The sequence below is a fragment of the Pipra filicauda genome, unplaced genomic scaffold (genome assembly GCF_003945595.2).
Source record: "Pipra filicauda isolate LSUMZ 115617 unplaced genomic scaffold, ASM394559v2 scaffold198_size2598500_pilon, whole genome shotgun sequence".
NCBI lineage: Eukaryota > Metazoa > Chordata > Aves > Passeriformes > Pipridae > Pipra > Pipra filicauda.
Window position 1 is genome coordinate 1067693 of NW_024104307.1, and position 72089 is coordinate 1139781.

A 72089-nucleotide genomic window follows, 5' to 3' on the forward strand; every position below is an offset into this window, starting at 1 on the left:
ACAGAGTAACCGTGTGGCACAAAAGGTAGTTTCAGTCCTAGCGTGTTTGCTGACTGACAGACTTCAACTGAGCAAGATGAAAATCCAGAGAATGGAAGGAAAGTACTGGCAAATGGGACTGCACAAGTGACACCAACAACCAACCCTCTGACAGTGTGATGTGCAAAGATTAACACTTTAAAGGGCTGTCAATAACAGTACAAGAACTTTAAAACTCTTGTTTAAAACTTATAAAGTTAATTTAGCATGACAACTTTTTCTCCAAACAGAAAACAAGGTTTTCATCTTTATATCTTTACTTATTACCCTACTCTCTGGACTCTGGAATAATGTATAGTTGATATCACCAACTTGCTACTGTCTATTTTCCATTTTGCTTAAGCCATCAGTATCAGGCATCTTTATGCTGACTGCCCTTCCTGTTGCTCTCTGAGTGACCAGTAGATAATACCTGGTACTCAGATTTACACTTTCCGTGGTGATATACTACATGCCTTTTTTCTCTCACATCAGACACTTGGAAAATATTTCTTTCATTTCCTGAGTATTTTAGAAATATTCACTATCTTAAGAAATGTGCCATTACAGTAGCTATGCAACACCACTCAATATGATGTTGCCCTTTTTCATTATCAGGTCTGGAATTTCAATGGATTGTAGGGTCTTGTTCTTTAATCAGTCACTTTCCATTTACCACACCTAATTATAATCTCTATATATGGCAACTGAGCTGTCAAACATCACCATTAGTTGCTTAGTCTGTACTTAGGTTTCAGCCGACCTGATCCCAGATATACAGACTTTATCCAGCTTGTGAAACTAACTTTAAAATCTTCTGGGGTTACATCAATGTTTATTTAAGCAAAATTCAGACTTGCATAAACCCATTTCTTCCTATCGTACTTTAAAAGGATAATGATCTTTTGTGTGTCTTTCTTCTTGTGATCTGATAAATCCTGAAATGCAATTTTTAATTCTTTTCCCAGCCCACACTATTCCACTCCTGAATACAGTTAAATTGTCTTCAGATTTCAAGACAAAGATTCAAAGACTTTTATAAAAGTTGGTAAGCATCTATGTGTTACTTGAGGGGCTGTGCCTTTATATATGTGGCATCCTTTTTGACTGTTCAGTTGTCTTACTCTCCTTGTTCTTACTCCTTAAAGTGTCATAAGTCATAGCAGATGTAAAGTCATCAGCAACACTTTTAAAAAGTGTCATTAAAGGTTTTCTAATAGCTCATTATCAAAGTGCTTATCCACCTCCTTTAGTTGTGGAATAGTTCCATTTCAAAAAAATCCACAGGCAGAAACTCCTCTAATAGCTGAGTGTTTTCTCCTCTTTAGATATCAAGGGTCTAAGCATGGGCTTCTAGCTGTGCTTCAGTACTCTGCTGAAGTGTTCTCCCATTCTTATTATAGCAGCTTTTCTGTAGTGCAGTCTTGGTTAACAGTTCTCTTCACTCTGTCAAATGCCTTCTTGTGGGTTTTTTATCATTTTCCATGCTGTTTCAGTGTTCATGCATTCTTTCTAAGAATCACAGACCTCAACAGGGTAGCAACAGAAAAGCTGAAGAGATTTTCTTAGAAATGCTTGGGCAAGTCTGTATGTTCATCATTAAATATGACACAACTACTACCATGCACATGCATGTGCATACTGACTGATTTGATCACATATCTTTCTGTCCTTCTCATCCAGGTTCCATACTGGTAAATGCAGTATTCAAGACCAGTCTTTGCTATGATCAAACTCTTCAAGATTTGCTGATGTTCTGTAATATTTCTATTGTCACAACCCAACTTGCTAAAAATGTTGTTTCAAAAAAAAAATTAAAATAAGAGTAATTTGCCAAGAAAGTTCCCTGGTCTTTAAGTAGGTAGAAAAATGGAAAAAAAGACTGAAGCAATGTTAGGAGATTTTGATCTAGAGAATTATCTTTACTTCCAAACAAGAATTTTCTCTATACTGATGAAAAACTGAGAATACTGTTACATGGAGGCATTTTCTTCTGTTAAGATACCTTTATAAACTATGCATCACAGATTAGTTTTACATCTGCCTTTACATGCTTTTCCTTTGCAACAATGATTCTGATTTTTTATAATTGTGAATTTATCAATTTTTCTAGATTAAATTTCTTTTTTTCTTTCCTTTACTTTCTTAAGTATGCGATGTGAACATTACTCCGTGTGATAGCTCATCTATGGAATCAATAGATCTAAGTGAAGCAGTAACTAGGGAGTATGACACAAAATGTTTTTAGAGAAAACCAGGCATTGCTGAGGACTCACCATTTTTACATTAATCTACATGTTGGGGTTTCTTTTCTTCTTTTTTCTATCTCCAGTCTGGTACCATGGGATTAACACCCACTAACAGGTGGCTTACATTAGGGTATCTCCTAAACCTTATTGTATTGTTTAGTTTCATCCAGAAGGATGAAAGAATAATAAATTCAACAGGTTGTATGGACCGAGACTTCTTTATAAAATGGTTTAAAACACAGTAGGTATTATTAAAGGGGTTCATTTCAAAAGCATACTGTAAATTCTAATGAAACACTGTTGCAGATACATCAATTTAACAAAGCAAACAAACAAACAAACAAACAAGAAACCCACCAGAAATAACACTGGGATTACTGTATTTCACTGAGACTGAAAAGCCAGCTTGGAGTTCATTATCCACAAAGCTGGTGTTGTCAGTGTGGGATTTTGTCAAAAGCCACGTAAGTGTCCTATAAGTGATAGGACAAGGGGGAATGGATTTAGACTGGAAGAGGGTTTGGATTAGATATTAGGAAGAACTTTACTGTGAGAGAGTTTGCATTTGATATTAGGAAGAACTTTACTGTGAGAGGATTTGGATTAGATATTAGGAAGAACTTTACTCTGAGGGTGGCAAGACACTGGAACAAGTTTCTCAGAAAAGTTGTGGATGCCCGTTTCCTAGAAGTGCTCTAACCCAGGTTGGGTGGGGCCCTAAGCAACCTGGTCTAGTGGAAGGTGTCCCTGTCCATGGCAGGGGAATTGGAACTAGATGGTCTTTAAGGTCCCTTCCAAACCAAATCATTCCATGATTCTATGATTCTATAGAAGAGAATCAATCCCCAAGGTATATATTATGACACACCACTCTAGGAGGAGACAGATAGTGACAAAGCAACCTAGCAGACTTATTAATGGTTAATAATTTTTAACATGATTACCTAGATTAGAAAATAGCACAAAAGACAAACAACTTGGTATAGAATTAACAGGACAAAGAAGTTTTTGTGCTAGTAGGCCAAGTTATTACTGACAACATAAGTGTTCTCTGAGTCTTATTTTGCCCAGATCATACTATGCATTTCTGCGTGCTAATTTCCTCGTGTCCTTGAACAGTCCTGCACCTGCCTGTGATTCATACCAAAGTATAAACATTTTCCTAAATGTCTTGTAGAGTTTATACAAGTGTTGGTAAAAGCAAAAAGAGTTGAGTGGGGGCTGAGGGGCATTACAAAAATGAATGGTTCTTGTGAAACTGAATTCTAGGGACTAAATTGCTAAATAAACTGCTAGAAGTTTTGCTTTTCATTTTTGGTAGTTAGTTTTGCCCAAGAAATTTGAAATTTCTTTTTGATCACAGAAGTAAAATATAATTCAGGAGATAAAGAAATACTTTTAATAAAATTAAACTCTTGGTTAAAGGATTCCCTCTCAAGAGTTCAGTCAGTCTGGATACAGGCTATATTTTATTTTTGTTTGAAAATGATGAATCTCCATCTGTGTATGATAAGTGGCATGCTTTGCAGTACAAGCAAACAGGTTTTTTTTTTCTAATCAGAATCCACCTTTCCCCCCCAAGAAAAGTTGTAGCATTTCAGTTTTATGTGAAGGACTTTGTCAATATTTGGATAAACCTCTTAAAATTTTATACTTGAAGCACAGAACCAGTTGAAGTTTAATGCATATTTCTAACATACAGTAAGGAAAGATAACAATCCTCTGGTCCTTAAATAATCCATGTACTTTTTTTTTCGGCTGAAGACCTTTATTAACTAGAGTGAGTACTATCATGTCTTCAGGCAACATGTATTATATATTCAATTACTCTAGTTTAAGATAAAACGTCAAGATTAAGCTCTCCAAAACAGCCTGAGGGATTTAAATCTCATTATATTCGAGATGAAGTATTTCACTGTGATCTGGGTCCCTAAGTCTTTAGGTGTGTTTAAAATACTAACCAAAATTCTTATTTTATGAATATCAGTTATGGGAAAAAAGTTGCCTTAATGGATCTAAGTTTATTGCTTACGTGGCTTCTAGGTCACATCTCATAAATTGTAACTTGAATTATCTGCTTTTCCTTTAATGTCAGCTAACTGTTCAACTGGCCTTTTTTCCACAAGAAATTAGTGTAAATCAGGCATCCAACAGGTTTACATGAGATGGAGGTAAATTACAACTTCACCTTAGATACTTTTACCTTTTACTGATGCTCATAAAAACACTAGAATACAGTTAGGAGAATTGTCTTATCTTGAATTAAATTTAATATAGGTAACATTTGAAATTAAATTGATGTTTTAAATGTCAAATGTTTAAATGTCCCCAGAAAGATGATCATGTCTAAGAATCAGATAATCTAATAAATGAGTGGATGTAAAATAAAGCACAAGTCCTCTGTTTTTTGCTAGCAGTACTGAGAAAGTTTGCTAGATAAGTTTTAATATATATAATTAACAGCTAGAAATGAGAATATGATCCATATTTTAAACAGGCTCCTAGGCTGTCACTTGTTGTTACTTCTCCAAAGGTAAATGGAGACTAGTCTGATGTAAGCAAAAGAAGAGTACAAAACCAACTTTCAGCCCCTGTACCTACGGGAGTGGAGAGTGAACCCAGAAAGCTAAACTGTTGAGCACTGAATCCCATTTCTTTCATCTGAGCCACTAGTTAGGTCTCTTATGGTAGTGGCATTTGTGAAGTCTCCTAGTTTTACGGTCTTTTAACATCCATAATTTTTTACCAACATGTCATTAAAAATGCTTCTGTCGTAAGCAGGAGCTGTTCTGTGGTGAAAAATTTCTAAACTGTATAGAAAGATAAGTTTGAAGACCTTTTACTTTTATTAGAAGATAGATTGGGATCCAGGAAATGTAGCATCCACAAAAATTTAAAATGCAGAGGAAAACAATTTAAGTAAATATTTAATGAACTCTTACTCATGTAAGAACATCAAAGCAGTGTTAAGTGTTAACATTTTTGTGGCATGGAAGACAGATATTAGCTATGATTTAGTTCAGGAATAATCAGTGAGGGCATATCTTGTTGCAAAGATAAAATTTAGGTCACCAGTTATACTGTCATTTTATCTGATTTTTTCCACTGCTGCAATCAGTCTTGAAGATGCTCATACATAAGTAAGCATAGAAGCCTGAACTTTCAGATATACCAGAAAGTCCTCTTTTGATCTTACAGACTAAAACATATTAAAAGTAGATCTAATTTGCCATCAAAGCTTCAGATACTGAAGTATGGTGTACTGATATCGAAAATTCATGTAGCTTGTATTATTAAAGGTAATTATCACAAAATTGCACTTCATTTAGTCTGTATACTGAATAAAAGGTTTAGGAGATGTTTCATATCACAATATATCCTTTCAGCAGCAAGAGAACTGAATACAACTAACCTAACATCCCAAATGATTATAAGTTTTCCAATTTCTATGAATAAAAAATGTGAAAAAATTGTAATAAATGTATGATTTCTCTGACTTAAAGCCATTTAATGTTTGCTATGGTCCAATTCAGTAGTGCTGTTTATACCAAATATAGGACATTGGTAGTTATCCAGAATAGAAAAAAAAATCAAATTAAGCTTGATTAGATGTGCTAACCAAGGTGCTCCACCTTTTTTCTTTTTCTTTCTCTTTCTAAATTAGAGAGATTTGAAAGTGATGCTGTTGACATGTCACTTGGAACTTAATCCTGGATCCGTATTTTCATATGTAGAATGGAACAATTGTGGTGTTTTAAATGTAGACACAATTTTATGAGAACAATAAGACCATAACTTTTATCCTCATGAAACGGTGATCATCACACAAGGAAATTTCTGTTTTAGTAATCCATCAGTTAACGCTGAGAAAAATTAGAAGAATTCATGATGTATTACGGTTCAGCACAAATATCTTAAAGGCTAGTCACCCACATGTCTCCATTTCTAGGAAGACGTTCACTGTGCTCACAATCCAATCCATTATATCAAACGTTATATGTCACCTTCTGGCTGATGTACACTGCTTTGTGGTTTCTGAAACATCACATACTTTGTTCAGCTTTGCTTTTGTCATGGAGACTGCACAGTGTAGTGGTTTTCCTCCATCTTAGGTCATTGAAACAGTGACATGAACATGATTATCTTTAAGCACCTTTAGTGTAACATGTGGCATATTTTTCATGTACTGTAGTCTTATAACTAACTCACTTTTTTTTCTCCTCAGTAGTACGATGGTAAATCTCTTCTTGAAAACATGCAGGTGAAAGAGATCCTGTCTGTTCATTGCCTTTCTGAGTGGCACTGGTAATCCTCATTAACAGATGTAATTTTTCTTATGAATCTATTCCAGTAAGCTACTGCACTTCTGACAATTCTTATCAGTTCCATAACTATTAACAGTTGCACTTCCTCAACTCATCTCTTTTCTTCTTTCTTGCTGTTTCTTTGTGCCTTTTTATTTAAGTAACTTTATTAGTAGATCCTAGAGGTTATTACAGAGACAAGTCAGAATCAGGTCTCTTCTCTGAATCTAGATATCCTTCCACAATAACCAGGACAAGCAGGGGCACATCCTGTTAAGAAACTCGCAGTGTGCACCTGGAAGGCAGGGGCTTGAGGTACATTATAGAGTACCTTACATCTGCAGTGTAAGCTCAACTACTGAGAAATTGAATGTGGAGTTTATGAGGACAGTAAATGTTTGATATTATTATTATTGAAAGAAACGTCTTTTGTGCTATAAGGAAGAGGACAGAATGGCAAAAGTCAAGTTACACAGCACTTTATGCAGAGTTTGGATCTTGTAGTGCTTTGAGGAAACTATATCCTTTCCATCTTATCCAGAGAAATTAATAAAAAGGCAAAGAAAGAGTTTGAATGGAATCACAAAATATTTGGTTAGCAAGAAGTCACCAATTGAAATTGGTGAAGACTAGAGCATATTTTCTGTTTTATCTATGTATTGTATTTACATATTTCCCACAAAATAGCACACCCTTTTGGAAAGAAGCACTTTTCTCCATGGGAGTTATGTCGATTAAATTCTGCTGAGATCTAGTATTTGTTTTACAAAAAATGTAAGACAAGACTGTAATATCACATGCTTTTGTACTAAAATCCAGTTGGTAAAATATTTTTCCAAACATGAAAGAGTGAAGCACCACTCACATCTTTTGTGGGCATCTCTATGGATATCTTTTCCTTCAGTGCAACAGCCGAGTAGAATAGTCAAGTACTTATGGATATGGAATACAATAAGGGTGGCCATATTCTTGTTGAAGTTTTCAGCTTTGCATGAAATAATTAAATATTCATTGAATTAGAAAGATAATAAGTATGACTGTATTGCCTTCTGGTAAGAAAAAAATAACAAGAATTGCACTCTATTCCTTTACTTCAATAATACCTTAATATGAAGTTCTTTAATATGAAAACCGTAAGCATTCCTTGGAAAAGGGAGTGTAACTCAGGTCTCTCCTTCTACTACAAAACTAGGGTAATTCTCTTTACATCAGACTGTTTTCAATCCAATAAATATTTAATTATATGTATACACTTAAAATTTCAATAAGTTGGAATTAGAAAGCCAATTTCCCATCTTCAAAATATTTTGTAAATTTTTTGTGAGCACATACACATTAGAGATTCAGGTGATTCATACAACTAGTTTCCCCACTTCTTAGGCACTGAAATCCTGGATTAATCTATAGCTCAACAGGATTTTTCTTTCTGATCCTGCAGTTGTTACAGTGTATATGCAAAGCAAGGTATCATGAAGTCCATCTAACTACAAGAACTAGTTAATAGTTGTCAGGGTAGAAATAAGCAACCACTCCAGATTTACACAGTCAGTGTAAACAGGAAACTGCACTTCACAAATGTGAATGAAAATTATACTAAATCAAAATCTAGTCAGGTTACCATCAGATAATGGAATAAAGGCTGTAGACCTGTGTTCTTTCTTTATCTTACTTTTTCTTCCTCTCTTCCACCTTTCCTGCCCTCTCCCCACCTGAATGCTTGTTAAAAAGTTCTTCTCTGCTAGGTTTCCAGTGGTGCAGGTTTGAATTAATAGATATACCTGAGGGATTGAAGTCTACGTTCAGGTAGTGGTTAAATGTTTGTCTTCTAAATTTCACATATTGACAAGATACATAATTGTAGGAATATTGACAAGACACATAATTATAGGAAAGAACATGTATTCCTTCACTATATGAGGTATATTTCAGTGAGTTTTTTAGCATTCATTTTTTTTAACACTACATAGCTTACTGTATTTTCTTAAACCAGGCTATGCTTCTGCTTGAAGTTAGACAAGGAGTTCAGTACTTGGCTGTATCAGGACCTTAAATCTTAAAAAAAATTTAGTATTATTACCATTGGTTAAACAGTTGATTGTTACAAAAAGACCATTAACTGTATTTTTTATGCTGATGGTGATGCACTTTATGCAGATAATTAAAGAAGAGCTTCAATTTTCATTATATGCTTAAGTATCTTCTCAATCCAGATTAAATTTAATAGAGCTATTTGCATGCATGTTTGATTGATTTGAAGCTTTGGCATGCAAACAAATTGATATTACTGAAGTTATTGACTGACTTACCCTGTATTTCTTTATTTTATTGACCTATTGAAACATTGTCAGCACTATAAAATGTCTTTTAGCTAAGTGCTAAGCTTGAATCAATAAATTTATTAATGTACTATTCATAGAATGACTGAACAATACAGATCTTAAGGGGCTTTCATGAACTTATGAATTAGTAGGATAACTTTTTAAATGATGAATCACTGAACGTTAAAGGAAGCGACTAAATAGTACCTAAACAGATGTGTTAAGGTTGAAACAAAATCTAAAAAAAAAAAGGCATTTTGTGTTTAAATTTAACAAACAGAATAATTTTATACCAACAGTTTACAATTGTCTTTTTACAATTAGGCAAAGCTCAGTGAGAGTAGTTTTTATTTTTGTTTTAAAAGGGTAAAATAGTCATGATAAAAAGAAAGGCTTGGGAGAACCCTGGGTAGAAGGATTTACAAATTTATCCAAGGAATGCTAATGTTCAGTACTTACTAGTCTCCCTGAGAGACAGGACAAACATGGTAAGGAACTTGGTGGTATTTTGGAGAGATTATTGCTCATAAGAAAAAGTGGAAGTTACTGAGTGGTGTCAAGGTGACAAAAGTGAGATGATTACTCTTTAATTTCAGGACAGTGAAATAAGGTAATATGGTGCATAAGTTAATAGAGACATATATCTCTCTGAGGCAATTTTGTACCCTTTCCAAACTGATTTGTACAATTCCCTGAAAGAGACCCAACCACTTCTCATTCTCTAAAAGCCACATTTATTTCAAGATCAGAAGGTTGTAAACTATGGGATGATTTTTCTTTGAACTATTTTCCATAAATATCTTTTCAGTAATTAAGTAAAATTAAGTAAATAAATAATTCTTTTGAACAATACTGTAGGATGTAGATGCAGAGGTATCTCTGTGAAATATCTCAATGTTATATCTGCTCAACAGTGTGTTAAAAGCAGATTTTCATCAACATTTCAATGACAAATGGCAAAACTTTTGTTTCATTTAATTTGTTTTATTTACCCAAATGTTTTAAAGTTAAGAGTTTAAAAAAACATGAAATTTTTTGCCATTAGGTTCAATGAAGGCAGAATTTCATGTGTAAATCTGGAAAACAATTCTGAGAATTAAAAAGAAAAAAAGCCCACAAAGTAAAGAGTAGACTATAAAAAAAATCACCTGATCATAGTTTGGGTTGGAAGGGACTTGGAAAGTTCATCTAGTCCAACCCTCTGCAAGGAACAGAGATAGCTAGATCAGGTTGCTCAGAGCCCTGTCAAACATGACCTTGAATGTTTCCACCACCTCTCTGTGAAACCTGTGCCAGTGTTGCATCACCACCATCATAATTTTTTTTTCCTTATATCTAGTGAACATTTACTCCCTTTCAGTTTAAAACCATTACTTCTTGTCCCATTGCAACAGGCCCTACTAAAAAGTTTGTCACCATCTTTCTTATAGGTCCCCTGTAAATACTGAAAGGCTGCAATAAGTTTTCCCCAGAACCTTCTCTTCTCCAGGCTGAACAATCTCAGATTCTCTCAGTCTTTCCTTATAGTAAAGGTGTTCAATCCCTCTGATCATTTTATGCCCTCACAAAGGTCCACTTCTAAAGTCTCCAGGCCCAGGTCCCTCCAGATGGTGTCCCATTCTTTAGGCATGTCAATTGCACCACCCATCTTGCTGTCGTCTGCAAGCGTGCTGAGAACACACTTGATCTCTCTAAGTTTTTGAAAAAGGTATTAAACAGTACTGGTGCCAATATGGACCCCTGAAGGAAATACTTGTCACAGATCTCCATTTGGATATCGAGCAGTTGATCACTAGTCTGGATGCAAACACCCAACTGCTTCCTCATCCACCAAACCATCCATGCATCAAGTCTGTATCTCTGATGGATGCATCACCTTCTTAGGGAAGCACACCTTAATTTCTTTGTGGTATTTCACTGGTGTTCATGTGTTTTCACTGGTTGTCTCCTATTACCTCAGGAGCCCCTGGCTCATCTCTGTAAGACTTCAAGTGCTGCAGTGTACCCAGCATATCTCAGAGCAATAGGTTGAGAGCCCTTGCTAGCACCACGTCCCTCTAACCTTGGCTTCTGATTCCACAGCTTGTCACAAGCAAACCTGATACTATCTGCCACTCCCTTCAGGTCTAGTTTAAAGCTCTGTTAATGAACCCCACTAGCTTGTGAGCAAAGACCTTCTTCCTGCTTTGAGGAAGGTAAATCCCATCTGACATCAGCAGGCTTGGTGCTGTGTAGGCCATCCCATTATCAAAAAACCCACATCTGTGGCAGTGACACCAGCCACCAAGCCATGCATTAATAACCCATGCCCATCTATTTCTTCCAATGTCTCTGTCTACAACTAAAAGAACAGAGTCAAAAATAACCTGTTCTCCAGATTTCCTTACCAGCCATTCCAAGCCCCTAAAATCTCTTTTGATGGCCCTTGGACTACACATTGCACCTCCATCACCACTCACATGGAATAATGTAATGCATAAAAGTCATAAGACTGTACCAGGCTGGGAAGTTTCCCAGTAATGTCCTTAACCTGGGCCACAGGAAGTCATCAGACTTCCCTAAGAGGTGGGTCTGTCAGAAATATTGGACCCTCTGTTCCCATCAGAAAGGAGTGGTTGTGATGTCAAGCTAATCTTGCAACACCTCTGGTATAGATGGACAGTTATCTACATCATTCATTGATGAGCCTTCTCCATCCAGAGACTCATACTTGTCATACAGAGGCACCTGGGAAGGTGAGGTGGGTGGATGTAGTTCTGCTAAATGTCTGTCAGATGTACCATTTATAACATAGTGTACTAACTAAGAAGAAAAGCTGACCTGCCAGTCTAGGACTCACAGAGATGGATGGACAGTAAATTCTTTCTAATGAAAAACACAGTTTCTCTTGCAATAATTGCTTGAGGAAAAGTAATATTAAATGCTTTTTCTAGTGGCAATAACATAGAAAATGAAGTAGGTTGAAGATATGCCTTCACATTTTATTAAAAAAACAGAACATTACCTTGTGTTTGATATGAATGCCAATCTGCATGCTTTTCCATACTTTTATATAACTATATTGATCTTGATGAACAAAAAAGTATAAAGAAGAAAAGTTATTAAAGGCTAAATTCATAATGTTTACCTGTGATTTCTTCATTTGTCCCTTACAGCATTTTTTCTGCTGTACAAAATGGTTGCTCTATGTCCATATGCTCATAGTCCAGGACATGGGCCTGTGCTTTTCAAGCACGTTTAGCAGATATAAATTGCACATCAAATGTCAGTGTTTAACAAGTCAGATAAATCAGGCCACAGCTTCTGTCAAGATAAAAGCAGTGAGTTACTGTGAATTCAGTAACATATGAGAAGAATCTAATAAAATAGGTATTTGCAATGTATTTATCTTCATTATGGTAGGCGTCTTTGATTGTAAGGGTTACTAATCCATTTATATGTTGTTGTTGTTGATTGACTAATGTGCCTCTGAGACAACTTTTTTCAAGAAGAAAGTAATATTTAATTATGAAAAATCATACATTGATATTAATTGTCTTTAAAACATTTTTCTCTGTGGTGTAATGGAGAAAAATATAATAAGAATTAAATAGTTTATCAAGCTACGGGTTATCTTTGGTGGCTGAATAAAGAGCATATAGATACCATCCTTCCTTCATTCTCTTTTCCTGGTGCTTTTGCTATTGAAGTGTCATAAATAAAAAGGAAATCACACACTAGATATATGAGGTTTTGCTATTATTTTCTTCTTACTGATAGTCAAGACAAAATTTAAAATATATTCTTGAAAAAGAGAAAATTCTACAATACTCATTAAGAGATAGAAAAAAACCTCTCAAATGCTATTTAAATAGTATAATGAAGTAATTTTTCCATACGTAGATTTATTTTGGTGTTTAATTTACAGGAACATATTAGAAAGTAAGTTTTCCAAAAGCATACATGTACCTTTGAAAGTCAAAGGCCAGATGATCTATACATATATATATATATATACTATTCCAGTGCTATTCATTTAAATACAACTCTAAGAGCTTATATTTATCTGAAGATTTTCCCAGAATTTTACTATCTCAGAGAAAATGTCTTGTGGGGATATTCGGTCAGTGAAAAAAAAAGCAATTTACTTGGATTTATTGGGTCAATCACAATCAACGGGTGCATCTTGAAGATGTACAATCTGTAAAGAGAAAAAAATTAAAAAGACGTTTGTTGAATACATTTGAATTAACAATTTAGTAGGGAAAACTGTGATTTGCTCACAAGTTATACAAAAAGAAAAAGAAATTTCATTATCTAACATATAATCTGCTAGAAATTATTCCTTCTTCTGTATTACCATCTAAGATTTTTTTTTAAATTGTTTTTTTGCTTACTCATTTTCACATAATTGCTAGTCCCTTGATGGTACGCACTAATTGATTTTTTAAGTGGTCCTAAAATGCTTGAGATATATACCTTGCCTGTTGTATTTTATCATTAAAATATTTTTAATCTAAATAAAGAAATTGATGCTCTTTATTATAGATAGTTTCTATTCAAATATATGCATTTATAATTTAATTCTCAGCTTTAGTACCTACTGAATGCACTGATTCATAGGTATACACTTTAACCCCAAGCCAACCACTGCATTACAAAACCAGTGTCTGTCTAAAAATTAAATTCTTCACATTTAAAAAAGTAAAAAAAAAAAAAAAAAGAATAAAGAATCAGGGAAATAACTTTGGCCGTAGTCAAAGATCTTTCACAGTATATGACAAATCCAAAAGTAAAGTTTTGTGTTGGCTACTTATTGAGTACACAACTGGTACAAAATATTTCTATAACACTATCTGTAGACCTCCTGGCATCAAATTCCACCTGGCCAAATAGGTTGAATGCTGAAAAAAATGATGCCCATGCTCATTTTCACGGGCACACACAAGCATTGTTCAAAAATATAAAAAATCATTTTGAAATTTATTTTTTCAATTACCTAGTAATTTTTAGTCTCCCTTTTCCACTTTCAGATCTACATTTGGATTTTTTTTTCTTCCAGGTTATGTCATCAAAATAACATTTCTCATTATCTTTGTGATGTTTCCATTAATAAGAAGGATCCTTGAGGTCAGTTCCTCTTGGTGGAGAAGGGAATATAATCTAATATAAAGAGATAATAAACTGGCTGCAAAATTTTTTTCTCTGTGTAATAGCTCTGGAAACATTTAGTGACCCAATTTACCTGCTGAAGAACATAATAGAGGAAAGGTTCACAAAATATTTATATTGTCTGAGCCATTTGGAGAGCTTAATCAAAGGAAATCCATCAAGCCCACTTCACTCATAAAAAAAAGGGATTAAACACACTTTCAACTCTGATAATTATGCTATTCAGGACTTTTAACTGTTTAAAGTCCTTTCAAAAATAGGTTATAGTTAAGATTTACTACGCTTTAAAAAAGAAAAAAACCTTCTGGGAAAAATTACATTAGTGCATTTTCAAATAAATGCAGATTTTTTTTTCCCAGCATTCATGAATATGCTTTCCACAATACTTATCTTTAGATGTAATTTCATGTCCAGTTTGTATCAATGCATCTCAATCTCCTTTTTAATGCATTTACCTCATATTCATGTTTAAAAGTTCTTGTAAGTGAGACCTCAAAAGCCTGTTCACAAAAAAAAGAAGATTACACGGAACCTTGGATTAGGAAACCATTTCAGACACTAATGAAATAAATGGAAAGCATCTTAGTGACCACAGTAGACTTTGAATCAGTTCTTAATATAATTGTGATGTATTACCTAGGAAGCAAAAGATTTTAAACTTAAAATTAAAATAAAAAGGGTATGGAACATTAAACATTATGAATTATGTCTGCCAAAAAAAGCATTGTGAAAAGTACCTTATTGTGACATATTTGCTGACTCATGTTTAAACAGTCTGTGAGAGCCTCTGTAAGTCAATAAAGGAAGGAAACTAACTGAGCTCTAGGTACAAAGTATGTAATGAGAATGAGACTTTAACTACCAGACAGTCAAGGTCTGATCCAATTCTCATCAAAATCAATATGGAATGTAACTGTTATCTTACAAGTTCCTTTGTTGAATTATGAGGTCTGCAGAGCTACCACAATAAAGTTTTGCTAATGAAGTTGAAGATGAGACTGTCAGTTAATGTCTGTGAAGGTGGGTGCCACAGTTCTGCAGCAATGGCTGAGACACCTACATAGTTTCCAAAATCTCTAGAGGGATAGAAAATTAATAGGTTAAATAGAACATTTATACTTCAGAGGAATCAATTTTATAAACCTCAAACTCTAAATGCTAATTATTTGTCAGTTTTTGTGCTTATTAATCACAGTTTGCCATAAGTATGTTTTGTGGACCAACAGAGAAAATAGTTCTAGGCAAGGACAGTTTTTCCACTCAAATTTGCTTTGGGATCATGGATTACTGTTATTAGGTCAATGTCAGCTGAAGGAGAAAGATGATACTACAATATGTCCAGGTGAAAAGTAACACATTTCACAAACTCTGAGATCCTGCGGTGAAGAGAGCTTGTCTACAATATAAAGCAATGATTTGTGGTAACTAGATGTTCATTTATTGGAAATGAGAGAAAATGTGAACATTCATGGCTTTCTCACTCATAGATATCTCTTAATGTGGCTCAACAGACTCCTCTTCAAAGAAATCTCTACAAATCTAAATTTACAAAGCCTGATTATGAAGGTGAGAATATGTTTTCTTTGCATTAAGATGTTTCTGAATCTCTTTTATGTTCTACTGTCTTATAAATAGTGCTCTGACCTACCCAAGATATGTCAGAGAATATGGTAAAACTAAAACATTTGCTCATCTGAACTAAGAAATGTAGTATTTGAAGATATTCCAGCTGAGACTCAGTTTTGGTTTACTTTCATTTATGCTGAAAAGTGAAGTATAACACTAGAACAAAGAATTTCTTCCTATCCTCAGTGGAATTCAGTATTAATTTTATTTTGAAGATACATTACTTTCCAGACACTGATTTTTAAGACAATATTCAGGTACTTCACCAAATCAGATCTAGGCTAAAATTGGGACAATCATTTTGGTTACCTTTTTTACAAAGCTTTTTTTTTTTTGTTTGTTTGGTTTGTTTTTTTAAATAGAGCTTCTTGATGCACTGAATATAATGCAAACATTTCTGAAAGCCATGCTTTTGACAAGAATTGAAATACTGAGTGTAGTTCTCATTTTAGAAAATCTAATTTTGTGTGAAAAGCAAGTTGATTTTATTTCCACTGTATGACAAAAAAAAAAAAATTCTTACTCATTAGGTAACCATCTTCTTGTCCTTATTTTTCTTTATTGGGGTTTCTCTACTTAATTGCCTATCAAAATAGATAAATAATCAGAGCAATATAAAATCTTTATTTAGTCAGAGTTAATCAATTTATTTTGTACACTTATATTTAAATCTGATTCCCTAGATTGTTTCAATCTGATATGGGTGCCTTATCTTTTCAGGCTTGTATCAGTGATGACAGGCTCCCTGAGCAAATAGCTAGATCTTGAATCCAGCGTGGTTCTTTCACTACTTGAATGACCTGACAATTTGTCTGCAGCAATGAAATTTAACTGAAGCTGAGTAAGAGGAAGAAATATATTTTAAAAAATCAGAAAACCCTTGTTCCAGAACAAAAAAAAGGATATAAGTAGGTAAATGCTAAAGCATACTTTGGTATTTCTGAAGAGCTTTTTTCTGTAGTCAGAAAACTCATAGAAGATTGTGTTTCCACTCTGGGACTCATGATCCACCGATAAGTTGTCAGCTTTGTTATGCAGGACCGCTATTAAGTGGATCATATATGCTATGGTTTTGACTTTGCATCACATTGAAGTAAAGAGATTGTGAAAAAATATGGGTGACATTTGGCACCTGTTGTCTGCATTTTCATGAATTTTAATGACAGTATTGTAAAACAAAATCACAAGGACTCATTATGCTTTCACAAAAAAAAAAAAAAAAAAAAAAAAAAAAAGAAAACCAGAAAAACATACCCCCCCCCCCCGAAAGACAACTTTTTGGACTAAAGTGAATTACAGGTATCTTTCAAAATCTTGAGGTCATGCAGACCCCTTTCTAATAGCATTTTTAGTGGGGTTTTTTTTAAATATTCTGAGTTTGTCTTTTTAATTTATCTTTGAAGTATTTGAGGTCAAATACTCATCCGTCTTTTGATTTATTTTTATAAGTTGAAGGGATCATATCTGCAATGCTGTCACACATTTTAATTGCTTATGTAAGCATGTGAAAGCTCTCAAGGTGCTAGATGACAGTTCCTGAATATTTTTTGTGTTCTATTGTCCCCTTCCTTGCTTCAGTGGTCCTCATGATTATGGAAGGGGACTGAGAAAATACATCTGCCCGTATTGATTCGCCAGTTATGACAATGTGTGGTTTGTGTGCGTGTGCACCTGCATTTGCACACCTGGTTGGTATTAGTGCATACATTTAGTGGGTGAGGTGGCTTGACCCTGGCTGGCCACCAAAGCTACTCTATCACTTCCCTCCACAACTGGACAGCAGATAGAAAATATAACAAAAGGCTCATGAGTTGGATAAGGGCAGGAAGAGATCACTCACCAGTTACTGTCACAGGCAGAACAGACTCAGCTGAGGAAAACTGATTGAATTTATTACCAATCAAAATCAGACCAGGACAATGAGAAGTACAGCAAATCTCAAACAAATCTTTAAAATACATTCACCCCACTTCTCCCTCTTTTCTGGGTTGAACTTTATTCCCAGTTCTCTACCTCTTCCTTCCATGTGGGGCAATAGGAGTTATGGTCAGTTCATCACAGGTTGCTTCTGATGCTGCTTCCTCCTCAAGGAGAGGAGTCCTTCCTCTGCTCCAGCATGGGGTCCCTCCCACAGGAGACAGGCCTCCACAAACCTTCTTCAACAAGAGTCTTTCCCACAGGCTAGAGTTCTTTAACTGCTCCAATGAAATCTCTTCCACAAAGTACAGTTATTCACACACACTGTTCCAGCATGGGTCCCCCAGAGGGTCACAAGTCCTAGCAGGAAACCTGCTGTAGTGTGGGCTCCTCTCTCCAGGGTTCTTCAAGTTCTGCTCCAGCGCAGGCTTCCCACAGGGTCACACACATTTTTTAGGCATTCGCCTGCTCCAGAGCGGTGCTCCTTCATGGGATGCATGTGAATGTCTGCTCCCCCTTGGACCTCCATGGGCTCCAGGGGCTCAGCCTGTCTCACCATAGGCTAAAGGGGAACTTCAGCCCCAGAGCCTGGAGCACCTCCTCCCCCTCCTTCTCCACTGACCTTGGTGTATGCAGAGTTGTTCCTCACATATGCTCATTCTGCTCTTCTCTGGCCATAATTACTTCTGTGCAATAGCTTTTTTTCCTTCTTAAATCTGTTTTCCAAGAGGCTTTACTACCATCATTATTTGGCTCAACCTTGGCCAGCGATGGGTCCATCCTGGAGCTGGTTGGCATTGACTCTGTCAGACATGGGGAAACTTCTGGCAGCTTCTCAAAGAAGCCACTACTGTAGCCCCTCTGCTACCAAATCCTGGTCACTCGAACCCAACACAATGGAAAATCTTACTTTTGCAATATAAAATCTTTCCTTCAGAAAAACAGCAAGTCCCTTAACTAGGAGATGGCCATATTTTTGTTGTCTTAAGGTACAGATACCAAAATAAGCATTTTCTGGTACACACTAGGCATCAAGTGGCACTTGTAGAATGAAAGCTGGACAAAAGGAAGAGTGTAGAGTAGGCAGAAAAAGAGACGAGGCATGAGACTTCTTATTGCCTTCGGCTCTTTACATCTGGGCTACAGTCCCTCTGCTTCTTCCTGATGTACAGAAACCTACCACGGGTATTGAATACAATAACATGGCTAGAGATTTGTAATTGCATTTGTAGCAATTCAGTTGAAGCTGGGAACAGTAGTGATGCTTTTCCAGGCTTGCTTTTCTCTGACTCATTGAGATTAGTATTGTGAACTAGCAGCAGCACAATTTCAAAGTAGATGAGAGGGAAGTCTAGTGGTCTAGAAATATGGCATAGTAGTTATAACATACTTTAGAAAGTGTAGAGAGGAGAGTTTCAGTTGTCTCCATTTTCTAAAAGGGCAGGAGATGGAAGGGAGAAAAGAGAGATGAAATATACCTGAGAGGAATTACATGTTTCACAAATGCTAGCAGCCAGGGAACATGGCATTTGGCTTTCTAGTGCTCTCAAGATTAGTGCTCTCTAACTATTATAATAATACTTAAGAAACTTAAAAATATTCTTTTCTATTTGAAAACTTTGTCAAGAATTACAGGCCCTAGTCATTCATCCCCTCCGAAACAACTCTTGCTGGCAGATTTTTTTCACCTAGGTAAAGATGGCAACATCTTACTTGAAATCTAGAAAACCATTTTTTTTACCATGTTTCTCTGTGTGAAGAATTTCATTAATGTCTTGAAATCCCATTCTACAGACAGAAAGTTAAACTTTTAGAAGAAACAAATCAACAGTATAGCTGTTCACAAATTAGTTTTGCTACATTGTGCCTGATAAAGCATATTGTTCAGCACTATATTTTGAAAAGTATTACACATTTGTCTTTAAGCTATTTAAAAACATCAGCTTTCCTTCCTCTTCTCCTTCTGTCCTTTGCTGTACTTTTCTAAATATCTTTGCAATTTTCTTTGCTGTCTCAGTGCACACCAATGCAACATCAATTTTATGTTATTATCAAAGTCTTGGAAATAAAAGATGCAGCAAGCTGTTCACTGGAGATTTGATCTCTGACAAATAGCCTTGTACTAGTGCATCTAAAAAACCCTGGGTCCATACCTCTGTTTTCCTGCCAATAGGGTCTTGGCAGGGATGCAATTAAAAAAGAAAATCAATCTGTTCTTTGCTGTCTTATTTCTGAAGAATGGCACTGAGCTGCCAGGGTGTGAAGATGTGGGATTGTAAATAAAGAGATGTCCTCATGAATTCCACTTTTCCCACTGGTCTCTAAATGAGTCTGATTTATCAAAGCATTAGAATGAAAGGGAGGAAAGGCTGAGATAAAGGGCAGTGGATTTTTTTAGCTGACTTCTGATAATTCAAAGGATGTTGTGTATCGTTTCAAAATTAAACTATAAAAAACCCACAAAAGCCCAAATTTACACATACCAGTTTTCCCTTATTTTCTGATTTTCAGAAGGGCTGCACATCTATCACTGGGTAGAAGTCCTTCAGAGTTGCAGAATGTATGACAATCAGATCTTTTAAGTATTTTTTTCTCTTCTAAATGTGAAATTTGGAAACAGGTGTCAAAAAATGTTGGTCTGAAATTGCTTTTGAGGTTCATGGATTAGGCCAACTGTGAGATTCACAAACCTATGAAGTACTTGTGTTCCCAGAGCAGCAAATAATTCTCATATCCACATCATATAATTTTTACTTTTTCAGTACTCACACTGATGTCATTGATACTCCTTGCCTTTGGAAACAAGGCACAGAACTGTTCAAGTTTTTGTAGAACTATGACTTTTGATTGCGTAAGAGTTAATTCTGCATTCATCTGCTAGTTTCAGTGTAGAAAGCCAAAATCATCAACAACCTGTACTAAATATACAGCTGAATTTCCTAATGGGCACATTGTGATTTAAAAATTACCATTTTCCAATTTCCTAAAAAATTCCAAACCCTCACAAGACTATTTTTAACACAACCAGCTAAAGATCCATAAACGCACTCTTGGGTCTGCTCTTTCTTCAACTCACTGAACATCTCTGGGTTCAGAATGAAGACTTTGCAGGCTGGGAACATGTGAGAAACTGAAATATTAAAAGTTAATGACTCAAACAATCAGCCATTTGCAAAATGCCTGAGGCCAGGTTTGCACTCCCTGCCCCCAGTAGAAGAGGGAGGAGAGTTTTTTTGTGCGTGGTGGCAAAACCTCTGACGCTCATAAGACACAGGGAGTGCACACCCACCACCATGACAAACCAACCTTTGTTTAACAGACCTGAAGTTTGAGCCAAATAAGGGAAAAGACCAATAACAAACAGATCCTTCAGGGGTGGGATAATGCTTTTTATCATGCCAGTGTCCTCTCTCCTGTTAGAGTCCGTTCCTCTCCCCATCCCCAGAAGGTGTCAGGACATTCACATTCACAGGTAGGCCTGAAGGTTTCATCCCTTCTGATAAGGTACAAATGACTCTACTACACAGGCTTGGGAAAGAGCAATCATGTCTTAGAAAGAGTCAGAAGCCATCAAAGACCTATGAAAGTGCCCCCATACTCATTTCTGGGGCCTTTTACTGAAGACATCAAAATTGCAACAATCAAGTCTTGTCACTGGATCCATGGGTGGTGATAACCTTCCTCTCTACTATCTACTCTTATTCTTTCTTTCTCTATCTTTCTTTTCTTTATATAGTTTCTTTCCTTATATAGTTCCTTGTGATATTTTTATACATTTATATTGTTATATTTCTATAGATAATAACTAAAATAGCTAAATTAGTTATTATCTATAGATAATAACTAAATATATAGATATATATACATACTAGTTGTTTAGTGTTATTTCAGACTAATCCACTGCAAGAGATCTACTAACAAGAATCTCAGTTATCCCACCTCAGGGTTGGGTCATAACAAGCTATTGTTACAAATTTAAAGGAAAGTACCATTCTCGAAGCATATTTACTGCTTTTCAAGACGATAATAATTTTGCTGAGTTTAGTGTTGTAAGAATCAAGAATCTGAAATAAAACATACAATATTGTCCTCGTTGTTTCTCTTCAATCCCAGTTTGTTTAACTGCCTTTTTTTTTATACGTATTGCAGAACATTTGCAGTGTTGTCTAAGTGTTATTACTATGTTGGCACAGATACTTCAGAATGAAATAACTGTAAAAGACTGAAATTCTTCCTGAGTATTGCAGCTTGTCAAATGAGAAGTGCCATAGATCTAAATAACTTTTTTGTCCTCCCAACCTCGAGCAAGATCATGAGCTGTTATAGTTAAGGCAGCTCTTCAAACTGTATGTGTGCTCTGCAAACTGTATAATGGCCCAGAATTTGCACGTTGGTTTCCACTGCTGTGCACCTCCTTTTCTACTGTGTCCCCCACAACAGCAGACTTCGGCAGAATGTTTTTTGGCACCAGCAGGTCCATCACCAATGAGTCATCACAGTGCTTGATGTAAACATCCCTTTGCTGCATCAGTGAGTGCTAGTGGTGTGGTAGGGAAGGGAAGCTGAAGGTCGTGTCAGTCTCCCCATCCTTTCTCTTCCCTGTGAGAGGTGAGAAAGGACTGTTGAGGCAAAGGCATGGCTAGTCTTACTGCTATTTCCTGCATACTCTCACCTAGAGGCACCCATCTTACTCTTAGCAATGGTTTGAGACTCTTTCCTCCTGAAATACTCCAGCTGACATGAGAGGTCTTGTAGGGTGTTCATCCTCTATTATACTCTCCAAACACAAGCCTTTATTTATTTTTATTTAATCTTTCACTAAGTATTTCCATAATTCAAATTCTTACAACAGAAAGTATTCATTAGGCCAGCAGAATGATCCAAAATCTTCCTAAATTCAACACAGGTTAAGTTTGAATTTATTTATTTATATTTTTGTATCTTAGATATAGTGCAACAGCTAGACTAAATTAAGGAGACAAACAAGTAGATTATGATAGGACAAAGCTGTTTGATGTCTCTTATTTTTCCATTGAAACCTCAGTACGTTTGAAGCTTGTAATCTTGCCAGAGACTGCCACTAATGTCTGAATTCTTATTGAAGGTAACATCTGGGTATTTACCGGTAACTTTCCAAATGACATCTTCAAATCTGAAATGGCCTCAGTGTATTCAGGATTGTGTATTTTTTGAAAGTATCATATATATACCGTTATATATAAGTGTACATATATATAACTATATATACACTTACATATAACTACGTGTATAGGTTTTTTGCATATATAAGTGTAGATATATATATAAGTATATGTTTATATGTCTAAACATGTTTTATATATCTATATACGTATATATATATACATCTCTCTATATATCTATATATATGTTTTATATATCTGAACATACATAAACATTTAAGGGAGAGGGATAACTCTGAGAGCCCAGTTTTACTAATTTTTATGCATTCCTGGCCAAAACATTAGAAAACATTCTAGTTGTGCTTAGATGTGCACTCTGACTCCTGGTCTACTGTAGTAGCTTGTTCCCTGTATTGAAAATAATAAAGGCAGTCATATGCTGACAATGATTAAAACCAGAAATAAAATTACTGGATCAATATCACCAAATTATATAAACTTTTTGTTCTTCAGTATCAAATTTAATTGAAATACTGCCACTAATACTGAAATAATATAACGGAACTTTCAAGGCACTCTAAAAAGCTGAGATCACAGGATTATGCATATATATACCCAGCAAAATTCTACATATTATAGAAAAAAAACTTACGTTATCTTTCTCCTCAGACAGGAAAATATATACAGATAAAGACTCTTCTGTTTTCTACATACACAAAATATCACAAAGAGTGATGCTAGACTCATCAGTAATAAAGGGTTGTACTTATTATTGCAAGGTTGATAATATATTATCACTTAGTTTTATTCGGTATTTAATTATTTTAATGTATATAGATTAGTTTACATCACAATGAGACACTCCAGATATCAGAAATCTCTTTTGAATTATCCCCTCCACCATTTATACACTGAATCTTGACTCTATTTTCCCGAAGAATCACAACTTTAGACAGATCTTCCCATAACAGTTACCGAAACTCAAGATCCTTTAGTACTATCTCTGGGAAAGTCATGACTTAGAATCAAAAATGCAGGTGATCAAGGGACCTCTCAGAACCTATAGTTGGACCCTATATCTGGACCAGTGAATGTCAGACTTCATCTGGTTTGTAGGTCTAAGTGCATAACCAGTCAAATCCTATCTGACCGATACCCAGGGCTGCACAGGTGTAACTGCTTTGAGAGGGAAACCTGCCCTCAAGAGCTGGAAATGGCCATGATAAACTTAAACCAAGTTGGTGGCCCCAACACATACCATTAGTATTTCTTCCATCTCTGTCCCCCTAGCTGGGACATCAGCATAAAGCAAAGAGTCAATAATTTCCACAACTGTGATAACTATGTAATTAGGATCCTTTCATTCATGCTTTTGCACTATAAGAGGGAGCTGGAAGATATCTGAATAGAGAAAGTGTACAACAGTGTTTTATAGAGGCAACTTGTAAAGTGTATGTTTAATCCCCTCTAGTAATATGAGTATTAAACAAATTTATTCAAGGAAGATTAGCAGTCTGTTGGTAAGACTTTTACTTAAATAATAGTACTAAATAACTTGCAGTCATATTTTCTCCTCCATCTGTAGTGTATATTTCTATCTGGGTCAGAGACTGTCTTCTTTGCTTCTAGAGTATCTACACAATGAGATACCATTTCACTGAGTTCTCTGGATATATATTTTCCACTTCTAAAACAAACTGTGTGAGCTCAAAGTTGATTTTTTATACTCACATAATTCTGAAATTAAATGAAAAAAATAGTATTCAGTTAGATTAGAGTTGTAAATTAAAAGTTTCGTGCTACATGCCATTATTTAATATTCCTCACTTTCCTCCATGGCAAAGTTATTGTAAAACTTTAAATAAATATTTAATCTCAATTTCTGTAAATAAAAATCCAATGCATTTATAAATTAATGTTTGTTAAATTAGGCCATAAGAATTGCCCTACTGGATCTAACCCACAGCCAATATTCTGTCTGAGAGTAGCTGGTAGCAGGAGGATGAAAAAAACCCTTAAGTAAACATCTGTGAAATAATCTGTGCACATTAAATCAGTTCCTCCTACCTACCAGCCAGTAACTGACTTAAACGCAGTAGCATGATGTGTAAAATTAATTTTGTTATTTGGGATATGATCACGCATAATAAGACGTTCTAAGCCTAGTGTCAATTGTTTTCTGGTTTACTGACACATTTCAATTGCTTTAACTGTTTCATTTTCAACATTCTTATTTACTGAATTCTATTTCAAGGTTTCTTCAGGGCATGCTGTTTTTATAGTGCTGCTGACTGACTCCTGTTAGACCTTAAATCTGAGTCACAGTTCAGGAAATGTAGGCAAATGCCTATCCTCCCATGAATTTTTACTAAGTTGAACTTATGCTGTGTGGCCTAAGCCAAAAAAAAAGTCCCCTTTTTTTTTTTCCCTCATGGTGTTCACCTTCATCATGAACATGAAGTAGATGAACGAGCCAGTGACCCTTTTGGCATTTCTAGCTCAGGTACAGGGAGATGGAACGTCTGGCTTGTTTGAGAATGCCTAAGTCATGATGGTGTATCTTGATAACTATACCTAAAAGAAACAATGAGTAAGAAAGACAGAAATACTTGTTCTGATTTTTGCTAGCTTGAGTAAGTTATTAAAAAAAATGAATGAAAATTCTTTTGTATAAATCAATACTGTTGTTAAATATTGTCCTTTGTGGGGGTCATGTTGTAATATCAGGCTTGCTCAGATCAAATCTGTAAGCACAAAAGGCCAGGTCCAAAATGGAGACACCAAAAAAGCCTACAGTAAAATGGAAATCTGAAGGGAAGGTTAATCAGAAGTTTATAGAACTCAGCACAGGTCAATACTCTTAGGAATCATTTGAAGAAGGAAAACTTTCTCCAGTACTATTCATGCACAAGGAGACTGCTAGTGAAATAGGGATTTTGGAAGGCTCCTTCAGATCAGCAAATGAGGACTGGAATAGCAAAGGCAAAATGATGATACTTTGACCCAATCAATCAGATAGGTAGGTAGTACAAGAAGGTTCCAAATCAAAAGAAGTGAGCTGAGAGTAAGTTAAATTTTACTCAAAATGTCACAGCAGCAAGAAGTCACTAAAGGAGGCACAGTTGAGACTAAATTTAAGAGTCAAGAAATAAATGGCTCTGCAGCTGAAACTCAGGGCTACCAAAAACATCTTCCAGCATTGAAATCCAAGAGTATGATTTACATTACGTATTTTTAGCAGATGCTAAAAATTTTGGGTTGGAAAAAATAGTCCTATATGTTATTGTATGAAGGTTGTACATTTTTTCAGCAGGTTTTATCAGCTCAGACATGGTGTGAGAAGTGCTGTGGTAATGCTGCTTTTTCTTTTGTTGTTCTCCCCCTTTTGACTGTAGCATGAAATAGAAACACACTTAGAAAAGTATTTGAGCTTATGCATTTTTGTCGTACAGATTCTGAAGTGGCACTAAGTGAGCAAACTGTTAGGAAGATGTCAGAAATCTAACTTGAAGGAGAAAAGTAATTATATTCAATCAATGCTTGGCAGCAGTCAGCACAAAGCAATGAGTCTTGGCACCTTTCCATATATCTTCAGAGTGTGATCCAGTTTAATGGACAGGCACCTATGGGGAAAAATGTGCAGTTAAGATATTCAGGAAAAAAAGATTGCATATTTGCCTGTGTTTGAAAATTGTGGCTTTAAACTATTTAAAAAAGAAATGAAAGGCTTTTGGGATAGGTCAGGAAGATAGATATAATGTAGAATTTTATAAATGGTCATATAATATTTCTTATTTTGGGGAAATTTTTCCTGAATCTCCTTACTGTGCATCTTTACCCATAGATGCCTGTCACTGGATTGATCCTGTAAACTGGATCAGTCTCTGAAGATAAACAGAAAGGCACCAAAGGACACCAAGACTCGTTGCTTCATGCTGACTGCTGTAAAGCATTGATGGACTATATGTGCTATTATTTTTAATATAAATATTAATTGTACATACTTCATAGACTCATAGAATCATAGAATGTTAAAAGGTTGGAATGGATCCTAAAGATCATCTAGTCCCAACCTGCCCTGCCATGTGCAGGGACATCTGCCACTAGGCCAGGTTGCTTAAGGCCTTAACCAACCTGGCCTTGTACACTGTCAGGGACAAGGAATCCACAACATCCCTAGGCAACCTGTTCCAGTGTCTCACCAAACTCACAGTAAAAAATTTCTTCCTAATATCTAACCTAAATTTTTCCTCTTTTAATTTGTACCATTTCCTCGCCTTTTGATGTCTTGAGTTGAGCTGTCTTCTCCAATGCACAGGTATTTAAAGGGAACACTGACCATCCAGTCTGGTCTGTCTAGTGTAGGTCAGAGAATTCCTCTTTCCAGTAGAAGATGAGAACAAATACTTTTGGGTTTGTATGAAAACATGTGTAAGTTTAACTCCTGTTTTATTGAATTATATTAATGTAAAAGAAATTTCTTTACTAATGAAAAAATTCGATGTTTTAGCTGAGTGTCTATGCTGAAACAAGGCAAGATATATAGAGCAGGAATAGAGGTTTGGTGTAAAAGTCACATTTTTTAAATCAAAGCAAAGAATTTAACAATAGCGTACATCAAAGCGCTGGCACTTCTCCCCAGTAAAAATGCTAAATAATGTGTATATTCATCTAAACTTATTCTTTGGTTTCAGGCAGAGAATAAAGAGTAACCACTGAGGGTTAAAAGCCAAACTAGGAAGAAAGAGATTATTTTGCCTTTAGAAGTTCACGAATTTTCAAACTGTTTTAAAGTTACAGGATCTAATTAGTATCATTCATACTTCATATAATCCTTTGTAGTTTCTTCAAAAGAGGTCTCACTTGTTGGATTTCCATGCCTTTGAGAAAATTTTGGCTGTTCAGGGAAAGAGAAAAACTGTTTATATGAAAAGGGGAATATAAAAAGCAGGGGAGAGTATCAAAAAACAGCTTAAAGTCTGTTGATGGTGATAAAATCAGAAATAAAGTTGAACTAATAAGCTGAAATAGGAAGGCAGTTGGAGAAGCAATCAAAAACAAATAATATTAACTGTTCATAGCTCTATGTACAGTGATTCATCAAAAATAAGAAAGTAATAAAAAATTAGAAATTTCTGAAATTCTGCATTAGATCTATCCCAAACTATTTTTTTCTAAATAGTTTAAAACCACAGTTTTCAAACACAGACAAATATGCTAATGTATATAGGATATAGGTCTGACATGAAATTAATATAATTTTTTACTGCAGTGCTGTTTCAGAACAGATCCTACTGCCCTGGCACTGTAAAATCATTTTGCTTTATCTCATTTGGCTGGAGAATAGTCTGCTTTCACTTAGTTAAACAGCAGACGTTGATAGCATCATGTTTAAAAATATAGTGCTAAAGGTTTTATTACATGTATGGATATGCATAAAGCAATACTTTTTGATATCTAATTCTGGAAAGAAGCATGACTACACCAATAATAATTCTATGGAATATAACAGTTTATTATGTCCAAAAATTAATCTTCCTAGAGTATTTTAACTTGGGTATCTATCTCCCTGTTGAAAATGGTATCTTAAGAGAATTCAGAATTGCTCCAGGCTTCTCAGCCTGCATATGAAGATCCAAGTCTTCATAAAGAAATCTGTTAGATGATATGCAACATATTCAACAGATAAATATAAAGTGCTTGCTCTCATTGATCTTCCTGACTGGCAGATGATATGTAAACAAAATGATTCTGGTCTGATGGCTTATTACATATTCACATGAGGATGATCAAGAAGAAAGATCTTTTTAATTAGATGGTGGGACATGTGGGGTCTCCTGCACACTTGATTTCCCCCAGAGCAATTAATTTAAATCCTATGAATCATTGAAGCTCAGTAAACTTGTTGGGCTTTGACAAGTATCTCAACGTCCCACAGAGGCTAAAGTAAATGCAGGTTGAATGTATTTTTTCCTCAAAATGTGAGTGCTATGCTGCTTCGTATCTGCATTTCTAATTTCTTTTTCTAAGGGCCCATAGATAAGACATTCACAGCAAATAGCTAAAGTGAGGTAAATTAGGTGAAAAACAGCACTTTGATAGCAATTATAACTTCTTGACATGTTTTCTTAACATGCATTCAAGTAGTTGCATAGAAAGGAATTTGACATTCAAGAGCTTCAGGCCACCATATTTTCTCATTTGTACCTTTGTAACAATCATTATAACAGTTCCACCCCCTCACTACAAAAAGAACATTGAGGTGCCAGATTATGTCCAGAGAAGGGCGATGAAGTTGGTGAAGGGTCTGGAGCACAGGCCTTATGAGGAGCATTTGAAGGAGCTGGGGTTGTTTAGACTCGAGAAAAAGAGGCTGAGGAAGGACCTTATTGCTCTCTACAACTACCTGAAAGGAAGCTGGGGTGAGGCGAGTGTCGGTTTCTACTCCCAGGTAACGAGTGACAGGATAAGAGGAAACGGCCTCAAGTTGCAGCAGGGGAGGTTTAGGGAAGCTCCTAAAACTCCCCTGAAGGTTTGATATTAGGGAAAATTTCTTCTTGAAAGGGGTTGTAAATTATTGAAACAGACTAAACAGGGAAGTGGTAAAGTCACCATCCCTGGAAGTGTTAAAAAAATGTGGTAGTATGGCATTTGAGGATGTGATTTATTAGTAAACATGTTGATGGTGCTAGGTTGATGATTAGTCTTGATAATCTTAAAGATCTTTTCCAACCTTAAAGATTCTATGGCTCTCTGATTGCAAATTTACAGTAGTTACTCAAGACTTATAACAATATAATGACTGTCCCATTATTACTAACTTTAAAGGATATTTATAATATCCTTTAAGGATATTTATAATATCCTTTAGACAGAATATATCCAGTAAAATCAGTTACTCAGTTCTGAGGAGCTAATAATTGAAAGACAGAAACAATAAGACTCTCCAGGATACACAGTGCAATGTGGATGTTCACTTCAGAAAGCATTTCAGAAGTTACTCAACACTGGTGATAGAAAGGTGAATAGCAGGTTGTGCAGTCTCTGTTCCTGAAGATTTCTAAGAATAGATCAGATAAATGTCTCTCAGGATCAACACAGGTGAAGTTAGGACAGCAAAATGAAGTAGATTGCCTTTTGCTATCTTTTCTATTTTTTCATTCTATATGTGATTCCATCACTCAGAGACCTTGAGTATGCATGGGGCTTTGAGCAACTTGGTTTATAGTGAAAGGGGATGTAGCACTGATATGGCAGGGTGGTTGGAACTAGATGAAGTTTAAGGTTCTTTTCAACCCAAACCATGCTATGATTCTGTGATATGAGAGAAAATCCATAAAGAATAATTTGTGAACTAGGATGCCCAGACTTATCAGATTTGAGTCCCTTTGTTTGGAACAGAACAGAGACTACCAGTGCCATTTGGCTTAAGGGTAAATCATACCTCAACCATTACCAGTTTCCCTTAAATTACCACAGGACCATCTACACAAGAGCTTAGTTATTAGCCTATAGCTCCCTCAAATGCCATTCCCTTGGAATTTCAAAGAATGTCTTGATTTGGAAATAATCCTGAACAGTATGAGAGATGGAAATGCCTGGAGGTGGTAAGAATAGAGAGAAAGAATGAAATGGGGAATTAAACATTAGAGAGTCTAAATCTACTTCTTTCAAAGATACTGAAACAAATAATCAATGAACATTTCAGCAAGCAGAAAGGAAAAAGAAGCCAAATTTTACGTGAATGTGTTTCTTAAGGTTGATCTGTTATTCAGATTCTCCATTGTCAGTGATGGGTAAACTCTTATGCTGATATTTACTTAAAAGGGGGCACTTTTATGTCCTACCTCTCTACTAATTTTTTCAGTTTTCATTAAACTTGAAGAGATTTACTTACCATTCAGATGTTCCTATGTATAGAAAAAGACTCATCATAATTTAATTTGTTATTATAGATATAGGCAGTGTTTACCTGATACACATACAAATGTTTTTAAGGCTAAGACAAGAATTTCTTTGAAAAATTGTACTTATTACAAAGCTCTCCTACTGTGTCATGCGACTTATTCCACTGTAAAGTTTTTAAGATGCACATAAAGCTACAGTTTTCAATTCTTTCTCTTTAATTTTCTCAACCTGCTGCTGATAGAACCAGCAATGCCTTCTGTATGAAGCTGTAGAGTGTAATCTGTGATTGTCATCATCTTCTCCAATTCTCTTTGTTGATGTTCTGCATTAGAAACATCTCCTGATATATAAGTAAGCATCAGTTCAGCTGAAAATTTTCTCATTCACTGAGATTGCCTGAACATGGAATGAATTTTTGATCAGAGTCATATTTTGGCCCATTTTTTCAACATGATGATCACGACACAAGTGTACCACTATTAAAAAAAAAAATAAGTCTTTGAGAAAAGCTGATGTGTGAGATTAAGAAAATCAAGGACAATTGAACTCAAAATTGCCCAAGCAGAAATGAAAGGGCATAAATAATACATCTTAACCAGCATTTGTAACGATTTATAGAAATTGAGAATATTTCCCTAAAAGACAGATTAGACAGAAAGAATTTTTATTTCTTTAATATGAACCAACAATGATTGTCACATTGCCTTTTCGTTAGTTTTGCCTAAAAACATTTGTGAGTGGTAGTAATCATCTGAAACCATTTCAGAAGCTCTTGATAGATATATTTTGGCAGTAGTTTAGATATGGAAAGCAATAATTTGAACACAGTGCACCATGTTCCCAGCTGGTAGAAATTGTCACTGGTCCATTGACTTCCAGAAGTACAGATTAAACAAGGTGCTATTAGTCCAGTAGCACTAAGGTTCTCAAAAAAATTGTAAAGATTCATTAATGTTGCTCTAGGATCCGTATGCATGAGTTTGATGCACTTATTTTTCTGAATCATGGTGACATTCTATGCTTTATCCTTTCCCTAATGGGAAAATAATCTTAATTAAATAGGAGCGTAACCACATGCTGTATGAACTCCTTGAAATGTAAAGCCACTTTTGTTGCTAAAAAACATATTAGACGCTTATTTTTCTTCCAATTAACTAGAAAGAAGCCAAATTCAATGAGAAACTACGGGAGATATTTCCCTGAGGCTACACAACACTGATGATAATTATTTATTTAACATTTTTTTTCCTGGAGGAAATAGGATGGATGACATCTGGATGACACTTATTTTATGCAAACATGTAGCCCAGTCAAGGCTTTTTAATAAAAAATGCTGTACCTCTGTAAAATGAGAGGAAGTCAGATTTGAGGCTAGCTAGTGGGAACTCTGAGAAGCAGTAAAGATGAACAGTGGAGATATCTGGGCATGACTCTGTAACTGGCTGTTTATATGGAGGCTTTCTGATATGCATGGGGCCCACAGGAAGGGTGATGTGTCATAGCAGGGTCCCTGTATTCTCTGAAATGTTCTGCCATTGGAATGCCACTGCCTTGTTGGAAAGCCTAGAGGGCTCCAGGGCCACGAAAGAGAGATTTCATTAAACATTTGGGAACTATTTCCTCTCCATTACCTTTTGGTACTCTTCATAAGTGGGACCTGTTTTTAAAAAAAGATAACCAAGGACATGACAGTGTGGTGATGACTTGCATATGATACTTTGAAAAGCATATGCTAAAGACCTTCTGTCACTCTTGAATGCTCTGGGTGAAGCTTCAGATCTAGTAGACTTTCCCTGAAGGTGTCAGTGGAATCAGGATTACAATCTTTGGCTTATGTCTCACCTACATTGTGCAGTGCTATTGCCTTAAATGTTTCCTCATACATTGATTGTGCAGTGGTATTGCCTTAAATGCTTCCTCATACTTTATAGTATGAAATGTGTGAACATACATGGATTGTTTAAAGTATAAGAACAAGACACCAATCACGTCTTTTGGTCTAGTTTACCAGGAATTTTTAATTCCTAGTATGGAATAATCACATAATTAAATGAAAATTTTAAAATTTGTTTGCATTAGGTATTAGCTAAGCTACATAAGACTCTGGATTTTCTCTGAGTCTTGGTAATGCAAATTATGCATGAAATGCATTTGTCTTTGTCCTTAAATATTCTAAGGCTTAATCAATGGCAAGCCTCTCCTTGCAAGAGCCTCGTCCCTTGAGATAAGGTACATAAGCAGCTTTGTAAATGATATTTCATTTGACTAGAACAGGACATTCATCCTCCTGAATTATATTCTGGTGGAAAGAAGATGATGAATTAAACTGAATATATGCATACTTGCTACCTTTTTTATTAAAGCATCACTGGGATAGTATATCATCTCCACTTTTTTGCAGGAGATAAGAATGAGTGGAGACCCCCACAGCTTAATTCTTAGTTGCAAAGACAACCCAATAAGATTTTCTGCCTTTTTTCCCTTCTGAACTTGTTACTGAAACAGTGCTATTGCTTGTACTATTATGTAATGCACAAGAGAAATATTGTCTTAAACATTTCAGTTGTTTATTGAAGGAGATTAGCATATACACGTCCAAGTGTGTTTCTGTATGAAATTCAATGTATTACACTGGTTTTAGGTAAAGAGTATATCTGGTGTTTCCACAGTATCTCCACATCTCCTACCAAGTGTGGCTAAAGCTAGAGGTAACAAAAGATAGTAGCTTTGTTAAACAGCTTGGAGACACAGGCAACATGATAAGTTCTGTAAAATGATTATAGGATTATGACATGTCTTAGTCTGGACTTGCTAAACCATCACTATAGTCACAAACCTGTATTTTTTAAGTTTAAAAAGTGTCTTTATGTGATTTAAGTTACATCCTGATACAGAAAGGAGCACAGAGGTACAGTGACAAGCGGGAGATCCCCAGTAAGGGACATGAGCCCTAGATCCTCTTAGGTTTGTCCTAGGAGAGCCTCAGCAATAGTGTGTTGCCTTAAGAGACCACAGAAAAAGAGACTCCGGGCCAATTTAATGTATAAGATAAGATAAAGAGAGTAGGTCCTTTAATTTCAGGCCTGAGGTCCACAGGAATACATATGATGAGCCTCCCGTGTCCACGGGATTCCACAATTTAAGGTATTATTCCAACCAATCCCAGATCTATCCACCTCCCATATCCTCCCCTGGCATGCCCCTCTGAAAATTGAGGTAGGGGGCTCTGAGACCCCCTCTTCCTGATCTTCCTCTTCATCACAGCATGTCCAGTCCTTGGAGCTTCTCCAAAGTTCTGGGTTTGAAGGTCGCTTTGCCTGTGTGGTATCTTGTTCAAGCCAGGGTGCAGATGTTCTTAAACAGAATGAAATCCTACCTTGAGGGAAGTCTAAAGAAGCTAATGGAATTTTGAGGGAGTGATATGGAATGGGGTAACAGTGTTGGGTAATGTCATAGTTTGAGATTTCTTCCCCTGGAAGCGGGAAGGCCCAGAGGTGATTGGGTGCCAGGGCAGTTTTCCCTGGAGGGCCAATCACTGTTTGTCTTGTTCGCTCCTGCTGAAAAATCATATATACACAATCGGCGGAATTTGTTGGCAGTCAGTCTGTGTCTGCTGCTGTGTGTGGGTGTAGAAGGCCAGGAGTGGCAGGGCCTCCTTCTTCCCCCTCTGGCGGGGAAGGAGGGCCCTGCAGCCCCACAACTCTGCCTAAGCCAGGGATGGAGGCAGTGTTGGAGTGAGTGTGTGTTGTGAAGGAAGGGATTCACAACACCTGAAGGTAAGAGGGAGAGAGAGAAGCAAGCTCCTTGTGAGGAGGCCAGGCCCTCTATCCCCCCCCCCCCCCCCTTTTCAACCAGACTGCAGAGCTCGGGACAGTTCATAACTGGACCAGAGTTCGGTCCAGAGTTCGTAACTGGACCGAACACCTGTAGCAGAAGCTGAGCGGGGGCTTTTCCCTCTCACTGTTAGTGGGAGTGGATGCGAGGCTTAGTATTTTGAAGCTGAGTCAAAGGAGACAGGCTGATAATGAAAGCAGCTCGGCGCCAGGGAGAAAACCCCAGGCGAAATTGGAGATGGGCCAGAGAGAGGCTCGGTGGGTGCCGTACAGAGGTTTGACCAGGGGCAGCCGAAAACTGACTTGGATGACGTTTGATAAGCTGACTACACTGCAGCAGCCTACGAACTGAGGTGTGAGAGTGAGAGAGAGAATGACATAGCAGAGACTGACACAGAACCAAGGAGGACGGACTCAGAGCTATCTTCTTGGACTTCGTGAGGAAGAAAGGACTTCAGCAAACAGCTGGAGGTTGGGGGGGGTAGTGTTCCGGTTCCCTGAACACTCCCACGAGAGAAAGACTGTGTTACCTATCAACCTAAGGGCTTTTCCTGAACTAAAGTTAAAGGGAGAGGCTTAAAGGGACTGATAGAAGTGTGTAACAATATATATATAGTTGTTTTTAGCTTGTATAGTATTTATTTGTGTAAAATAAATGTATATACTTTCCCGTTTCCCCCATAGACGTGTCTGCCTGAAAATTTCTCTTTGGTGTTGAGATAAGATATTGGGAAGGGGTGGGGGAAGCCTGGAAATTGGATTTTGGATTTTTGTGGTGGTCTCAAACCACCACAGGTAAATATGCAAACTACTGTGCTAAGGGTAAGGGATATAATACAGCTACTTCTAAAATCTACAAAAAGCTAAAATTCCAAAAAATCCATAGACATCAGTGTCCAGGTGTCACATTAGGAAGAATCACAAGCAAGAAAAGTCAGAGTGTTTGGCCAGGAGCAAGCATGTGGCAAAGGCATAAAATTACGAAAGAGGCTGGTGATATATAAACAGGTGAGCAGTATCTTGGTCTGGATGTGCTCTATGCCTGATAAACATAGTCCATCCTGTTTTCTTTTTAACTGCCATTTCTAGCTCTTTTCCTGACTGTGGGACTCTCTATTGCTGTGCATGTGTGTGTACAGGTGTATGAATGCTGGCAACAGTCATGGGACCAGCGCTCAGAAGCCCAAGGCCTATCTGTCTGTGGTGTTAGTGGCTGCAGCGACCAGAGTATGTGCACATTATGTGTGTATGTATGACAGCACATTATCACCAGCCAGGATCAAGTTGAGATACTCAGAGAGAAGGATGAGTCACTTGGGAGCCAGTTATTGGAGTGGTCGTAAATCTGTGCTGAATAGCAGGGACAGTGATGTGGTCTGAGAGTCAGCTTCTAGAAGAAGCAACTGCTAGACAAGTTGAGTGGTTTGGGACAGCTACTCTTCTTAGTAGGTAGGACATATATAAATATATAATATGGATACTCACACATTATAAATGTATATGTTTCTTACTAATGGACCTTCACCCTGAATGGCTACAAAAGGGGATTAGTTGGTTTTTGCCTTCTGTATTTGTATGATTTTTTTTCTGTCTTAATTTTTGCTGCCAGTTCTGTATATTTGTGCATATTGGATACAGTGTGCCTGTATCTATCAAATTTTACACTCAGCCTTACTTCTGACTATATCTGGGGACATGAAGCAGCCTCCCCTCTTTCTGCCTGCTCAGTTCAGAAACCTCTGAAACAAACAGCTTGATGTTAGTTGGATGTGTCGCTTAAATGTGTTTGATGTCCATAATACATTAGATGAGCAATTGGTTGATGGATCCAGGCTCAAAGAAAGATGCTAAATGGCATTACGTCAGGCTGGCAGCCAGATACAAGTGGCATTCCTCAAAACTCAGTTTTGGGGCCAATGTTCTTTAATATTTTTATCGATTATCTGGGTGCATGTACCTTAAGTTCCTCAGAAATTTTCAGCTACAGGGTGGACTTCATATTGCAGATAAACAGGAGCTCACTGTGCTGGTGTTTATCACTGGTCAAGAACTATGTAGTTACATAGCACAACAACCTGACTCTCAGAGAAGTGACTTTTTATTTTTGTTTCTATTAAAGAGAAATAATCTGTTATCCTCACAGATCATGGAATCAAGAACCACAAGAACACAAAAAGGGCGAAAGAAACATTTCAACTTATTTGCATGTAAGTAGATGAGGCAAAAGAGCCTTAAAAGGATTTAGGTAACTTCAGTTTCATGTTCTTGAAGAAAATGCTCACAAGATTGTGGGTGGGCTCACCATGGAGTGGTTTTAATCTTTCTTTTGGCCCTTAGTTTTGGGGAAAAGCCAGCTCTCTCAGTGGTCAATGTAACTTCTTCTTCTGTTTGAGTGAAGACATAATTTCATATTAGCAGCTGCTTAATGAATGCTAAAGTAGTCTTGACATGGTGTTGATATTCATTACCATGTAAAGCAATGCCTATGTTAACGCTAATTTTTGATCGCAGATATCATGGTTTAAGCCCAGCCGACAGCTAAGCCCCACATAGCCTCGCACTCACTCACTCCCCCCATGTCAAGATGGGGGAGAGAATCAAAAAAGTAAGAATGAGAAAACTTGTGGGTTGAGATAAAGACAGTTTAACAGGTAAAGCAAAACCACACAAACAGGCAAAGCAAAATAAGGAATTCACTCAGCAATTCCCACGGGCAATAGGTGTCCAGCCATCTCTAGGAAAGCAGGGCTCCATCATGAGTAGCAGTGACTTGGTAAGACAAACACCACCACTCTGAACATGCCGCCTCCTTCCTTCTTGTTCCTCCAGCTTTGTATGATAATATGATGCTATATGGTCTGGAATATCCCTTTGGTAAGTTGGGATCAGCTGTCCCAGCTGTGTCCCCTCCCAACTCCTTGTATACCTACCCACTGTCTGTTTGCTGGTGGGATGAGATGAGAAACAGAAAAGTCCTTGACACTGTGTAAGCACAGATCAGAGATAATCAAATTATCCCTATGTTATCATCAATCTTTTGGTCACAAATACAAAACACATCCTATACCAGCTACTAACTCAGTCAAAACTGGCATAGCAGATTACAACTTTTATCTACTCCAACAATGTTGTGCTTTGCACTGGTCCAAATAATCTTCTTTCTTACCTTCATCAGGCATCTGTACTACCAGTCATGCTACAGTTTTGGCAGTGTATTTACTGTGTCTACACGTGAGGAGCATCTGCTCACCCAGACATATTGAACATGGAACGTATTACTACATAGTCCTGATTGCTGAAACAGGGCTGGCAGGAAGCTCTAGATCTGGCCTGAATCTCTTCAGCCATCTGGTGCTTGCTGGCTTTGTAATCCCATATCATGCCAAGATTTATAACAAAAGCACTGGTTTTACAGATAAAAACAATTGACAATAGTGGCTTTTTGCACAGAAATGCAAAAATCAGAGAGCATAGTTTCCTTCTGCTGACAGCTTCCCCCAGTCCCATCTGGCATCCTATGTGCTCTGATTAAACCCATATACTATTAGAGGCAGTGACACATGCTACAGTTGCTATAGTTGTGATCCAAATACAACTAGCAAAATCTTTCCTGAATTGTAACTTTTTGCGCCTTGAATGTCTTCTATTTATCTGCCTGAATCTGAAGGTTTCTTCTCCTTCTGTATTTCAAATACTTTCTTTATTTTTTTTAACAATTGCATGATGAGTTTAATTACATCAGACAGATAAGTAGGTGTTTCAGTACGACTTCAATTTGTAGACTTTCTAAGTGAGTTACTTCAAACATAATTTCATTACGTTATGGAAGGTTCTGCTTCTAGGAAGTACACAATTAAAGTGCTTGTCCTTTGAGTTGAAAAAAAAATCTCTCACCTTCTCTTTTCTTTTTTCATCCACTTAGATTACAGTTCTACAAAAAAAATCTGATATCTTCATATATGCTTCTTCAGCTTAATCATTGCTGAGTACATGACCCAGCAATATTTATTCAATCCTAGGTAAAAGTCAGATGTAAGACAAATTCTTTGCAGGATGATCTATTATCCTGAAAACTTCCTGATATCAATGAAAAAGGATTTTTATATTGCTACTTATATGCCACTTCCTGATGAGCCTCAGATACACTGAAGATCCTAAAGTGTGATTCCTACTTAAGATTAGCCCATTTGTTTCATATGAAAAAGGGCTGAAATTGCCTGACCTATTTTTATTAACTTTCTTTCTCACTTAACTATAGGAAACTTTTCTTTTCTTCCCTTTCCCTTCCTATTCCTCCACATCTAGCTATTGATTTACAACCACTGCAGGGCCACCATTTCTCAGAATATATAACAATGGGTGATGTTTAATCAAAAAGCAAATAATAAAGGGAAGGAAGGCTTCAAAATCAGCTTTTGTGATAAAAGCCAGGTGAAAAAATCTGTCATGGTACACTATAAAATGCAGGTGTTCTACAGTGTAGATGTTCAATCAACATTACATGACATTTCTTGCAGAGAGGATGGCTTCTCCTGCAGTGGTGCTGCTAACCCCAGGGCCTGGAAGACCTGCATTCACACATCTGTTTTGACCTTCCCTTCTGTGGCTGGTGGGAATTCATTCTGTTCCCGTGCTCTCTATGAGTCTTTTTGACATTCTGTGGTCAGATTAGTGTGGTTGGGGTTATTTTTTTGTTTGGTTGGTTGCTTGGTTAGGGTTTTTTAATGTAAAGGGAGTAAACTGGAAAGTTATGCCTTGGCCCTCCAGTGACAGCTTTTGCTGTTACTCTGCACTGTGCTAAACAGAATCTTGGGGACAAGGGATACTACTTTTCTCTGGACTCTAACATTTCATTTCTTTAACCATGATGGACTTGATAGAAACCCCGTGTTTTCCAAAATCCCTTAAAGACAGAAAATTACAGTAATTTAAAATCTAGTTAAAACATTCTTTAGTCAACTAGAGCAAGATACCACAGGAAAAAAAAGGTTTGAAATCAGAAATGTGTCTATTTCACACCACAATCTCTCCTGTCAGTCTTCTGTAAAAGCACCTTTGCTCAACTATCTTTGTTTCTGGGTTGGAGAAGAAATCTTACTTTATACTGTTGCTTTAACGTGGCCTCCGTGTGTATCTCAGTGCCTCAGAAAAAGAAGGAGTAAATTTTGGAGTTTTGCAGGAACTTTATTTTAGAGGAACGAATACAATGAAGCATCTGTGTTAATATTAGCATGTAGGGATTGTAAGTACATGTTCATTACCAATGAAAGCGAAACATATGAACCTTTTTCTTGAGAGGTGACATGTCAGGTGAATTTAATTACTCCAGCTGGGTTTTTTTTTTAAATAGATGTCTGTAAGACTAAGTAGCATCAAGATGAAGAAGATAAGTCATGTTGACATTTTATAAAGTCTGTGATGGGACAACACTGTGTAAAATGAGGCTTTTCATCTATGCTTTCTTTAAGCTTTACATTTGTATTTGTATTCAATGCAATTATATATTGGTCAGAATCAGTCACTGTATAACTGCCCAGAATAGAAGGATATTCAAGACAGAATGTTGGTATTTGTTGCTAAATTTGCATCAGTTTTGAACATAAGTTGTAAAACTTGAAGTGCTAGAAGAATTGTTCATGTGTTGTTCACTACTAATGCTCCAGGATACATGGGATGAATCATCTTACTCTGACTGAGAGTGCTGCAGCGATAGCATTATCCTTTAGTAAAGTAAGAACGTATTTTAACTTATTGTCACTTGACAGAGTTGATATCATAGACTTTCTCCTCTGCAGTTTCTAGAAGAAAGTTATTTGACTTTTTTTCCACAGATAACTTCTGTGGAGAGATGTGTATGTAGAGGAATAGCTTATTTTGTCCTTCAGATACAACGAATAATTTTTGTTCGGCTCTCAAGATATGTGCAATAATACTGTCTGTGAATGTGTAAAGGTGAAAATGCATAACTTCACTGGTTTCTATCTTTACCTTATGCAAATGTGGGATCTGAAATCCATTGTCTATTTTTCTATACATATATGTAGAAACTTATATATATATATAAAATGTGTTAATTAATGTAGGTTGCTACCGTATACCATATTTCTGAAGTGAAAGACATAGTTGAACCTTTTATTTTCAAGTTATTCTTTCTGTTGTCTACATTATTAGTAACATAGATTGTAATTTACTCCTTAGACATCCATAAATGAGGGAGACTTGAGAAGTACAGAAATACCCATATGTGCCCCAAGAAGAACACTAGCCACTGAAGTTCATTCATTTAACAATGTTTTCTATTATATATGGTAAATTGAGGAGTTAGTGATTTCTTTTTAAATCTTTGATGACTTGCTACAGCCCTATCAGCCCTATCCAGACTTTGGATCTTAAAATAAGCTCAAGTAAAACTAGTATTCTGCTTTGCTTAAAACAGAAGTGTTTCTATCATTTTTTACCAGATGGTGATTACTCCAAGGGGAAGAAATAAAAGCATGATATATAATCTTTTTATCTACCACACTCTACAGAATCAAAAATGGGCAGTTGCTTGGCAGCAGCTGAAACACAAAAACCTGTTCTTTTCAATTCCTTTGCAGCATGTGTTATTTCAAAGGTGAAACACCATACAAAGTTTGAGAAACAGGTTGCTAGGGCTAGGGGGAAATGACCATACAGGAATGTCATTTCACTGAAAAATCATAAGTTTTGCTGCAGAGGATCCTATATATTAAGAATAGTGGCTGAGAGGGGGGAGTTGAAGTGTATCACTCGATAGATAGAATTTCCAACAGTACAGTTCAGTATGTGATCTTAAATTCTGGTGCTTTCCATACAAAGTTTCATTTAGGTTTTTGTTTTTCAGTGCGTGAGTAGTAGACAGGCAAATGCACAGCACTGATAAAGTCAAATAAAACCAAACGACCCTTTGGAGTTTCACAGAGGCAATGACAATGTTCACCTAGAAAACCCTAATGTACATTGAAACTTCACCTTTCTAAGCAACGTGATTTAAACCAATAGTGATATTTAGCACCAAAATGCTCAAAGAGTTTGAAATCTGTGAGCCAAATCCTCTGCTTTGGCTAAGATGCCCTCAAACAATCTTCCGCACAGAGAATGAAGAAGTTAGAAGACGTCACTTTTTAATTTGATCTTTATGAAACACTAAGCGGTTTTAGACAACTGGCATGACCTAAGACATTATAAGACACCCTTTGAATGTGGATTTTTCTGAGAGAGCATCCAAAGGTGCAGAAAACTGGATAGCATAGAAACACCTGAGACACAATTATATAATCCAAGACTTTACTGATAGGGGATTTCCCTAAATCTGCCAGCACTCAGGTTAGAGAGAAGGGGAATGACAGGCTGAATATATTTTTTACTTTTTGACATTGACAATTCAGGCATGCAAATTGATTTGGATTAAAATAAACCCAACATCAAATATTTGTGCTTAATTACCCAGCATAACAGAATGGACTTGAAGGTGATTGTGTGTCTTTAGTGAAGTTAGAAATAGTCTTACATGAGACATCTAAATGTCTTTGAATGTAGACAAACTTAGATTAAAACTAATAATGTTTATAATAAATATCTTTATTAGGATACCCCCACACACACATCCCAATACTGTCGTAATCACAACTATGTGATTATTTCAAAAGCTGTCAAAACAAATGCAAGCAGAAAGCTTTCCAAAAATCATTATGGTTTGGCAAAATTTGAAAGTGTTATTTTTCTTATGATTTTGTATGAGGCAATCTCACTGTTCCTTGACCTACAGTTTTTAGAAAGCATCAGGATAAAATTACTATATTTTTACACTGAATCAGAATTTCAGTGTCTAAGAGGCTTTTGTTGCTCTGAGAGTTTTATGGGGAGTTGTGTTTTGTTTTTCCCCACTCTGTACTTTAAATATCGCATTTATGAGGGCCTGAACTTTAATTTAAATAATTTAGGAATTATCCAACTCTGTGTAAAGGGAAATTTTTTGAAAAATGGAAGCAGGAGGCATTCTAAGCTGAAGACAAATGGAGCAATACCTATTTAGCCTTTTATATCATGTTTTCTACTTTATAATTCAGATCATTGCAAAATTAAAAATGAAAAGTTAATATTATTTTAAATGCAGGAGAAAACAGGAGAAAATGTACCTATAAAATACCTTCTATTTGATCCATTTTTGCTTTCCAAGAGCATAATCTGTGCTATAGTGGCAAGAGGCAGAGAACGAACTATTCACTCCTGATTTGGAACCCATACCTTTGTCTTCAGTTGTAGGATCACTGAATTCACAGCTCAAAAAGTAAGTTTGATGCATGCAGAGAAGATTTCAGCTGCAGAATGTTCATATATGGAAGTTAAATGTCTTCCTTTCTTACTGTATGAAAGTTATGTACTCATAGAAGATATTATTTCATATTTATTTTACATGCATTTACCTAATTATCTGCTTCTGGTACAACTGGGATTCATTCCAGGACAAGAAAATGAAACAGAATGGCACTGCTAGGATGATCCATCCAATGAGCAGATAAAGGTAAATATCCGTTCTCCTTTCATGATCCTCTTCATAGTGTTTGATCTGACTGATTAGCATATCCTACCACATCCATTTAAAGGACAAGTATGTTAAAAATGGTTTCAGTCTCCTCATAAAAGTAGATCCTCTGTAACAGGATCCTGAATATCCTATTATTAGGCTACTCACAAGGAGCAAATACTGAACAATTTTTTAAATTAATATGTAACCTTCAGGAGACCTGGGGATGTGCAATGTAAGCCTGCCTTCATACTGCAGTGTGCAGCCATGTGATTTACTTCAAGGTTGACTCAGTGTTTCTACAAGATCAGCTCTTGAATAAAAGAAACCAGTGCAAGGTGGTAAGACAGAAGAAGAGCGCAGAAATCTAAAAAGTGACTGTTACCATGTAGTCTCTTTGGAATTGAATTAATGGTCTTGCTTTTATCACCAGCAGTTGACACATCTGGCACTAAGGAGAGTGAAAAACACTACCTCCAGGCCAGACATCACAATTGGCATGACCTCATTTTGTGCGAGGAAATAGTCATCTTATGAAGGAATTGAAACTTAACACTAGACCGCACTGCCCTAGAAGCTAAGAATTGTTACATATTTTAGCACTTTCTCCTCAGATGAGATGTATGGCTGTGGTTATTTTCTAACTTTACCCATCTTACTAAACAAATGGATATCTAGATGTGAATTTGAATGAAAACACCATATGACAAGAATACAAAAGCTCCACCCCCAAAAGAAATAAATAAATAAGCCTCCCTCAAAAAAAAAACACACACAAAATCAGAAATCAGAAAAGTTTACCAAGAAACTGTTTCAGTAAAGAAACTACATATCTTCCTTCACTTGGGGAGTTGATTCATGTCCGAAATACATCCCATAGTATATACCTTCAAGAAACACAGTCACTAATAGTACCTAAAAACCTGAGGGGCTAAGAGAGAGGGCTTAAAAATTTCCTCATATTTTTTAATGCAATAGTTTTCATTTAGTTGTACTTTTTAAGAAACAAATTAGCTTTCAATAAGCATATAATTTAATTTAATATCATGCAATCAAACAGGATTGTTATGACATTTCCAGCAAAAAGCTACTACATAAGAAGGCTTTAAGGCTGAAAGAGACCTTTAGCTAATCTAGTCTGTCCTTCTCAGTATCATAGGCTATGAAAATTGTTATTGTTTTATGTTAGGGCAAAAGTATGGTCCATTCAAAAGACAATAAAAAGTTCCACTTGAATGAACTACGAAGAAGGTTGGTCACTTCAATTGGAGAAGAATGGCTGCAAAGATTAAAAATTAAAAAATTAATATCCTTTCTAAAAATAAGAAGACTGAATATCGGCTAAGTCAGCTTCTATTCAGAGTAATATATATTTCAATTTTAAACATCTTCAATGACAACAGCTTTTGATTTCACTTATTTCTTCAGCCTTTTTCTACATCCCATAAATTAATTCCATAAGACACTGAACTCTGCAAATTTGTCTTATACTTTCTTTGTTTAGTTCTTACACTGTGTGCAGCAACATTAATCTTAAATCAACACTGTGGTCAAAGGAATGATAATTTATATTTATAAAATATAAAGTTTTAGTATTAAATGTAATAATTCTTAAACAAGTTATATTTGGAATATCTTTACCAATATGTATAAATTCATAATAGAGATTACATTTTTATTTCATCTTCCCCTCCATCTTCCCCCCTCCCCTAATTTTTTAAATGATATTAATAATGATTGACTAATGGTGTTAATATGACAAATATGAGTCTAGTTGCTTCAGTTTGTAACTTCCTCAGGGACATATTAATGGACAATGTTCCATCAGAACTGTTGAAGTGGCTAGAGAACAAGAAAAAATATATTTTAAATATATATTGAATTTGGTATATGTTAAGGGAATTATGCTGTGTATATGGATATTCAGGTTACTACCAAAATACATGTAAATGAACTCACACTTTCTTATAGATAAATCATGGCAGATCTAATAGCTCAGAACATCTGCATAGGTAATCTATAAAATCAGGAATATCAGGCCAGTGTTCAAAGATGCTTGTTCCTCCCTTTCCCTCTCAAAAAAGAAAAAAATCACAGAGAAGCTTCCAAAATCATGAAGTTTGATATTATTTATGTTGATTTTTAATTTTGTTCAGAAATTTATGTTTAGTTGTTGTTTCAATGTTAGCCAGAATATTGTGAAAATTGCTAAATCAGGACCAAAATTCTTTCTGATGGTGATATTCCCACTACTGGTATTTTTCCTAACTATTTGTTAGTGCACAGCTTATTTTTTTCTGCAACAGCTTATCTCCCTCTGACTCTCAGTCAGAAACTACATGGCCTCAGAGGGCTTTTATCATAGTTGATACAATATGAATGAGCATGAACAAAGCCACTCTCAGTTTAAGCATTATAAATTTGTACTTTTTCTCCTAAGAGAAAAAAACTATCCTGAGTACAAAGCATACAAACAACCTCCCTAATATTCATGGCTTTTGGAAGTTCTCTGTGCTTGAAACAGTATGTGGATATAAAGCAACAAAGTACATCTTTTTATATTAACCAGAACAAATTATGTCCCTTATTGGTCACTGCTGTCAGCGCTGTGGTAGATACGTTCAAAGTGCCATGCTGCTGAGATTGTGATTAATGGCAGTTATCAACTTGGACTCTCAAAGTGACATAAAACTGATGACAATCAGAGTGTTTATCTAACCACTGATGTATGACACATAAAAAATGGGGAAAATGTTAATGCATGCTGTGTCATTAGTAGATTAAACTTCAAAAAGCATTTTTGGTGTATTATATTTTGTGATGGGTTAATTATAGTGCTTTAAGCTCCTTTAGAAAGCCATTTGAATATTTTACCCCCTTGTAAATAAATGACATTTCATAGCTTAACCTATTACTGTGTCAAGGGTTGAAAGGGTACAGAGTGAATAGAAAAAAAAAAGCCAAAGCTGCTAACCATGGGAAGCACTGAAGACACCATCACAGAACTTCTCTTTCTTCACCCCCAGTTCTGTTATTTATCTCACTGTAGTCACAAACTCAGAAGCATTTATTTCTTCTCTAATTTCACTTCTACTCAGATGTCTGAGCTTGACTTCCCTCATGCTTTCAGGCAAACCTATCTGATTTCAAATTTAAGCAAGGATAAGAACGTTTAGCAAGCAAGGTAAAGGGATTTTTTTTTTTTTACCTATTGATTTTCAAGATTAATTGAAGGCTCTGTAAAATAAAATGGGTCCCAACACAAATATAGTAAAAATATCATCTGTAACTTTTTGAATAACTGATTGGAAGATGAATCCACAAACCCAGAGATACAATTCTATGTAAAGTCTATCATCATTCAAATAAAATGGTCAAATACACTAAATAGCAGATGTGCTCTTGCTTTTCTCTGTTAGAGTAATGAAATTTGCATTTATTTTTCTGGAAACAGATATGTCACAAGCTTCACAGCCAAAAATGTGGTTATATGAGTTCAAAGGCCAGCAAAATAGTTAACTCCTAATTCCAGATAGAAATTGAAGTGCAACAAAACCATCAGCTAGTACAATTAATAGCCTAGGAAGCAAGTCAAATATCTCTGTCCTTGACTACATACAATATACATGATATATGTAAGGATAAAATTCCTGTATATTCAATTGTAGGATTCAGATCCAAGGAAATTCTGCCAGGAAACAATTTTTAGAATAAATGGAGATTTCCATATCTGAGGGATCAGTCTTATTGTTGCCATGGAAACAAAAAGAATAAATCCCATGCAAGCTTTTAAAATGCATATTGGTGACAGCAGGGATAAAGAAAAAGTTAGAACAAACCAAAGTATTAAGTACAAAGGACTTGAGTATTATATGAAAAATGTCATCGGTCCTCTATTCTTCTCACTTACTCTTCAATTTATTATGATTTAATTAGTAAATTATGAAAACATTTTTAAGTTTAAACACAACAAATACAATGCCCCAGCTGCTTTGCTTCAGATATTTGGTGTTTCACAAAAGCATATACCAATGTTTAAGAGATTTTCAGAGACACACCACATAACAGAAGAAACAGTGGTAACAGTTAACATTGTAGCACTTATAACACCTTTAACTCTGTAAACTATTAGTATGTACCCATGAATTCCTGTCCTTATGCAATCATTTTTCCTTTTTTTTTTTTTAGCAAAGCTGCTTCTGGAGCAGGGTGTTCCCATGTCGCCAGTTGCAGCAGCTGGATCCAGGTTTAGGACCACTTTACAGATTTTCCCTCTATCCGTGGTCTGCCTCTTCCCATTTAAGGGCAGTGAATCTACTTTCTCCTGCACCAGCATTTATCCTCTTTCAGTGTCACTCACTGTCCTTCTCCCTTCTTTAAGTGTCAGGAAAACGGAGGACCTATTACCTATTGAAACCATTAGCAGCAGACCTTGGCTGCTCAGAATCCTTGAAGGTTTGTTAGAAGTTCAGTGGGTACATTTTAGACACATACAGCCATATCAGTCACCTTCAAACAGCATAATTGGGTCAGAAAGGAGCAAACCCAAAGCATCCTCCCTGTGGAAAAACTATCACTTCTACAGCTGATGGAACCAACTCCATGGCTCCTGCATAGGGAATGTTTCAAAAGCAGGGCATAGGAGAGGGACGGAATATTGCAGTTTGAATGGGCAGGTCATAAGTTTCTTGTGTACCTTAGCACTTCTGCGACATCTTGCCTCCCCCTAAGGTGAATAGTAACTGATCAACAGAACTGGGATATGATTCATAGCTCCCTGATAGCTAATCAGTGCTCTTTGTGTCAAGCAGATCACAGGAGTGAGAAAGAAACTGTTTATTGCTTTCATGCATTCCCAAGGCAACACATCATCAGAACAAATAGTAGAAGAAGTCAGGGTACTTCAAACCCCTTAGTGTTTTTGAAGTCACATTTTCTTCCCTGACTGCTCTCTTGTTCACTGATGCAAGGAACCAGTGACTGCACATAGTGATAGCAAATTATGGCTTCCACTGTAGCAAAAATGAAGACTCAGTCACAGCCAACAAGTCAGTGCACGATGGGATCTGTAGGTGTTAGAAAAGCTTCCAAAGAGCAATTCCATCTTTAAATCTGTTTAAAGGTGCAGAGGCCATGTAATTCAATAATCCTGAACAGTATGATTCCCCTTTCTGTGTAGGTATAGTTTACCCTAGAGGAGACTCTCTGTCTCATAAGTTTATTATGTATTTCTACAATTGAAATATTCATTGGTTGCATTCCCAAAATTGCCTCTATTTCTTGGTTGTCTTTTGATTCAGACAAGCTATTTGAACTACATGCACCTTGTAGACCTACAGTTGTGATACAAACATTTGGAAAATGGTGAGATTTTGTTCAGTGAGATTTGCTACATCTATTAAGATTTTATGTATATAGTAGTTAGTTTTATTCCATTTGAAATCTCTGTCAATTCATAAAAGTCACAAAAATACAGATCTGAGAATAACTTCAATAGTAACACTGTCCATCCCCTGCGCCAGCTAAAACCAAATATATCTCTGTCATTTCAGATGAGTTCATCTAACATAGTCATTATATTTCTGGGAAATCCATACTGGTGGTTTGTTGCTGTGAAGATTTTGTTTGATCTAACCTGAATGACCTTTGCTGTGGTTGAATCCCAAGTCTTATTCTACTCATCACAGACATGGAATCACTCATTTATAGAGGGCTATTCAGGAAGGTCACAGAGGACTCCCTTGTTTGCAGGAGTTTATAATGTATATGAAAATTGTTATGATGGCTTTTCCTCATGTTCTTCAGTCTACTACTTTGAGATCAAATAGTTGTGGCTTTTCCTCCCTTTCTACCTATGTCACACTTTCTAAGCATGTGTTTATTCTTATTCCTCTTCTAGTACTCTAGATTATCTTCTCTCCCAAGGCTGAGTGCAGTGACCAATATCTTACAAACTTGTGTAGTAGATGAATTGCTTTCTGGATTTCCTGGGTAATAACACCTTTGCTTGTGTATTTAAGTATTGCCTTTTCTGCCTTTTGTTATAGCACCACCTTCTTGATGCCTTCTCAGTTTTGTGATATACTGTAACATTCAGCTCCTCTTCAGCAGTATAACCAGTTGTCCCACACTCTTTACATTTCCAGATTATTATTTTCACCTATGTTCTCTCTATTTCCACGCCTATCCAAAGGACTCTTCCTTCTCCATCTTCCTTCTCATCTTTATCTTCTTGACTAGCTTCTTCCAACTGATTTGTGACAACCACGCCTAGATTGGTTTATCTGAGTTTTGTATCAAAATGTCATCACTGATGAGTAACAAGAACTTGCTAGATAACATTTCTCCTTTATTTTGTTTTTCCACGGACATCTCTGTAGCTAAATTTCCTTTAACAAGAGGAGAATGACTCAGGTAGTTTTAAGCTTTTTGATCTGTCTGAGACTTCTTGTCAAGGTGTCATGGTTTAGGAATGATATTGTCTAATTCAGTGCACCCACTGAGACTCTCCAAAAGCACACAATGCTCTCTCTCACTACCCCCTTTTCCTGTCCACCTTACTACTGTGGTGGGATTGACTTGAGAATTGGAGGCACAAAAGACAAAGAGGTTGAAATAAGAACAGTTTACCTGAAACAGCAATGAGACAAGAAAACAGATAGTAACAGCAACAATACTAGTGACAGAGTGTACAAGAAAAGAAATTATTCACACAGAAAAAAAACCCCAACCAAACTAACAATAGACAATACTGGAAGGTTCCCTCTGCCATGTTTTCTTGACCAGAAGGAATCCCTTCTCCCCAGAAGAGTCCCTTTTCGCCACCCCCACCAACGATGTGAGCTGGTATGGAACAACCTCCATGTCCTACCCATGCCCCCTCATGGCTACTGTAAAAAAATAGCTCTGTCCTGGGTGGAAACCGGACATTGTCCACTCCTTATTCTGTACCATTTGCATCATACCCAGACCCTATACCTTTCAACTGTATGCATTTACATATATATAAAAATATGCACAAGCACAGGTATCATTTCCATAGCCAATGGCCATCCCTCCGAGTTGTCTGTTGAGTTCATTTAGTCCATGGCTCTGGGTTCTATCTTCTGTAGAAGGAGGGCTAGTGTGCTATAGACTGATTGCAAGCTGCATCAGGAACTCACAACTGGTGTACCTGAAGTAATCTGTACTCATTGCCCATGGTAGTCATGACATACAGTGGCAGTGTCATTCAGCAACCAGTATTATAGAATTCAACATTACAGACTGTTCTCAGCCAAAACTCAAATCCCCTTCAGATACATGTCGTGTTTCCTCATGCCTCTGCATTACCTACCAAGTGCTCCCATCTCCTTGAGCAAAAATAATCCCACAGATGTGTTTGCCTTTGCTCGAGGGAGGACTAATCCAAACTGTCTTCCCTAAGACATTCTTCATATGCACCATGGGGACGTTATCCCCTTCTACAGTATGTGGAGGTTTTGATTGGGTGGGGCTAGCTCGATTGGTAGAGCCTCTAGTGTTAACTGGTTGGTGTGGACATAGCTACTGTTTTATTGACAACATCCATTGGAATCTGACAATGTCCATCTTGCCATTTAAATCCTAAAAACTGAATTTCCTGGGCAGGCCCCTTGACCTTACTTTGTTTTATGGTAAAACAGGCCTTCAGGGGGATTATCTTCTCCCCTTTCTCAAAAACTTCCTCTGCTCTCTTGCACCATACAATGATGTCATTAAAGTATTGTAAGTATTCTGGAGCCTCACCCTTTTCCAGTGCAGTCCAGATCAGCCTATGGCAAATAGCTGGTCTAAGTTTCACTCCTGGATCAGTTGGTTCCAGGTGTACTCAACGTCCCCCCAGGTGAAAGCATGCTGAGGCCTGAACTCTGCTGATAAAAAAAGGGAGAAAAACACATTAGCAATGTCAACAGTGGCACCACTTTTCTGCCTTGGACTCCAGTTGGTACTGAATTTCCAGCATATCTGCAACAGCAGTACTCTGTGGTGGTGTGACTTCGTTCAGGTCATGAAAATCTGCTGTCAGTCTCCACTCTCCATTGGACTTACACACGGGCCATATAGGATTATTAAAGGGTGAACAAGTCTTGCTGACCATTTCCTGGCTCTCTAGTTCATGAATCACCTCATGGATGGGGGTCACAGAGTCCCAGTTGGTGTGGTATTGTTCACGGTGCACCGATGCGGTACCAATTGTTCTTCAACTCTCAGCAGTCCAACAGCAGAACTCTGTATTCACAAACATGATAACAGGACAAGGGGCAATGGTTATAACTGAAAGAGAACAGGTTTAGATTAGATGTTAGGAAGAAATTCTTTACTCAGAAGGTGGTTAAGCACTGGAACAGGTTACCCAGAGAAGCTAGGATGTCCCATCCTGTGGGAACAAACTGAGTTAGTCTGCACCTTCATTTAGTTAATCAGGGAGGATCAACCTTGGCTAAGTGCTTTGAGAGAGAGAACATTATTCCTCAAAGTGGAAAACCACTGTAACGAGCCTTCATAATGAGCGTGTGTTTTTCTCTCATGGCTGAACACAACCACCACATGATGGGAGTGTGAATGTGTGGGATCAGGGCACTGATTTGGGACGATCCTGGGAATTTTGATTGACTAAAAGAAAAACACCAGGTGCTGTTTGTGAGAGAATATGAATAAAAGGGGAATGTCAAGAAGTGTCAGTGGACAAGTCCCAAAATCGAACTCTGTGTGTGCAGACTCATTTAATCCTTCAGGGCCCATACCATCCCTGGAAGAGTTCAAGGCCAGGTTGGATGAGGCCCTGAGTAACCTGGTCTAATGAAAGACGTCCCTGCCCACAGCATGGAGGTTGGAACTAGGATGATCTTTAAGGTCCCTTCCAACCCAAACCATTCTATGTTTCTATGATTCTATGACTGTATTACCCTGTACTGGAAATCATTTGTAAGTCTTGTTCAGTTGATTCCAGTTTCAAGGTTTACGGTACATCTCTAGTATATTGATAGCTCTCTTTCTAATATTAGCCAGACTTTCTTCAGTTCTAACTTCCTCCGCATATTGGACTTCAGAGTGAACAGTTACATCCTTGATATACAAAGGAATAGTTTCTCTTTTACAACACTATCCTTTCCAAACAATTCACATCATTTAATATGAAATCACTTTAACTTGAATAATTTCTCTAAGTGTATGTTGTGCTTATTAAATCATACTCTTATTTTATAATTTATCTTAAATCTTTTAACACCTTCTTTTTATTAGATATATAAGGCACCAATGCACATAGCAGACAGATAACCAGAGCTGTTGCTAATCACAATCTTCCTTGTTGTTCCTCTGATGATCTTATTGCTCAAAGTGTTTGGCTATTTTCCTGTTGAGTGACTGTTGCACATACTTGCCTGGGGCCTTTTGCCAACAGTCACCAGGTGCAAAGTTAAACTTGTCTTTACTAGAATAGAGTGAATCTGCAGAAAAGGTGGTAAAGAGAAATGAGAGCTTTCCTTTTCCCTTCCTCTGATCTTTATAGAAGAACAAAGATGATAATAAATTGAGATGGCAATGTATCATATAACACAGCCAACATAAAAAAACCCCAAACCAAACTAAACTAAGGTACATATTATCAAAGTAATACAGGAATCTAGGACTAATACATTCTCTTTTTGTCTCTATATTATTGTTCCAACAATTTATCAACTAAAAAAAATAAAACCAAAACAATCAAAACCTCAATAGATTCTAGTTAAGAACTTTAGTTCTACTCTGATATTTTCATCATGAAAATTTTCAGGTGGAAGAAGGTTTTTTCTTCCCTGAAAATTCTTATGATTACCTTTCAGTGGAGCAAAGGAGAAAATTAAACTGATTGAAATGTTAAAAAAATATTATTAGAAAAAGTAAAATTTAATGCAATTAAAAAATTCGTATCATTCCATACCAAAAAACATCTTATTTTCACACAGCACTATTAAAAATGTGAGTGTTCTGCTGGATGTCTGGACCTCAGAAGATAAAATAGCACCATTTCATCTCTCTTACACTTGAAACATTGGAAAATCATTGCTTAATAAAACAAAGTAAATTAAAATTAATTCTGTTACAAAATACCTCAGGATATAAAAAGGTAATGGTCAAAGAGAGGGCAAAATGAATGAGCAGAATCAAAATGGTTTGTTGGAAAATCAGTCTTGCTACATGTAATGAAATAAAATTAAATGTTAGGGACAGAAACACAAAATAGTTGAAAGAGAATGAGAGAATATGACTTCAAGGGATTTTCTTTTGTTCTACTTTCTTTGTGCCCTTTTATAGAGATTAGTGAGTGTATCTTGAGACCTGGGCTTTAATTTTTGGTATTGAATGTAATTTTTCCTAAAGGTCAGGCTATTATTTAATAGTTAGTGCTCTTATCAAAACAAATACTTGAATCATGTGAATTTTAATGTTAATTTGTGAGTAATGCCTAAAATTGGCAAGTTTGGACAAATCAATTATTTCATGCATATATATTATTTGTACTGTAAGTTGTTCTGCAATTTTAGTAACCAGTTTCAAAGAAGCAGCTAATTATGGATTGTGAAATTTCCAGATGAGGTTTAATGCTATTAAAGAGATTTAATTGATTAAAGATACAGTAATAGGGTGAAATTCTTTTCAGATTTATCTAAATGAAAGTGTGTCAGTGTTAGTAGTGCATTTTCAAATATATATCAAGCCTATCTGCCTATCAATCTATCTAAGCAACAATATCTAAACCAGTGTGCATAAACTATTATTTAAAATATTTAATAAAATCTAATATTTTTACACATATATGAAAATGTGTCCATATGAGTACATACTCAAACATATGCAATTTAATAACTAAATAATATTTACTCTTTTAAGTTTATTGATTGGAGTATATATATAAATTTGTATTTCCTTTATACATAAAATCACATAAATAATAAGCATAAATGAACTTATATTTCTTTCTTTTTACTTATCATAGTATATATTTATTTTAAATTTTGTTATCACACCACAGTTTCATAGAATCATATATATTGCTGTGGCTGAGAAAACACTTTCCTAAATATCTTTTTTTGTGTGTGTGTTTCATATTTTAATAAAATTATTTTAATAAAATATTCTTTGCCATGAAGTATCTCATGCTTCTTGTTTAACCAGAAATTTACTTTAAAGTCATTAGTGTTCCTATCTGGTTATCCTCATTTTTTAAAAAGACTTCCTGTACAGATGAGTTTTCTTGCCAAATAGAAAGCAACACTGCTAAAACAAAATCAAAAGGGTTCATATTAGATGTTTTCTTGTGATTCCAGAACAAATTCCAGTCAACAAGTAAAAGGATGTTTTGGTTTCCTCTATGCTCTGCTTCTACTCATCTCTAGCCTCTTTTCTTGTTATCACATTTATTTCCCTGTCCTTTCTTCCTAGGATACTTTTCTTTTTTAACTTTTGAGCATGAGATGTGAAATCTTAATATTTTTTAAATGTTGCCCAATGAATTTTGAACTGAAATGTAGGTCTTTCAAGTCTGAATCTCTCATGAGGTATGGTTTCTGACTGCTAGTGGCTGGAGGCATATAATTTTTAGGCATGTGTGTTTGGTTTTGTTCATGTATACCCTGAGATATGTGTTAAGTCAGCATTATTCCAAAGACGAAAGATGAAGCAACATAAATGTTAATAAGCCCTCTATATTTTCATTGTGGTTCATTTTCTTCTGACACATATGTCATCAGAATTGTATTAAAAAGTTTTTAATCTTATGGCTATTCTTTTATTTGTTCTAGACCAAAAATGAGCCTTGAATTGAACTCTACAGGGTGAGAGGGACAGAAAAGTTATAAACAACAAACTGTGCAGACCTCTAAATATTGCCTAAGATTACTTTCTGGTGTCAAGATTTTATGACCAAATATCTTCCAGGCTGCCAGACTAGGAAGGATTGCCATCTCTCGCAGTAAGGGAAGGCTCTCCTCTTTCTAATGTGATAAAGCATCCATTTGAAGTCATGTGGCTCATGAAATACTAAAACTTAAACCTGTCACTAATCCAGGATTAAATATTGACAGTCCTGCATATCAGGCCAGTGTTGGTTTATCTTACCCATTCCTTTTCTTCTTACTCTTAACCCTCAACTCTATGGAAGGGAGAAAGAGAGGAATATTCATATTTGGAGAGAAAGGAAAAGCTACCTTTATACTAGCCTCTGAAACTACTTTTGAAAAATTTTGAATTTCATTTTAAACAGTGGCTCTGTATTTTTATTATCAGGGATGAACAGTACTTAGCCTCTTTTAAAATGATCTTCAAAAACAATGCAGGAATTTTGGAGACTTCTTTTTTTTCTACAGGATTGAGCTATACTTTAAAAAGGGAAGGATAAGAGAAACTTAAAGTCAAGCATTCAGTTGAGAGACAGTTTATGTATTTAACAGGTTTATGCAAATCTCAAGAGGACCGGTTAGAGGCTCAATTTTTTTTCAATTGTTACATTTAAATTATAAGTAAATTAAAATGTCCTGAAAGTAGCCCTGATAATTTATGCATTACAGGCTTTAAATGCTTTTCTGTAAAAAAAAATAAATTTCCATTAAAGACAGAAAAATAATTTAACTCTATTCTCCTAGAGTGATACAGCTGATAAGTAATCAAAAGGCTTAATTTCTCCAGATGGCTCTTTGGTGGCCTACATAGAAGGTTTTGTGTCCATCCTGCTAACACTGAATTCATGTCTACATCATGAACTTAATCAAGTAGTCATTCTTTACCAGTGTTAGCCATTCACTGGGTAAACACATCACAGTTTAATAGGTACCAAGTCTACATTACACTTAAAGATGTAGGTAGATGTGACAGGATAAAACTGAATCACCTGGAGAAAACAGGACCAGGAAAACATTGTCTCTTCCACTTCTGAGGAACAACAGTCTATTTAACAAGGTATCACTGCAATAGTACTACAGAATTTCTAGATTGCAAGAAAAGAAGAAAAAATGTGATGAAGCCTCATCCTAAAGGGACTTTTGCAGGTACAAGTTGTCTACACAAATTCTCTGCTTTAAAAGTGTGTGATTCTAGACTGCTTGTGTATAGACCTAAAGATACAGATTTGCCTTCAATTTAAACATAATTAAGTTTTATTACAAGATCAGGAAGACAGGGAGGAGAAGGGTCCATTGCCATACTGATCAGGGAAAGGACTTTTGGAAGCCAAGCATAGAATATGTTTGGGAAGGGATGGCTTGGTCAGCATATGGGGATGCAGAAAGTAGTTTTGATGAAATGGGGAATGGCAAAATGTTAAACAGAAGAGGTGACTGAAGAAAAGTGAACTTGAATTCTTCTCTGCAACACCTTAGCCTTTGTTTACTCAGCTCTGGTAGGAAGAGATTCCTCCAAAGATGCTGACTATGATCTGATTCTTTTGGCTGCTTTCAGCAGCTCCATAGCTCCCCTCCTTTCCCTCCACAGATAAAATCTTTATCATTGTCACTTTGTAGTGGGTTGGCTTTTGGATTTCTTAGGTCTTCCTTAGCAATGGGGGTCAGAAATCTAAGGAAGTATTCCATATCATCCTTTAGAGTAACACAACATATAAATAAGGAGTAGATAAGAGAGCTCGCGCTCTTCTCTCTTCCAGTGGTTGAAGGTGACAGGTCTCTCCGCAGACAGTCTTTGCTTGTATGGGCCCAGACCTGTCTGCTTAGACCTGTGGTTATCTCCAGTCCCTCTGGGGGCACGGGGAGTTGGTTGGTGCTTCGTGCAGTTCTGCTGTCTCGTTCAGGGAAGTATTTAATTTGTTTAGTTCTCTATTAACGGTGTATATTTGAAAGATATTTGTTTGGGGTTTTTTGGTCCCTGTTTTTCCCCCTCCCTTTTCCTTTTTTTCCCCTTAGGAACTCCCTGTTGTTTGTACAATATATTCAAATTGTATATATAATTGTAAATATATGTAAATATACATATTCTTGATATAATTAGGTTAGTTTTGATTTCTCTCAGTTTCTATAGTTTTTTTCCTTGCCTAAAGGGGGAGTGAGGGAAAAGGCTTTCGCTGAGTTTTGGAGCTTTGGTGGGAAGCCAGCTTTAAACTTCCTCACACTTCACTAAAGTAGAGAAAAATTTATGTAAACCATATCTTTCATTTTTCATCTCCAAATTTAATGCTCCAACTCATCTCAAGTATACCTAATACTTCTAGCGCAGGAAGAAAAGTTATAGAAGTATTTGTTTTGCAAGTGATGGCTCTGGTTATTTGCACCACTGTACCTTAGGTAGGTTTAGCTTTATTAAGGCTTTTTAGTTTGTTTGTCATGACATGGGCATTTGAGGATACTAGTCAGGTGGGTTTCTTAGCACATGAATGCATGTAGATGATTAAATAAATGATGCATATATGTTCCTTGGCCCGCTAGGAATCTGCTCTAGCACAGAGGTCTGTTGTGTGGCAAAGGCATGACAAAGATTAGCATGCAGTTAAAAGAAGGCATGTTTGTGCTTAAAGAAGCCATTGCATAGGGTTTTCCTTTTTCCACTGAAGTAGAAACAGAATTAAAAAAAAAAATCTCCCCCCCCAATGTAAAATAACGCCAAAGCTCAAACCAAACAATAGCCCTCTCCCATATAGTATTTTTAGTAAACCACACAGTTATTCTGTGAGGGTTGCTGTGTGTGTGGGAATCCAGTACTCCTAAAACCTTTGCATGTTTGAGAGGGTATCTACATACTAGATTATATTAATACAAAACAGGTTGTTTGTATTTCTGTGTATGGGGGGACAACTCACAGTCCCCTCAGCTGTTGCTTTAGGAAATCCATATATTTTTAATTCAGTGTAGCCTTCTTCTCTTAATAAAGCTCCAGGAAGAATCTGTCCTCTAGGTATATATATGAAAGAAAATATGCTTTCACTGGCTAATAAAGTTTTGCAAGTCTAATTGACTGGTGTGCTAATATATTAAGATTCATTCATCTCCTTTTTTTTTTTTTAGAATTAATTTCTTCTCTGCATCGCAGTAGTTGTGTCCTACTTCAGAACTGTTGGGACAATTTCTGCACTGCATTCCAAGGCTCTCTAACCCTGTGCTACTGTGCACTCATACAATAAACCATGCCATGTCTCATCTCTAATCTTCTGAAAAGATTACATTTCTTTCTGTTGCCTTGTTTTTCAGCACATTTATCCACCTTCTTTCCAGTCATTTAACCTTTAACTAGCACAAAGGTACTCTGCATAATTATGATCATGGTAGTGAGTGACCTGAGGCTTTTCTCTGGTTAACAGGACTGACCTTTACTTGATTTGCCTTCACCTTACTGTTTTTGACTAACAGCGCTGTAGGGGAAGGGAAGCATCTTGTTTTGTTAAAGCAGAGAGGAAAGAAATAATAAATACAGTAATAATAACAAAAAATATCAGCTTGGTAAAAGGGTTTCCATCTACTTTCACAGCCTTTGTCAGTTGTACTCACCCTGAATTACTCCCTGCAGGTTGACTGAGTGAACAGCAGTAGTGTGAGAAACCGCCTACAGAGTGGAGTGAGGTTGGTGTTTTATGTTTACCAACCATCCAACATGTTATGGCTTGGGAGCCCTTTCAGCTCTGACAAGGTGATGCTGCTTAGCGACATCCAACCTGCTCAAAATCTGGGGAGTATACTGACAAATACTGTTTACAAAGACTAAAGAAAGAACTGTAGAAAAGGAAAAGGAAATGGCAAATGGAAAGAAAAAAAAAGTGCAAGAATGGTTTTCCCAAGTCGTTTAACTTTTATACAAAAACAAAATGCTTGTAAAAAGCAAGAAAAAAAAAAGAACTCCGTCAGATTGGAGTCCTGTTTTAGATTTTATCGTATCAGATACCACAGGTAGGATATTGCACTTAAGAAATTAAAAAAGGAGAGTTAGCTTTTCAGTGTAGCCGGGCTAGTCTCCTAATTTAGAAGTTTATCAGTACTTTGTCATGGTACATATAATTATTAATCCCTAATGTGATGATCTGAATTTCTGTGATTTGGATTATGTTTCCTGTTCTTAGAATGCCTTACCTGCATTCATGACAGGAAGTATTTGCATATACCTATGTGAAATGTTTAGCTGGCCTACATCCTTAACTGAAGCCAGAGGCTCTCTAAAGAAAAAACAAAACAACAAAACCAAACAGGTGTCTTAAAAAGCACCTGAAAACTTTAGAGCTATACGCTGTACTTTCTTGGTTTGAAAAGCTTTATTGAAAGAGCAGTTGAATTAGCTGGAAGGTTTTACAAAAAACAGGAGATATTCACAGATACAAAACTGTATGTAACTTCAGAGGGCACCCTTTGAAGCAGGTTTTGTATAAATACTGAGAATGCTACCAGGCTCTTTAGAAGGAAACAGGAAGACTGAATACCAGGAGATAGTGTTGTACATTAAATGTTTTCTACACCAGAACATATGGTACAATGGAGATTTTAGAGTGGTAGAAATGTAATTATGTTAATAGTATCATGTCTCAATGTGAATTGTACAAGGAGCTTCAAGTTAGAAGAATAACTTTCTAATTAATGTATTTGTAATATGTGTTGACACTTGAAGAAAAAAGAGTAACCAGATAAGGGGCAAAACATACAGTTCAGGGATTCCTATGAGAAGCTGAAGGAGCACTTTTTTCTCTAGGTAACTCCCCTGGAAATCTGAACCAGAGTAAGGGACCTGCCATCAGAAGTGCCAAGACACTGGCATAAGATTGAATTATAGCTAATCTTGGTTCATAAATAGTAACTACAGGAGTTATCTTTTGTTAAAAGCTATTTGCTCCTCTTGCAGTGGTTCTGGTTCAAAATTGTTCGATTCATTTATCTCTGTCTCGTACAAATGCTGCTTAACTTTAGAGAATTGAAATTGTGCCATTAGCATCAATCACAGGTTGTCCAAAATGGAAACCTAAACCATTGTGAGCCTTGTAGTTAGTAAAAAATCATGAAATTTTCTAAAATAATTACTTTGAGAGCCTTTATTTTCTGCAGGTTTTCTTTTAAGAAAAGCTTCTGAATCTAAGCACATATGAAATATCTTAAAGGAGAGGTCTTATCTTAAACATGGATGCAAAAAATTCCAATATTTCTTCCTTTAGAAATTCTATTGGCAATGCTTACCATCCTTCATGTTTTGGATATCATTCCTCCTCCTCCTCTGATGCACCCACTTGTAGCATCAGCAGTGCTTGTCTCTAACTCTTAGAGAACTAGTATCTAGTCTGTATTCTCCTCTCCCTCCTGCCTTGGGTCAGAGGAAGAATAATTTTGCATATAGTCATGAATTGTGTTAGTACAACGGAAAATAAAAGCAGGTAGTAGCACTTTTTTTAATTAGTGGAGGATGGTATCCATTATGAAGAAAATTTGACAGCTTGTATCAACCTTTCATAATACAGATTCTAAAATACTCCATAGTGCCTATATTTATTATGATAAGAATAACAACAGTTGGCAGCACTGCAGAAGCATAGATTCAGATAAGTAGGGAAAGCAATCTGCCAAGAATAAGGAGAAGGAAGGAACTGCAATACAAGTGACTTACAACAGTTAGAAAGACTAAAATAAAATTAAAAAAAAAAAAACAAAAAAAAAAAAAAACCAAAAAACCCAAAAAAACCCAAACCAAAAACCAAAACAAAAAAAAAAACACACAAAAACAAACAACAAACAAACAAAAAAAAAAAAAAAAAAAAAAAAACCAACAACAAGCCAGAGGTCAGATATTAGGCTACAGTAACCTCTTACAGCACTTCTGACAGCATAACAAAGCTTGGTTTCACTGGAGACCTTGAGAAAAATCAAAGACTACCCAAGTGCTCCAAGTTTTCCAGAATGTTCTACGTAGAGGGCAGGCTGGGACCAGAGGGAAAAAGAGAACAAGCTCTATTCATCTTTTAGCTATACAGCTGTCAGAAAATGAATTAATATTACTTGCACTTAGCTGTTACTTTAGCACATTTTTATTTGCAAATAATAAATTTGTTTTGACTAGTTGATGCTTCTAATACTTGGAACAATTTGTGACAGTCCTTAAAAATGTGACCGCTGGGAAAAGAGAAGCCTCTAAATAATCCCTAAGCAATTTAATTTGATGTTATTGATCTGCATTTTTTAATTGATTTCAACAGCATTACAGGAGAAGCATTCTGTATTTTGCCATTTGAATTACTGTCTTGTTACTGTGTTGAGTCTAGACACTGTCTCAGTTTCCAAAGGGCATGGATGTCTCTGATGATGCCTTCCCACGGAACAGTACCAATAGGTTCAGGATGAGATATTTTTACCTGTTTATTACTGCTTCTTTAATAGCTTCATCTGCACAGACACCAACTAAAATTTACCTACTTTATAGTGTTATAGATGTACTTCTGTTTTGATGTTGCTCTATCCTTGGAGGTGGTTGAGATGCATGGCAAAAATAGGATGCCTGTAGAAGCGGCTCTGGAGTGTGGGCAGCCCTTGTTTTTCTGGCTAGCCCAAATTCATAGAAGCCTCTGTGCACCATCAGTGGGGTGATTGTTTGCCCCAGGGAGCCCCATCCCCATCCATTTGTCTGAGAGCGTGTTGTAACCCTGTGACTGTCCTCAAAACCTGCCTCACCTGATCAGCCAGAAGTCAGCCTTCAGACCAGTTCTGCCTACATCTAGCACTCAGGAGCACTCATGGAGGGAAAAAAATCCCAAACATAGAAGTATTGTCTTTACAAGGATATAGACCATATGGTGGGAATCACACCTTGGGACCAAAGTATAACACACCTGTCGTTATTTGGACAATTTTATATTATTACCCTTCATTCCTTTTTTCATGAAGTCCCTGTGGACTTCAGAGCTGTGTGATAATGTTTGGTGATAGAAATATTGCCATTACCTCCTGCAATGTTAATTCTTCCATAAGATATCACTGTGGGTTTATAGGCAGGTATCATTCATATACAAATTTAAAGTTATATTATCTGTCTATTACAAATTTAACAGAATGGGCAACTTGTTTCTAGAGGTGTCTTTGTCATAAACAAAAGTTTAAAATCTGTGAATAATATTTTAAAAATAAGACTGCAACAAAAAGATTTTTAATGCTTTTTTTTTTCTCCTCCTTTTCTCTTGTAAGTCCAAACCATTGTGCAGAATTCTAGAAACCACAAAGAACAAGCAACTGGAAGTATCAAAATAAAATGAGTTTTTTCTGAATATGTCCCCTTCATTATATTTCAAGTTTCTATTCTTCCACCTTTTCCTCTATGTTTTCTTTCTAGATATTAAGAAGATTTTTTTCTTTGATTTTAATGCCTAATGGATTAAAAAAAAAGAAAAAAAAAAGAATTTCCAGTCCTTCTATGAGATAAGTAGTAATTTTCTGGTTAACATGGTTATAGAAGTGACCACATTGCTAAGATATGCTTATATTACTCCAAATGCAATTATTATTGATTGTACTGGTACAGATGAAATGATGGAATAAGCAGTAAGGATTTTAGAACAATTTTTACAAGTGGTAGTGTGCATGTGTTGCTTGCAACTTTTTTTTTTCTATTCTCATAAAAAGTTTTATAATTTCTTGGTCTATATTTGTTAATATAACCATACTTTTCCCAGACATTGTATTTTATTGTCATTTTCCCTTTTTCTCTGGACACCATAAAAAGTTCCTTTAAATGAATGGAAAGATTATCCTTGCCTTCAGAGAGCTTCACCAGCGATCCAGTGTCTGAATCAGCTATTACTGATGTTTCATTATCTTCCTGTCATTCCTCATTGTCATCTTTTCATATATCTCTTTTGTTTGTCCAAGTTCATGTCTTCTGATCAAGAAGGCTTTCACACTTGAGAACCGTAAGTGTTATGCATATTATAAGACACATTTTAAACAAAAAGTAAGGAGTCTTGATTTTTAAGGAAGCCACCAAAACCTCAAAATGACTGAGTCATGTCATTAGGCTTTCCAGTGGTACTAGGAAGAAAATACAGGAATAGTATGCAATGTCAAGGAGATTTTCAAATTTACACATTCTCTGCCGTGGCCAAAAGGTTATTTTAAATTGTTTTATTTCCATGAAAAAACACTGTTAGATGTATTCATCAGATTACAGAGGTTGTTAGCGTTACAATGAGAACAGAGATTCCTTGCTTAGGGAATTAATTTTTGTTTGCCTTAAGTCATCATCATCCTTCCTGTTTGCTTTCCCTTACCCTTTCCACTTTCCTTATCCATTTTGTCTTCCGCCTTTTCCCCTTCCCTTTCCCTGCCCCTTACGTCTTCCTTATCTGATTTATGTATTCAAACCACAGTTTTCTGATTAAAAAAAGAAAAAAAAAGGAAAAAATACGTGCTTGAAGGCAAATAAAAAAAAAAACAAAACCACAACAAAACAAAACCTGAAGACAGCATGAGAACGCATGGGAAGGGTGGCATCTGCCATAATACTACAAGCAAGAGTTAGTGCCTCATTTATTGTCAAAATAGAGCATATGGACAGCATGGTGTGTTGTCATCAGAACATGGGTTAATTAAAGGAAACAGAATCTATTTGTAAAATGCTAATTTTTTAGAATTGACATATCTGCAGTTTGGTAAATCTTTTTTTTTTTTTTCATATTGAGAATCAAGGACTTTTCAGTGACAAATTTAGAGCTCTTTGTGCGGTCTTTAATTACATAGGTTAATTAGCAGCTTCACATTTTCCATGAATGAACATTTTCAGTTCTTTATTTTCTATATTTACCTGAAAAACTTTTCATACAGATTTGGTCTTACCCTGTAAGCTTCCCATTAGATAAGTACTTAGTAAAAGAGTGATTCTTAATAACATAAATGGTTGCATATATTTTAATAGGATTTTTTCTCATGGAGTTCCTCAGGATCACACCCCAATGAATGACATCAATAAATCAGACACAGACAATATTTCTGGGAAGATATTGCCAACATTAAGAAAAAGTAAATTAGTGCTACTAACTATAAAATTTATAAACCAAATATATGACTGATATATTTATGTGAAGCTTACTGGGGCTAGCAGAAGGAAATTCAAGACCCATTCTTGTTCATTCAAAACAACACCAATATAACTTCTAGAAAACCTTCAACCCCAATAATCTCTGAGGTAGTGTTTGAAAGAGTGAGAAAGAGAATTGCAGATATATTTCAATAAATGTAATAAGAAATTAATTAAATTCAATATGAATACTAGATGTTCAGATAAGATGATTAATTTCTACTGGGGAGAGATGGCAAAAAGATTTTATTAGTACATTATAGGTTGTGATGCACAATTTTTTTTAGAGTATTGAAATGCAAGCTGCCTTTGTGGGTCCTCGCTGTCCATAACCTTAAGAACTCCTGAGTTCCACATAAAACTGAGCATAGCAATCAACTTTTTATCATTCTAAGTTTTCAGGATTCGCCTCCTTTTCCTCTCATAGAAGTTTTCTTTATGCTTCGTTTTAGCACCTATCTGGTTCAATATACCTGCTGTACCACCATATTTAGCTGGGCAAACTCTTCTGACATTACCGTCATATTTGGGAAATGTATTTCTAGAGTATGTGTAGAACATCCAATGAGTGTCATTCGGGGCTCTGACATTAAGTTTTACTATGTTCTACAGAGAGTTTTGCATTCAGCTGACACTATTTCTCAGGAAATGGAGAAGCTCCTTTTTCATTTCCAGAATATCTGTTTACTTTTTTTTATTTGCCTTTAAGAAGGAAACCGAATACTATTTCAGAAATAGATTACTGTGTATCTTTGTATAAGCCTTAAATCTACTTTCCTGAGAACTCTGATATGTTCTGTAAAAAGTATATTATATGCCCTATTTATGCTTGTAACTTTAACTCACACTGTATAAATTAGAAGACAGACCATAAAAGACTGAGTGCAAACTGCAGAATGTTTTTTTCCTTTTTTTTTTTTTTTTTCCCCAAAGCTGAGCTCATCTTTAAAGTGTCTTTTTTTCATCTTTATCTTGGGGCAATAGTGGTTATTAGAATATTCTTCTAAACATGTCTTGTCATTTATTTTTTTCCTTGTTGGAAATCTCACTGTTGTCATTTTCTGTTGAGTAATTATTATAGATGAATTAGTAAAGACCAATCCTGAATTTTCCATTTAATAAGAAACCTGGTCAAACACAAAAGGAATGGTGTTTTTGTTCTCCTTCCCCCACCCCTGCACACTCTCACCCTCCAGTATGAGAAATAACCCCTCAGAAGCAGTGAATGAAAGAATGACTGGAAAGCAGTTTTCACAGTTTATCACATAAAATTGTTTTAATAAACAATTTATAATTTTATTAAGATCGTAACATTTAGGGTGATAAGTTGGTTCAAAGACAAGTAATTTCTTTTAGCAATCATATCTCACTTTTTCCCCATCATCTAGTTTTTCTTATAGTCTTATTCTTTTCCAAATATTGTCTAGTCTATGACTATTTTCTTAAAAAAATTGCTAAGCCTTCTGACACAGATCAGAGAAACACAAGTCTTTGTTCTTGCCCCTGCAATCTCCTCGCACCTTGTGTGGCTGAGATTTCTTTCTCAGTGATGGGCAGGTTTATGTTTCTCTTGGCTTTTTCAGTAATCTTTATTCTAAGATAGGGAAACTTTTGATCAACCCATTTAATCTGAAATGCCATAGAAAAACATCCCAGAAAAAAAGCAGACATCTTCATCCAATTGCACTATCTGTATACATCTGTTATTTATTAAGCATTTGTATGTCTTTAAAAAAAAGTCCTACCCTTGATTCTATTGTGTTTTTGTAAAAGATTTGAATAAGGATAGTATGAAGTTGCTTTTCTCAGAAAAACTCTATTTTCATCTAACACTCTTATTTATTACTTCCAAACTTGTACAGCATAAGGGAATATAATGACAGACAAGTGATCTAAATAAATAATGTTAAACCTCCTACATTAGATGATTCAACATCTGGTACATTTACAAGAAGAAAATATCAGAATTTTTATGAGAAGAATCCCTGTTTAGTCACTGTAACTAATGTGTATGATCTAAACAGACTGACCTTGTGCCCTTCAAGGGATTGTACTGCAAAGGGAATATGACTGCATGCTTGGTTTATCACTGCAAAGGAAACTTGACCATGTGTCTTTACTTGTCAGATATGCAAGTCCTCATTGACATATACCATATGGAAATTTATGCATATTTTGGACCCAACAATGCCAAATCAGTCTCACTATAAAATAAAATCTTATTCTCTACATTAAGTAACTGATTAAGAGAAAATATAATGGGAGATCATCAGGAAATACCTTCAATTTCATTCTGCACAGATTATGATTTCTTAAAAGTGTTGTGATAAATAGTTAAACAATATAACCCCCACAGAATGAAGAGATTGAAAATGCTCAATCAGGTGCTGATGGAACCATTTGTAATTCTTTTCAACAAATAGGAAAACCTACCTATGGAGAGAAGCTTAAAGCAGGACCTAAAATTAAAAATTAAAAAGAAGTCTGTAGCAAAAAATATTTTTTTATGAAAAATCATAAGTTCTAACATATTATTGTCTGTTAGGGATTTGCTGATAAACCATGAATAAATTTACTGTAAGCCATACAGTATATGGATCATTATATACCACTAGCTGAATATACCTTTGCCTTGCTCTTCTCTGATGTGTATTCTAGAGATAATCTTATATATTATAAAATATATATATAGCAGATATCTAAAGGTAACCCCAGATAGATTTGTTAAAGTCAGATTGCTGTTTTATTCTCAATCATAAATACAAAAAAAGAGGCAAGCAGGTCAACTGTTACAGACACAAATGAAGAACAAAAGTAGGAATCAGAAGGGCAGAGTAGAGATAAATTTTATCAGACCACTGTCTGCTCCTGACAAAATGCTGACATTAACAGCAACTGATTTCCAAGCACCTTTTCCCTCTCTTGCACACAAGATACTTCCAGATCCATGGTATGTATGATGATGAAAACAGTACACCACGCCTCCTCCAAAATTTATAAATGCATTTGCAAATTATAGAAAATAACTATTTTTTTTAGAGCACATTTTTGTCTTACCATTCCTCTGATGCTCACAATAACAATCATATAGCTTCCCCTTAATAAAATATTTCTTGTAGCCCATGTACATCACTACTCATATCAGAGGCATTCAGAGCATTACTGGGCTGTTAAGGGCATAATCCACAAATGTATTTGATATAGCTGAATCCAAGCCTAGATCATAAATACCCCCATATGTATCTTAAAAATATAGGCAAGTTCGTATTGGCAAAATTACAGATTTTAACAGATACCTTAAAACAAGTCCTCATAGATGATGCAGAATTAACATACAATGCTTTCTGAATCTTTTTTTTTTTACTTTAATAAAGCACAATTTAATGATCTGAATGTGTTTCTCTGTTAGCCCTGAAATATTGCAGGTCTTAAAATTTTGTAACTTTCTTCATCATTTAGTATTTACCCCCGTCATTTTTCTAAATTGCACTAATTTGATTACTGCTTTCACACTCAGTTACCAAAAGAGACTAAAATGCTAAGATGAATATGTTAATTTTTGAAAACTGTTGAGAAAGGAAAACTCAATGTTTATCATGTAAAAAAAAAGAAAAAAAGAAGTATTTGCGACATTTAGAATCTAGCCCATTTCCTAGTATTACCACCAAGTTAAACAGATATTTATCAATTTACGTTCTGTTAAAGCAATTCCAAAACATAAAATTCTGAATGTATTCTTAAAGAAAAATGTATTTTTTTCCCTGGAATCTTGAAAAATCAAAGAAGAGTAATAGGAAAATTTGTGCAGTGAATTCTCCAGTTCTTATATATAGGTAAAATCTTGTCATGGATTGATAAGGAACACATTTTTCGCTGCAGTTTCTCATTACTTAGCAATAATTTTATAGGTTAGTGGGTAGAAAAATACCCATTTTACACAGAAAATACAGTACTTCCTTTCCTTGTCTTCCTTTCATATTGGCATTCAATTAAAAATCTGTAATAAACCTACTTAGCATTTGTAATCTTTGGTAGAGGAGTTTTAAGAAATTATATTATTTTATAATATTAACAGGACATTTATGGTTTTGACATTTATGGTTTAATTTTTTCCCCTGACCTTGTAGAAACACCTGTGTTACAAAATTGTTATTTAGTTAAGGGTGAGTATTTACAGTTTACCTACATTTATACTTCATTTTGTCAAATTACAGGGAGTTGCTATTCAGATGGGAAATGATCACAGAATTAAAGATATGTTTCTTTAATTTCCATGACCAACAATGGACCAAGCCATTTCATTTGCATAACGTATGAGAGCTATAAGCTTTCATAAAAGAGGAAATTACAGAGTACCGTAATTTTTTTCTGTCTGAGAGTTGCTCTTTTTCAAATAGTTTCAAATAGAATAATGTAGTTTTTCTTTCTCAACTCCAAATATGTCCATAGACAAAGAAAACAGCCCCAAAGAAATGCAAATCCACTGTAACATGTAACGAAAAAAACTATCTCGACTATTGAATGAGACCAAGTTATTGCAGATGTAGAAATGGGTCAAGTTAAATGTGCATAGACCTAGTGGAATTAATAGATATATGCTGATTTATAACATCTGACATTTCTAACTATGAATCTTTCTTAGCTTTTGCATATCCCTTTCTATATCAAAGAAATTTATTCAGTTCTTTTCTGAAGTAAACTAAATAAGGGACAGAGACCAAAAGAAAATAATTGTTGTAAACCATGTAAAGTTAGAATTGCAGAAATACTGTGAAAACAATGAATACTCAGAAAATATTCCATCGAGGCTGGATACTCATACCAGTACCCATGGTAAGGTATTGTTTAGATTAACAGGGTTTTAGACAGCAGGTTTACCTGACAAGAAATTATGAAGAACACCACTCCCAAAGTATTCAAGTATATGCTGACTACACAAAAGGAATTACTTCTGAAACATACATCCTTTTATATGCCTTATAGGACAAACATTAACATCAGGAAAGGGTAATGTAGATTACCATCCATCCTACTCTTGTATCAATGTAATTATTAATACATTAATACTGGCACTTTCAGAAATAGAAAATATTTCAAATGTAAAAAAAATCCTCTTCATTCTTTTGTCATAAACTTTCTAAACTTCAAGAGAGGATGAACATTAAGCTAAGTCTAGCTTTATATGTCCCTGGATCTTGTGGGATATGTAGGAATGCAAATCTGTTTTGCAATGTACATTCCTCTTCTTGTAGAACCCTTGTTTCACAACCAACACTGGCAGATGGTGACTTGTCTCCCCATGGTCTCTGCAGAAAGCTTATTGTAGGTGGGTCCCTCAACAGACATGGGCAAAATTCCCATGTGCACAGTATGTCTGGGCTAATTTTGTAATGGTTTCCCCAACTGCACTTTCACTAAAAAAAACAAACAAAAAGCCAAAAAAAAGTTCATCATGGGCCCAGAAGCCACTCAGGTGAAAAGAAACTAATTCTGCCTTTAATTATATTTGTGTATGTTCTTTGACCTCAGAGCAGTTTCTTATACAAGGATCAAGGGTGAAATTTGACAATATCAGAAACAGAATGAAGACTTAAGTCTTCATTAAGTCTTTCAGTCACTTAATGTGCCTGGCAAACTCTATCTCTTAGTACCTTCAATCAAAAAAAAAAGAAAAAAAGAAAATAAAGGAATTTATTTCAGAAACACTGGTGCCTGCAATCACCTGGCCTACTGTGGTGTTTTTAAACATAAGGAATAAAAGTATTTTCACTTGTAACAAAAGCCCTGTTGATCTGAAGATCAACCCCACATCAAGATGCATGGGAGAATGACAATGCAGTGATATTTTTACAGTTAGTCTTCAGAGAATAACTTCTTGAAGCATGAGATTATGCCATGATCAAGGGCCTTCAGTCCAGTGAAAGATCAGGAGGATAGTATGAATGTTAAAAAGGTAAAAGTGGGATATTGAGTGAAAATGGAAGAAAAGTGGAGAAAAGAGAAGCAGCAATCGGAAGAAGGGAAAGAGGATGACAGATTAAAAAGGTGATTGGAACAACCTGGTAAAAGAAGGTTCAATATTAGTTGAGGGAGGAAAGAAAAAGGAGGAAGGAGCACAGAGTTAATCAGAGTTACTACTTTGAAGAGAAATAGGACTAGAAAATCTTCTGCTAAAAGAAAAAAACTAGCACTGAATCTTCCTCCTATGAGATCAAACCAACTGTCAGACAACTATTATTCATATTTCTTACACAGGAGACTAATAAAAATTAAGGATTTGAACATATATTGTAAATTTAGTGACTCTTGAAAGGGGTTGGACAGAAAACAATGTGCTCAAAAACATGTTATCTATTCTCATTTATATCAGCAAGTCACATCTGCCTACTACAAGAGTTAAGCATATTATTCAGAAAAGGTGACTTCTTTCTTACTATTTTTCAAGGTTATAACTATTTCTCAAAGCTATAACCTGGAAATACTTTTTAACCTCCTCTCAAGATTTATTTACACATTTTCAAGGTACATTTTCTCAGTGGGCTCTGATCTCTATGGGGGATTATCTTTAAGCAAACTGTTCAAACTCTGGTCCCTTCTGCAACATCAGTTTCCACTCATCTTATTGTTAGTAGGAAACTGGGGTTATAAACTTCCCATTACAGTGCATTGATCAGCAAGAAAGGCACGTGAACATTAATGTTTATTAACAAGCTTTTTAGCAGAGTAGTAGCTAAAGTGGTCTAAGCTTTAAAACTCTCCATTGCCAGCTGGAGAATCAGAAAATGTGTATGAGGCTTTAATTAACTGTAAAATCTGAAGTGAACTACGTTGCACAATACCTGGAGATTTCAGTGAAGAACATACATATGTTCTCTCTGCTAATTGAAGATGAGCTGCATTTTAAGGGATTACATCCCCTGAGGTCACAGAGCCAGAGAGAGTGGAAGATAGGAGAAGAATTTTAAAGACCTAAAGTAAACTTTCTGTTAATGGTCTGCCCTTTGCAAGCAAAGTATATTAACAGTTTATCTTTAAGATGATTTACTGCATGCTGTGTAAGTTTTACATGGAAGTGGGAATGTGGCACAAAAAGGAAGTTTATATTTTTTCTTCCTAGCCATAAAATATAAAATTTGATAGTTCTGTGACAAAGTTCATACTTCATCTTTTTCATTATACACTGGGATTTTTTTGTTTGTTTGTTTGTTTTTAAGAGATTATAAAAGTAGATTAAATGGAAATTAAATTAATACTGGTTGTATATTTGTCTAAAACATAGTGGACAATTACAACACTCCAAGGTCAGGGCAATACTGAATTGTCTCTTTGAAAGTTGTACAAGGGCCAGCAGGTTGCATGGGGATTTGAACTCGCAGTAGAGACAAATTACAGTGCCTAGTCCCAAAAAGGGTCTTAAAGCTCTATGTTCATATTGGTTGGGTGTGCTGGTTTAAAAGTAAACCAGCTGGAGAAATAAACTCAACTCAAGAGAAATTACAAGTCAGAGTTACAATTCACTAAAAAGATTACAATAAATACAATGGTACAGAGAAAAAGTGGTTTTAACCCACAAAACAGATGTATAACCCAGGTGAGTTATACAGGGGACCCAGACAGTATGGGTTTAGGAAGGGCAGATCCTGTCTGATCAGGTGACCCGCCTGGTGAATGAGGGGAAGGCTGTGGATGTGGTCTACCTGGACTTCAACAAAGCCTTTGGCACTGTCTCCCACAGCATATTCCTGAAAAAGCTTGCAGCCCATGGCTTGGACAGGGGCACTCTCTCTGCTGGGTTAGGAACTGGCTGGAGGGCCGGGTCCAGAGAGCGGTGGTGAACGGTGCTGCATCCAGTTGGCGGTCGGTCACTAGTGGTGTCCCCCAGGGATCAGTGTTGGGCCCAGTTCTGTTTAATGTCTTTATCAATTATCTGGATGAGGAGATTGAGTGTACCATGAGCAAATTTGCAGATGACACCAAGTTGGGGTGATGATCTGCTGGAAGGCAGGAAGACTCTGCAGAGGGACCAGGACAAGCTGGAGAGATGGT